The following is a 72,089-nucleotide window of genomic DNA, read 5'->3' on the forward strand; positions in this document are numbered from 1 at the left end:
CGCACTTTAAAAAAAGTAATAGCACAGAAAAACACCTTTAAACAAAATAAAAATTAATTATGCCAGTGCATGGAAGCACGTGGAAATAACACGCTCTTAACAGACTGAAAAGTTACAGAAGATACTACCCCTTTATCTCGCCTGCATGGTGTATATAAAACAAAATGCTTTGGGTTTATTCAAACATGAATTCAAATTTGTCCCTGATGATATTCTGTAACTAGAAACTGCAGTGTCAAGTAAATTGGTGAGCAAGTTTTTGCCTGAAACCACAATGTCAAAATTTCACTTCTTATACTGTATTTATTTAGGATGTTGTGGGGTAAACAACTTGTTATGCTGAATCGAAAGGAGGTGTTTTCTGAAAAATTATAAGAGCCCTTGTGGTGACAAGTCCTTAAAAGGGAAATAGGGAATAGAGTAAAGTAGACTGTTATTTCCAAGTTTTTGCCTATGAGGTTTCCTCTGCCCAGGACAACTTCTTTCTCCTTTTTAGCCTGACAACCTTGTATTCAACTTTTCAGGATTAACTCAGATGTCAAATTCCATAGGGAAGCTTCTTGGGTCTGCCCCTCATTGCCTTCACCCTCTTGATTTTGTCCAGTACTTTTTCCTCTATGCTCCTGGAGTCCCCGAGTTTCCAACTATCACAACACAGCTATCCACTTTCATCATTGTGGTCTGTTTTCCTCTATACATTTCGTGCAAGTGGTTACTGTGGATATATTCAGTGTCAATAGTCCTTGGCACAATGACTGGTACAGAGGAGGCATTTAGTAAATTTGAATCAGTTAATGTGTGTACAACATTGTTCAGGAAGGAATTAAGAAGTCCATTTTCAACTTGGTGGGAAGTGTGTTAGTGCTGTTAGTGCTGTAATAAATAATCCCCAAATCTCAGTGTTTTACAAGGTCCATTCCTCATTTTCTTTAATGTGGGTTATGGGTAGACTAAGAATCTGAGTCAAGCTGTGTGCAAATGAGGACTGGTGCCATGTGTCTCCTCATCTGGGACACTGTTCTTAAGGCAGAAGACAGAGTTATTCCTAGTTAAGCCAAAAGACATCACCGGATTGAAAGCTTTGGCTTAGACATGGATTGTGAAGTATACTCTGCTTACAGGGGGACATTGGACAAATCCCATTTAAATGAAAAGGAGAAATAGTCTCTCATAGAAGGGAGAGATGGTTAGTTGTAAATAACAATATAATAATGTTATATAACCATGGATAACAATATTATTATATTGTTAAATAACAATGTTATATACAGGAACTTTGTCTTTTGTTACCCACTTTTAAAAATACCAGCTTTGCGTAGGCATGATGGCTTATGCCTGTAATCCCAGCACTTTGGGAGGCTGAGGCGGGTGGATCACTTGAGGCCAGGAGTTTGAGACTAGCCTGGCCAACATGGTGAAACCTGGACTTTACTAAAATACAAAAATTAGCCAGAATTGGTGGTGCACACCTGTAATCTCAGCTACTTAGGAGGCTGAGGCAGAAGAATTGCTTGAACCCAGGAGGCAGAGGTTGCAGTGAGCCAAGATGGGGCCACTACACCCCAGCCTGAGTGACAGAGCAAGGCTCTGTCTCCAAAAATAAAATAAAATAAAATATCAGGTTTATTGAGGTATAATTAACACATAGTAAACTGTATGCATTTAAAATGTAGAATTTGATAAGTTTAGTACATTTTTCACCTGTGAAACTATCATTACAATTTAGATCAGTGGTAGAGAAACTATAGCTTGTAGGCCAAACATAGTCTACCGCATGTTTTTGCAAATAAAGCTGTATTAAAACACAGTTATGCCATTTGTTTATATATTGTTTATGACTGCTTTTGCTCTACAGTGGTAGAGTTGAGTAGCTGTGACAGAGCATATAGTCGCAAAGCCAAAACTGTTTACTATCTGGCCTTTAAAAGAAAAACATTTGACAACCTTGATCTAGATAATGAACATATGCATTACTCTTAAAATTTCTTTGTATTTCTTTTAATTCCCCCTTTCTATCTCTTTCCACAACCCTCCCACCCAGGTAACCACTGGTCTTCTTTCTGTCACTATTCATTTGTTTGCCTTTCTTTTGTATTTTCACCAGCAGTGATTAAGAGTTTCAGTTCCTTCACATCCTTATCAACATTTGGTGTGGTCCCTTTTTATAGTTTTAGCATTCTGATGAAGGTGTAGTCATATCTCATCATCATTTTAAATTGCATTTCTTAATGACTAATGATACTGTCTTTGTTTGCTTGGGCTGCCATGACAAGATATCATAGACTGGGTGGCTTAAACAACAGACATTCATTTTCTCACAGTTCTGGAGGTTGGAAGTTCATGATCAGGGTGCCAGCACAGTCAAGCTCTGGTGAGAGCTTTCTTCCTGGCTTGTAGATGGCTGCCTTCTCATTTGGTCCTCACATGGGCTTTCTACCATGTGTGCATATGGGTGACAGAAGGAGGGAGGAGAAGAGACAGGTGGAAGGGAAGAGGAAAAGAGAGCTCTCTTGCTTTAATTATTAAGGCACTAATCCAATCATGAAGGTTCCACTCTCATAATCTAATTACCTTGCAAAAGCTCAATCTCCATATACCAACATGTTGAGGATTAGGGCTTAAATATATGAATTTTAGGAGGATACAAACATTCCTCCATAACAGATATTAAGATTTTATGGGCTTATTTGCCATTTATATACCTTCTTTGGTGAACTGTGTGTTCAAATTGGAAATGTAATTTATTATTAATATTTTTTGCATGTGGATATCCAGTTGTTCCAGCACGATTTGATCTCAACTGCCTTTGTAATTTTGTTCTAATTGTCCCTATATGTATGAGTCTATTTCCAACCTCTCTTTTCTGTTCTGTCTATGCAGTTTTGATATGCATTACAACCCATTTTCTTGGTTACTGTCGCTTTGTAATAAGTCTGGAAATCAAATAGTGTTAGTAATCCAACATTTTTTTTAATTGAAGTTCTTTTGACAACTTTGATAAAAACTTTGTTGTTTTGGCAAAGTTGTTTTTGCATTTCAATAATAATTTTAGAATTGCATTGTCAATTTTTATAAAAAATCACCAGTAGACTTTTTGTTTTAAAAATTGGCAAGCTAATTTTAAATTTTATTCAGAAATGCAAGAGACATAGAAGAGCCCAAACAGCTTTGATAAGGAAGAAGAAAGTTAGAGGACTAACACTGCCAGATTTAAGGGCTTACTATAAAAGTGTAACAAACAAAACATTGTAGTGCTTGTATAAAGATAGACATAGCGCAATAGGACAGAATGGAGAGCTTATAAATAGACATACATATATTTGAATAATTAATTTTCAACAAAGATATCAAGTCAACAGAGAAAGTATAGTTTTAAACAAATGGGCCTATAAGAACTGCACAACCATAAGGAAAAAAGTTCAACCCCATATCATACCATTTACTGAAATAAACTTGAAATGAATCAGACCTAACTATAAAAGTTAAAACTTTAAAACTTCCAGAAGAAAATATGAGGCATAATCTTCACAATCTTTCAGGAAAATATGTACAATGAATATATATGTCAAACAACTTGTGTCTAGAGAATATAAAGAACTTTTAAAGCTCAATATGGAGACAACAAACAACTCAATAAAAATGGGCATACATTGCGGGTGGGAGTATGAAATAGTACAATCAGTTCAGAAAACAGATTTTCAGTTTCTTATAAAATTGAATATATATTTGCTATACAGTTCAACATTTCCATTTCTAGTATCTGCCCAACAGAAATAAAAACACGTGTCTATGCTAAGACTTATACAAGACTGTTGACTATTGCTTTGTCATAAGAGCCCCTAACTGGAAACACCCCAAATGTCCATCAACAAATTTAATGGATATACAAATTATGGTACATCCATACAATGGAATACTACTCTCCATTAAAAGGGAACAAACCCCTGATGCACACAGCAACATGGATAAAATGTTTTGTTGTGCAAAAGAAGCCAGCTATAAAAGAACCCATACTGCCTGATTCCATTCATGCAAGCGTCTAGAACAGAAAAAGAAGAGAAGAAAAGAAAGAAGTGACTGACTGGTTCTGGGGAAGGATTCACCAACAGACCTAGCGTATCTGGCCCATGTGAATCCAAAGTTAATAGTTATATGGAATGTGCCTTTTCATTGCCTTTTTATGTTGGAAAACAGGTGCTGCTATATTGGACCATGAAGATGAGGGGCTCATCCTGCTAGACATAGCAGGTAGTGAATTGAAAGGATCCCAGTCCCTAAGGGTTCCATGCAGCATAGCTGCCTGCTTTCCTCTGGATTTCTATGTGAGATAAAGTGAGAAATAACCTGCATTGTTAACGTTACTATTATTTAACCGCTTAACTTAAACTTACCTAATATAATAATCTAAAAATCTCCAAACAAAATCCAAACCATTATTTAACCTTGCATTCTTCTTTTGTTGAGCACCTTCTGTGTATTAGATGTTTTGTTTTAGTAAATGCTTTCTATTGATTAATGTTCAATCCAAAGAAGTATGTGGAATTCTCATGCCATTAATAAATGTCTCTGCGTCTCATTCCTACCTTGTGTTAAGGTCTGATACCAACTTGGCTGCAGTTACCAGCAAAAGCCTTTTAGAGATTAGATTGCCAAAGTAGGAAACCTCATTCTATCCTTGATTCAAAGAGAGCACCAAACCCAATGTGAGTGTGTTGTTCAGAATTTAGAAATCTATCTTTGTTGCTTTGAGTACTATGAAACATAAGAATAACTTGTAAAAACCATGTCAGAGAGGCTGTGTGTTGTATATTGAAAGTTCAACTGGGACTGAGAAAGCTCACAAAGCTTTTCAGGGTCATGACTGGTCTCTGCATTGGGTTGACTAGTGTCTACCAAAAATTCATGTCTCAGAATGTGATTTTCTTTGGAAAGAGGGTCCTTGCAGATGAGGTCATACTGGATTGGGTGGACCTTGAATCCAGTGATTGGTGTTCTTATACAGAGAGATGTAGAAATACAGAGACTCAGATATATTCAGGGAATAAGGCCATGTATTGAAGAAGGCAGAGATTGGAGCACTGCAGCTACAAGCCAAGGGACACTCAGGATTGCTGGCAGCCGGCGGAAGATGGAAGGAGCAATGGAGGATACTTCCCTAGGGCAGTGGTCCCCAACCATTTTGGCACCAGGGACCAGTTTCCTGGAAGACAGTTTTTCTACAGATGCTGTTGGGGGTAGTGGATGGCTTTGGGTGGATTTCCTGCAACTAGACAGTCCCATCTGGGGATGATGGGAGAGAGTGACACCAGAAGTGTGTTACTTATGTCCAGTCTACTTCATAATCTCATTTTAATTGCTGTCACTGTGGAAAACCCTGCTTCACAGAGATCGGATGTTAGAAATGGAAGCAGGCTTTTCAGTGCTTTGTGGCCATTTCAGGATATTCTGCCTTAACTTTAATCTGGAGCATATGGAGATTTGAAGTTGTCTCAAACATATTTTTAAGGTCACCAGATGCAGCTGTATAATTGAAGTACATCAATTCACTTGCCATTATAAAGCCTACCACCAGATGCAGCTTAATTGTCATTTGCCACTCACTGACAGAGTTTTGATAGAAGTCGGCATGCAATTTATTTATTATGGTCTCTGTGCAGTCAATCCCCTTTGCTAATGTTAATCTGCATTTGCAGCCTCTCCCCAGCACTAGCATCACCACCTCAGCTCCACCTCAGATCATCAGACATTAGATTCTCATAAGGAGTGCACAACCTAGATCCCTCACCAGCGTTCACAATAGGGTTTGCGCTCCTTTGAGAATTTAATGCCACCCCTGTTCTGACAGGAGGCAGAACTCCGGTGGTAATGCCAGCTACAGGAGCATCTAGAGATACATTTACAAATATGGATGAAACTTCGCTTGCTCACCTGTGCTCACCTCCTGCTGTGCGACCTGGTTCCTAACAGGCAGTGGACAGGCTCTAGGGACCCCTGTCCTAGAGCCTCCCGAGGGAGTATGGCTCTGCTGACACTTTGGTGTTAGATTTCTAGCCTCCAGAACTATTAAAAAACATTGCTGTTATTTTAAGCCACCTAGTTTGCGTTAATTTGTTATGGCAGCCCTGGGAAACTAATGCAGTCTCCAACATTTCAAATCACCTTTTCTTTGTTTTGGTGACATTCCTTACATGATTCTGTCTCACCTTGGATGTTTGTTTGTTCACACCCAATTCCTTGAATCAGGTATTATTCTAAATTTCATTTTTCTAAAATTTTCATTTCACTCTGATGCATAAAAATTACTGTGTAACTCTACCTTTTACTGAATGAATGTATAACCTGAATTTTCTTGCTTTAGCAAAGCAGGCCAAATCCGTACTTTCATCTGAGTAAGTGAAGAAGGTTTGTAGACCCTTTCTTGTCAGTGTGATGCAAGAGGAACAGTGTCTTGTGAAACTCATGTTTAAGATGACACCAGGGTCTTCCACAGCCCTGGCTGGTGTCTGGTTCTGTTGAAATGACACTTCCCAGTCCAGCCCATCTGTTATGCTTCATGCAACTTGAATTGACAACATTGCAACAGAGACTTGCAAGCACTTCTCTAAAACACTTCAAATTTCCTGTGATGTAAATCCCTTTAGCTTAATAAAGCTATAGCAGAAATAAAGACATCCAAAAGTCCTCAGAACTCCGTAAGACACTGTCAAGATGATTTGGAAGGCCACTGGTAGTCATTCAGGCAGACTGCCCTATTTGCAAATAAGTGGGGTAAGTCGAAAGCTTTTTTTTTTTTTTTTTTTTTTTTTGATATTCAACTAGAAACTCTTTATGCTGCTGACTCTGAACACAAAGGAAAACTATGGACCACTTTGCAATTGTACAGGGCAACCCAGTTGTGAATCAGGATATATCCCCACATGGGCTGTAGGAGAAAACTGCTGCAGTCTATGGAATGTTTCCAGATGTTAAAATAATTGATGATATTCTAAAAACAAACACCAGTGGTTACATTTGGTTTCAACATTTTTGTTTTATTTTCTGTAATGGTTGACTTTCCTCAATGAGTGATTTCCATTTCTCCAGGATGCGTAACACTTACCTCTGAAGGTGTGATCTCCCAACACTTCATTCCCTGGATAGGTTTCTTTTTAACAAGCTAAAACAGACATAACTAGGGCACTGTTTCAGGCTGAGATGACAAATGTGGAACTGAAGAATATTGAAAGTCCTTCAAAAATTGGTTTGGTAAAAGACAGTGCTATATAATGAAACCAAATGCACAGATCGGAATTTTAAAAGAAATCCTAGTGTGAAGATAAAAGGACATGAAAGATAATAAATGTTGAAATGATACACCACCTAATGGTATCCTGTCAAGGAAGAAAGATAATATGATAACTTACAGAGCATCCCTGAGTCTCTATAGGTACTTGACCTATAGTTTGCAGGGAAACAATCTTTTTGTTTCATCTGGCTCATATTAAAAATAGGAAAAACAAAACCAGCATTTTTTTCCCTCCACTCTCACACAGATGGTGAAAAAATCCATGCAATTTTTAACTGTCTGAAATTCTTTAAAGCAATATAAGACAGAAAGAATTATTAAATCACTTTTCCATTTCATATAATGAAAAACTGCACTACCACAGAGGGGCTGGGACCATCAATTCTGGAGCAAGTGGGAGCTCCAATTGGTCCTGCAGGCAATCAATCACCTGGCGGTCCTGGGACCCTGTCTGAGAAGCCATCTTGCTGTAGGAAAAAGAAATTTAGAAAATAATAAGACTAAAGTCAAACTGTTCATTAGCATTTATATAATTCAGTTTTGAGATTTTCTTAGTATATAATTTACATACATGACATACATGTGGATGTTTGGAGATATATCCACATACATTTACCCATTTATTCTTTTATTTATTAATTTGTTTATTTGCTCATTAAAAACAAATACTAAGTGATTAGGCATCAGGGGTCTAAAGACGTACAAGGCTTGGGCCCTCTCCTTAAACTCAAAATCCCCTGAGGCAAAGATGGGCAAATACATGACTATAATGTATCCTGATAAATGTGTAATCATTGTTATATATATTTGACCATTTCCAGGCACTCTGGGGCCAAATTCAGAGACTGTTAGTTGACCGGGATTTGTCTTACCTCTTCCGTTAACTTAGGGTTTGAGGGAGTGACAAGCTCTTTTATTTTTTATTTACTTCTGCATTTGGACTTGCCTCCAATACCAAGGATATTTGATGGCACTTATGGTACCAAATCTTCAATATTTGAGTGGATCTGGATAAGAGAAGCATTTTTCTTTTTGAGGGAGAACGTGGCTAGAAAGACTTGCCGAGAGCAATGGGTCATCACAGCCTGTAGATTCGTTGAGTCCCTTGCTACCAGTCTCTAGGTGCGGCAGGCACTCCCTGCTGACAAGGCTCCTCTTTCTAGGATTGATATCTGGTTGGGGAAACTGGATGGGTATCTATAACTACCTACCCACATATAAATCATCACTTTATAGTGTCTCAGTTTCCCCATAAATAAAATGGAGTTGATGCTAATGGGGAGTCAGTGGGAAACAAAGAACAGTGTCTGGCACGTAGTAAGTGAAAGTGTTAGCCATCACTATAGACATTGCTATCCAAACCTGACTTGTGGGAGCTGAACATGCTAATGAAGGCACAACCAGAAAAAGGAAATCAGATTTATGTTTCTTTTTACTTTTTAAAATTTTATTATTTTTTTATTTGAGGCGAAGTCCTGCTCTGTCGTCCAGGCTGGAGTACACTGGTGCAATCTCAACTCACTGCAACCTCTGCCTCCCAGGTTCAAGCAATTATTCTGCCTCAGCCTCCTGAGTAGCTGGGACTATAGGCTTGCACCACCATGCCCGGCTAATTTTTTTGTGCTTTTGTAGAGATGGGGTTTTGCCATGTTGCCCAGGCTGGTCTTGAACTCCTGAGCTCAGGCAATTTGCCCTCCTCGGCCTCCCAAAGTGCTGGGATGAGTAGGTGTGAGCCACCGCAGCCGGCCAGCAATGGAGATTTCTATCAGGCCTCCTTTCACATGCACAGGCCTTGATGCCCTCTGTGTCTTCTATTGGAATTCGTGTTTCCCAGGATGGGAGTGATTTTGCTCTTGTCTCTTACTGAGGTCCCTGAAGGTGGAGCCTGAACCAGAAGCCTAACTCTTCCTTTATCTTATAGTTAAGAAACAGTAACTAGAAGGAGGTTGCTGACTGGTTATCCTTCCTCTGGGAAGGATAGGGTTGGAGTTCAAACAAGAGGAAGTTTCTTTAGGAAAAGGGGATATGAGGAGGTTAAATCAAGGTAGGCTTAGGAGGAAAGTTCAGAATAGGGAAGAAGTCTGTGGCTTGGCATGGCATGGCAGCATGTGTTCAGGGGACAGGAGCATGGATTAGATGAATCCTCAGTGTCTCCTTTTCAAGCTTTCCTATGGAACTTTCCTCCCTATTGTGGCAGATGGTGCTATGAAATTTTTGCTAGAGGGAGGTTATGTATTTTTTCTCCCCCAGCTTCCTTGACACAGACCCACATGAAAGCTGTATCAACAAACAGAAAAGTAGCATTTGCTGCTTAAAGAATTTGGAGCCATTTCTGCACTCTAGGTTAGGGTGAGGTGGAGGAGTGTGCTGCAGAAGGGTGTTCTTGGCAAAGGGAAGACTTCTATATTGTTTGGGAAAATGACCATTGGGGGGATGCTAGGTGATAGCAGGGTTAGTCCCTGAGCTTTTTCTAGAATAGCAAGAGTTACAGTGATAAAGAAATGCATTATTCTGCATGCTAGTCATAGGGTAGCCTGCTCGAGCAGACTGTTTTCTGAATTTGCAGTGATTTTAGGGCTTCTCTTATAGATCAGGAGCCTAGATTTTGGGATTCTGGAACTGACAAGAGAAAAGGGGAGAAAAGACGTGCAATTGGGAACAGATTCCGCAACATGAAGGCATGGCATGAGAGGCTAAGAAGAGAGAGACAGGCTGCAGGATTCCTTGTGGAAATGCATGGGATGGGAAACTTTAGCGACAGAGCTGCCATGTCTCCTCTTAACACCCAAGCCTGCAGGAAAGTGGTGTTAAATGAGAGGGACTCTTAAGGTTGAAGATGTTGAAGAACCATGCTGTTAAGTGGAGACTTAGGTCCTTTATTTGGTTATTAAAGAGAAGGGTATTTCAGATGATTGCCAGCCTACTGGACACTTGGGTATATTGGGCTAGACCACTGCTAAAATGGTCTGAGCCATCCAGTTCTTTACGTAGAGAGGAAGGCAGGCACCCAGTAAGCTGTGCCAGAGCCTAGCTTGGTGGGAAGCAGTGTCCACCACATGATGGGGACCCATGCATCAGGGTTGTTAACTTGGTAGCCTGCTTTCCAGGGTAGTGGTGTTGCAGATATTTCTTAGAAACCACACTGTGTTCCAGAAGAGACCTCAAGGGCAGATATCTCACCAGACCCTCTTTTGGGGAAGTTAATCACCCTAAGGGGATCCTAGGAAGGCATAAATGATGCTCCTTCCTCTCAAATGAACACTTACATCTGAAATGCTAACCACTGGTTAATTCAAAAGTGTCTTATTCATCCTTTCAACACATATGTGATGAACACCTACTATGTGCCAGACATTGGGGGTGCAAGACACCATCATTCTCCTTGAGAAGCTCCTGTCTAGCTGGTAATGATATGGGAGAGGGTCTGATGCTGCCCCAGAAGGTCTGAACTGTAACTGGAAAAGGCTAGGAGAGATGGGGGCACAGTGGGAGGTGCAGGGGCTGGGGTCAGGGAAGGCTTATTGAATCTCCAAGGAGGGTAGGAGAGAGCCAGCTGGAGGAGTGTGTAGCCCTCATTGGATGCAAGAAAAAGGAAAGAATGTGGGGATGAGGAGGAACTCCTAGCCCAGCAAGCTCCCTGTGCAAAGGCAAGAAAGGAGGCAGGCTGGATAGGTCCCTACAAGGGCCAATTCTCATCCAGATTTTCTTGAGCTCCCCAGTCTCTTTCTCAGGAACTCCTCACCACCAGCCTGGCCTACTGTGAAATGCATGCGCCGTCTCTGGCTGCCTCTATCTGGCATGCGGAGCTCAGGGGGACAAATAATATCAAGAGCCAGGGCTGTGCTGGAGAGATCTGGAGAAGCCCTGCACATGGCCGGTGTTCAAACTCTACGGCAGGGCAGCTTTCTGTGCCTATTGTCCCGGGGTGCTGAGGAGTCACTAATCCGCAACAATTGTGTGGGTTTCACACCTGCCTACAGCTCTGCCACTGCTGCAGTGTAATTGTGTTCTCGGGGCCTCAGAGCGCCCAAGACACAGGTAGGAGCAGAATATTTCTGCCTTTGCTTGCAGAGAAAGATAATAACCCAAAGGAGGGGATTTCACAGCTCTTTGAATTGAGTTACATGTTTCCTCTGGTTATTTTTTCTTAGTTTCCTAATATAACGCATTTGCTATTGAGTAAATATCGATCCTGTTGCAGTCAGCATTAGTGGCAGAAGATGCCAAAAAATAATCAGCCAGCTAATCTGGTTTGCTTTCCAGGATGAAGGTGAATGTGGTATGGTCCTTGTTAGGATGGGGGTGATGTCCACACCACAGACAATTCAATCAACGCATCTGTAATGACTAAGTTCATTTCAACCCCTTTTTAAATAGATACATTCTCCCTGAATGATACTAGTTTTTGAGTGGTGCTAAATCAGTCTGTTGTTTAAATCTACATCCTGGTAGCAGAAAGTAGGAGCTTGTTCCCCTTCAGTTTTTTATTTTTATTATTTTTATTTTTTTAAGGTATGAGGGCTGGCTGCAAATGGAATTGCAATAAGATTATTTGGTGATGCAATAAAATCCTCACTAGTTAAAATACCACTAATGTTGAAGTACTGGTAATTTTGACCAAGGCTGAGCTCTATCTACACAAAGGAGAATTTACTAAATAAATTAATTATATAATCAAGTTGACAAGGGTTCTGAGCCTGTTACTTTCAAGTTCTTCAATCAGTGCAATGATGATTTATATGTCATTTTCCAGAATCATGGGACCTAAGGTCTTTAGGTATGACCAGTCCCCCTTAAGTCTCTACATTTCCTCCAAATGCCCACCCTGTCTTGGATACTCCAGGGAGGGAAGCACACTATCCTCAAGGCAGTCGACTATTTGGATAGCTCCAACAGGAAGTACTTCCCTCGCAGAGCCAAAATTGTTTCCTTACTTTTAGCGGTGGGTCATACAAAACAAGCCTAATTATTCTTCTAGATATTCGTAGGCATAAATATTTGAGTGCTTTTATCTGCACTAAGAATCCAGGATCTCAGAATCTCAAGGAAAAGATCGTAAAAGTCAATAATTACAACCCCTTCCTTCCCTTTCCCAACTCCAAGCTAATGCCTAAATTGCTGCTTTCACATCCCATCCAATATTCCTGTAGCCTGTGGTTTCAAGCAGTGTTGAAGAACTCACTACCAAATGGTGTTTCTTCAAAGGTTTCTCTGACTTAGACAAGCCTTTAGTGTAGATGGATCCTCCCCTGAATTTATTAGAATTAGAGAGGTAGAATATGACTGATTGGGAGGTGAAAGGATAAAAATCAGTTCTAGAATGTTCTATGGTGGTGTTTGCCATACAAGGCTGAACCTCCTTGAGGATTCCCTGGAGGAGAATGTGTCTGAATACATAAATAAATAAACCTGTAACAACTAGATGGAGCTATCTATCAGACCCTTGTTAATCCAGGAAGGCAGGGCTAACACCCTCACTACTGTTTGGGGCAATTGCTATGGGCTTTCCCTTCAGCCGCATCTCAGCCCAACCTCTTTCTCCCATCCACTTGGCAAACAAATTTCACCAGATCTCAATTTCTGCCATTCCAAGTTGCCAATTTTTGTCTCTGAAGTTGACTTTGCTTCTTGCCTTTGATGCTGTGCATCTCTTGGTCCTTGATCCCTGAATGTGGCCTACCCATTCCTCCCGCTCCAGCACCTCCTGTTATTTTAGCTGGGGTCTCCCTGCTCCAGCTGTACACCCCCAAACCAAGGAGGTAGTGTCCAGCTGGGGCGGAGCCTGGCTCCCTGTGAAAGGACGGATTTGAGCAGTCACACACGTGTTCCCATGGTCTGTTGCCCACATAGGAGTGCAGGAGGGCACTTAAGGCCTCAGTCTTAACACTGGCAGGGAGTAGGTGTGTGTGCCAGGTGACCCCCTGAGGGTCCCTGCTGCTCCACACTTTCTATGGAAACCACTTTGTCCATTGGTCACTCAGGAATGCACCTTAGCAAAAAAACGGGATGGGGCAAGGCCCAGTCCAGCAGATGTGATTCAGAATGAGACCCTTTAGGATGTCTGCCTAAACGAGTAGAGTTTGACATTTGTACCATAGGCTAGATTTTTACCAATATAACTTCATGTCCATCATCTTAAAAACAATCTCAAAAAGCATATTGTTGCTGAATTGTTATCCCCATTTTACAGAAGGGGAAATACAGGCTCCCAGAATTTAAAAAACCTGCGTGGGAGTATGCACGCATCATTAACGAAAAATGGGAAAAAGGAAGTTTCACGCATGTTTACTTCCATTAATACGTAGCATTATTTTCTAATTTACTCTTGATAAAATCACTGAGATTTATAGCCCAGTTTAGATGACTTGTGTCGTCTTTAAGCTTTTCTATAGTCTGTTTATACCCTACCTTGTTTCAAAAATGTTTTGAAATGGTATCAAAATATAAAACAGTGTCTTCAAATGTACAAATAGAATAAAAAGATGAACATACAACATAAGGATATAAAATGTAGGTCAGTAAATGATTGTGGAGGTGATGGTGGTGGCGGTGATGACAATGGCTATTAAACAGTAAGCGAGGCAACTATAGCAAAGGAAAAATGAGTCAGGAAAATGATAGAGATAAGGGAGGAGGGTGAAAAGGCAAAAACTAGCATTAGAATGAAAACCAGTAAGAAGAGTTTTTTCTTGGCCTTTCATCAGAATGGAGGTATGAAGTAGGCTGGGTTCTCAGCAGCCCTGGCCAATGGGAACAGCTGTAAGTGTAGTGATGTCAGCTCATATTTACTGAATGCTTGCTATATGCCACAGGATACTGTAAGCATCTTAAATGAAGATCTCATTCACCCCTTACAGCAACCCATGACCTAGGCTTCTGCTGCTATTCACACTTTACAGATGAAGAAATGGAGGCACAAAATAGTTTACATAACTTGCTCAGTATCCTATCAGTGGAAAGTAATGGAGCCAGGAGTCTGTCTCTAGCTGAGGCTCTTAACCATTGAGCTTTCAGGAACATGATGGAAAGTGAGTTGTCTACACAGGGATGACCAGCATGCAAGGCAGAGAGATTGTACTTGGTTTTTCTCTTGCATTATGAAGACTGCTATAAGGATATGATGTTAAGGGCACACAATAGTCTGTAGCCACAAGTTCAACCCATAAACTCTAATCTTTAAGTGCATAAGAAACAGTTTTTTATCTATGGACCATTTCTGGATGTCCATTCCTTGTCAGGGCAAAGCTGCTGGTACATGCAGAGCTGGGTTCTGGGTGTAGATAGCGGTAATAAGAATGTGGTCTGAGAAAAAGTTAGCTGCTTTCCGTTTTCACAAATTGACTGACTGATTGCCTTTTAAAAGAAGTTTTGATGTTGCTGCTGATGTTTGTGGTCTGAGCTGTCAGTCGCTTCCCACATTACCTGCCAGCCACTCTCAGTCCCATTTTGGGGGGTGTCTGTGTACTATTTCGTGGCTTTGCCTTTCTTCTCCTACAAATGCTTCCTCTACCCCATCAGAGCCAGCTCTGCGACGGACCTGACACACTGACTTTCACGCATGCCTTTACGATTATCTCCCCTTCCTCCCCTCCCCTGCCTGGCCGTGAGAACAGATGGACCCGATGTCTATTTTTGCTCCTCCTCTTTTGCTTTTTGTGACTTTTGGTCTGTTGTTTTCACCAATAGACTCTTTCATGTTTTCATTTGCTTTTTTCTTTTCTTTTAGAGGAAGGGCAGAAAAGGAGCTGTCTGCCTTGCTGTTCTCATCAGCATTTCCCTCCAGGTCTTCTGCCTGGGGAAACAGGAGTTTCTGAGTACAAAGGGAGCTGGGGGCCTGGGACAAACTGAAGCTGTGTTGAGAGGGGGTTGAGTGTCTGTGGCTGGAGTTCAAACAAATGTCATTAGCTTAATCCTCTACCTCACAGTCATCATTACAAAATCATTTTGCCTCACGCAAAATGAGTGCCTGGTAGAAAATGGAGTGAAAAATGTCACTCCAACACGTCACTTCTCACCGTGGGGAAAGCAGGTAGATGCATTAATAATCAACGATTTCGCAAAATGGATGTGTGCTGGCCTTTACACCAGAATCCAAGAAAAGAGGAAATGTTCTCCTTTTCAATTTTTTTTTTTTTCTATAATGGAAGTAAAGCCATTGCCTCTTATAGGAGTTAATGGGAATGGCAAGATGAAGAACACATGGAAAATATGTTTGCACTTAGCAGGCTACAGGAGTGACAAATTTTTTTTTCTTTACCATTGTTTACAGGAATGTCAATATTGAGGAATTTTTAGTATTATAAAAGGTTTAAGATTGTAAAATTGCTAATAAAGTTTTTATGTGGTAACAATGCCACTTGTAGAACTTGTATTGTAACCTCAAATCTAAGCTTTTCAGGGCAAATCGCTGCATTGGAGTGCCTAAAGAAGATTCCTAAAGCAAACATAGGCAGCTTCCGTCAGAACCGATTACAGACTATTACTGCTAGCTTGGGAGTTTGCAGATGGGGAGTGAGGGAACCCAGTACTCTGAACAAAGTCCAAGATAATGCTAATGTTAACAGTAACTAGTTAATCTTTACATCTGCTGAGGTTCTAGATGTCAATTAACAATTTCAACACCACTGAGTAAAATTACATGTCTTACAGCAATTACTATCACAATGAAGGTTAGAAGAATACCTGTCGAAATTTAATAATCACATAGCTTCTATTCTTACCAGGCTTTGCTATCAGCCACAACTTTCTGACTAATCACTGGTGATTGTGCCCATTGACTTGCACTCAGATTTTAATTATAGCAGATGGCAACGAGCATATGAGAAATCATATTTCTACAAACCTGTCCATTTGCAAAAGGTCTTGTTCAAGTTCAGAGAAATGCTTAATTCAGAATGTGCAAAGCAATAAAGCGAATTTTAAAATGACTTTTATTGAATTCAAAAATTGTGAGCTAAAAGCACTTGAGTCCATTTAAAAAGCAATTTTATTGAGTTAATGGTGAGTATAAAGAATTAAATCAATAAAGCCCCACTTGCCATTAAGTTCAAAAACAGTGAAAGCATTTTATTAACTGTGTTGTTTTAAATTCAAAAATATATGTTCCCCTCGGTTGTTTTGTTCTCTCTCTTACATTTCTCTCCAACCTTAGGCCAATTTGCCAAGACTTTTTTTTTTTTATCTGCCCCTGAATGTGGTCTTTAAAAGGGCAAGTATGTGTAAACAGATATGTATCTAATCTAAACCATGAGCAAAACTAACCTGGGGTAGGCCGTTTAACTACTCTGCTCAGTTTCATCATGTGTGAATCAGGGATAGCCATATATACTTTACATGTGACATCTCTGGAGATGGGGTATGGCGACCCAGTCAGTCGGGTGAACCTGTAACAGCTTCCTATGCATTTATACATCTATTATAGAGAAATGAAGGTAAATCCCCCAGATGGTAAATATTAGGTTAGAACATGAAATTGCTGTTTTTGGAGGTCAAAAATGGTTGAATAACAGCAATTTTATATGATGCAAGCTAATGCTAGTATAGCACTCTGGAATTCATTCATTTATTCTCTCAGTTATTTAACAAATGAAGTGACTGCTCTGCCAGATGCTGAGGGTGCAGTGATAAACCAAGAATATCTGGAGCTTAAGATCTAAGAGTAAAAGGCAGCAGACAAATGGACGTTCAAATAAGTAAATAATTCAAGTGTGAAAAACACTACCAGTGGAATTTTTGGGGGCAACGAAAGAATAATGGAGGAAACCAAGGCGGGATCCTCGCGATCAGTGCTGTGTGGACAGACACCTGCATTGGTGCAAGTCAAGGGAAGCATGTGGGGAGCACTGCAGCAGAGGCAAGAGCATGTGGGAAGGGCTGGGGGATGTCAGTGACTGTACATCTAACAGGTGGAGAAGGTCCTGGAGTTGGTGACGAATTCTTTCTTCCTGCTGCTGCAACTTTCCCCTGCAGTGGCTGTTTTAGTTTCTCAGCTTTGTACTTGGATGCCCTCTTTGCTCAGGTCCTGGGACTGAAACTCCAATGTGATGGCCTGGACAGCTTGGCTAGCCACCTCTGCCCCTGTGCTGCATGTAGCTCCCCGTGGTGCCTTGGGTCAGCGATCCCCCATTGCTCTGACAGCCTTTATTCAGAGTCTAGACTCAGAGTCCCAAGATTCAGCCTGAAAGCAAGAGGGTGCCGGATGGCTAAGGCAGCCTGATCTGTGGAAGCATTACACTCAACCAGAAACTTATCCCTAGGAGGGCACCGTAAGAACCTATCGAGAACAGCATGTTTTACAGGTTAATTACTTATGTGACAGGCACTAAGATATGTAATTTTTTGATAAATTTATTACTCAATTGCGGTCCGTGGAGATAGGCATTACTATTGCCTCATTTTACAGATGTGGAAACTAAGCCTCAAGGAAGTTGAGTGACTTGCCCATGGCCTCATAATGGAGAGGTGGTAGGACAGGCAGTCTGATCGCAGAGACCCTGTCCTTAACCTCTCTGCCATGCTGGCCTCCCAATCCCACTCATGTCATAACTGAGCATGTTGCACAATTGACAGGCTGGTTTTCTTCAAGGAATACTATAGTGAAGCCATGCCCCTGCCAGTCAGAGGTTGGGTTTCCCACAGCTAATGCAGCCTCACTTGTGGAACTCATTTAAGTAACAGGTGCATTTTGAGACCAGAACTTGAACCCTGAAGCCTGCAGGTCCTAGCAGGTTGAGGGAACAAGCTCAGCGTCTGACTCTTGATACAGACTCCAAGTATCAAGAGATGTCTATACATCGTCCTGGGTGCTGTGGCTAAGATGGCTTTTGGGAGAGCTAAGCAGGAAGTCGTCCATTGCAGAACACACCTTTCAGTTCCATGCTGCTCAGTGGGATCTTAGTGGGGGCAGGCATTAGGAATGTTGTTTGCTCAGCTGGGGCCAGACTGGCAGAGCAGGAGGTCATTGTAATGGTGGCAGCAGGGACAGGCAAGGAGGGAATCCAGATAATGGTGAATTTCCAACTGCAGCCTCATCTCCACTGGGAGATTCTCCTTTCTGGGGCCAACCCATGGAATGATGTTTGGGGGCTGATATATTTCCTTGTCCCATTACAAGTGACAGCACGTATTTTACAATCCCACTGGCAGAATTCACACGCTATGTTGTTTCCACTTCCTGGGGGCTTCCAAGCAGGAAAAGATGCCTGTAAAACTACTGGCACCAGGGGGGAAAAGAATGCCCTCCAAGTGCAATTGTCTCTCAAGTGTCCTGGTGGCTGGGAGGCCTGTTTCAGGCAGCAGGACTAAGGCACAGCCTGCAGAGGCAGTTTTGGATGTGGTCTCTCCTGGGATCCCCAGATCATGTATCGATTTCAGGGCCCTGTATGGAACAGCGGATGGAAAGGGGAGGCCTGACACGCTGTGAAATGCGATAAAACCGGTATGGTTTGGTTGAGGGCGCCCAGGCTTTGTGACACCCGCCTATCTGTTACACTGATGCTGTTACACAACTGTCTGGGAATTCATCTGTGTCCTCGTGTGTGCAATGATGCCAAACTACCCCAAAGTGGGTGGGCACAGGGAGGGAGGGATCAGACTGGTTCGTGTTCCCCTGCTTTGCTGTGTAGAACTCCCACACCCATCAAATGACATGCTGGCGGAAATCAGCAGCAGGAAGCTAGGCTGTCAATTTCAGTGACGCAGTTAGCCTGACCTTGGCAAAATCCAGGTCACTGGGGGTCTTCCTCTGCCTTTGTCACCCTCACAGAAAACTCAAGCAAATTTTAAAGCTCAGGAAAGGAAGTTCTCAAATTTCCCTGGAAACTTCTTTCAGTACTTAAAACTTATGAGCAAACAACCCAAATGTTCGTTAACAGGGAAATGGATAAAGACATTCTTGTCCAAAGGATGGATTATGATGCAGTAATAGGAAGTAAGGAGCCACTGATAGATGGAACAACATGGATGAACCTTAGCAGCATGGTGCTAAGTGAAAGAAGCCACACTCAAAAGGCTATGCACCGTACAGTTCCATTTACTTGGTATTCTGGAAAAGGTAAAGTGAGAAAAATCACTCCCACTACAAGTGGCTTTTAACCTCAGGAGTGTCTTGGGGGCCTCCGTGGGAGATGATGGTAAAGTAGCATTGGGTGGGATCTAAGCCTTTACTTCACTTGGAGCAGCTTCACTTTTATCTGTTTTATGAATGAAGGTTTGGTTCCTTTGAAAAACTTGTTCTATACTTGAAAAAAGTGTGAATATGTTAAATCAGATGAAACAATATTTGGAGTCACAGTGAGGCGATATTGTCTTCTTTGCTCCTTACAGGGGCCAACTAGCTTGGGAACTCATGAGGTGAGAGGATCTGATTAATTTTGTGATTTCATTCCCTAGAAAAATGAACATATGCACAGGAACTTACAATTCTGCATGCAGTTTCAGAGACAGCTGTGGACTCCCTGAAGTCTATCCTCGGAGTCCCCAAAAGCCCATGGATTTCCAGTTCAGTACCTTGGCCTTGGAGAGTAGGGACTGTATCCTTTCTTTCTTAAATACAGCCTCTTATCATTTAGTACAAGTGTATCAGTTATCTACAGTTGTCTACTACTGTGTAACAAGTCACCCAAACACTTCATGACTCAAAACAACAATACTTTATCATTCTTCACAATTCTGTGTGTAGATTGGACTCAGTTGAGTGATGTTTCTATTCCATGTGGTGTTGGCCAGGATTACTCATATAATTACATTCAATGGGGAGCTCGCCTAGGTGCTCTGCTGGGGCTGAAATATCTGAGATTATCTCATCCAAATGTCTGAACACCTGGTGTTGACTGTCACCTGAAGTAGCTTAGTTCTCCATGTAGAGAGGACTATCTCTCTCCGTGTGGGTTCTCATGAATCAATAGTTTAGCCCAAGTGGTTGACTTCTAAGTGATGAGCCAGAAGCTTCCAGGTCTCCTAAGGGCTAGACCCAGAACTGGCTGTATCACCTTCACCACGTTTTTCTGGTTAAACCAAGTTGCAGAGCCAGCACAGATTCAAAGAGAAAAGAGATAAACTCTGTGTCTGGATTGGAGGAGTGCTATGATGCATACTGGGATGGCAGGATTGCTGGTGGCCATCTTGGAAGACATTCTACCACCAGGCTCTTGTAAAATGCAAGATGACTCATCAGTATTAAGGGTAATCCTGTTGTACTATCCAGAGCAGTGAGCTCCTGGGACATCCCCTGTGCATTTACACCTTTCTTTTCAAGAATCTATTTTCTAACATATTTCTTCTTGTATGTTACCATGAAGACAATCAAGTGGTAGTTGTACCCCTGTTTCTCACAATTCATATTGTTCTGCCAATTTCCCAAGGACACATCCACATCACCTGCAAACTCTATCACATATGTGAGACGTTATTATACAGTTCATTCTGTGATTTTCTCTTGCCAGAAATATATGTCTGTTTTCTCTAGACAAACTGGAAGTTCTCCAAGAAAAGGAGCCACAGCTCCTATTTCAGGAAGCTGGTATGATTTTTAAATGGGAACAGCCATTTGTGTAACCTTGATACAAAGGCAGCACCAGACCTTCATGGGTGCCCCATTTCTCTCTCAGATGAGAAGGTGGGCAGGCTATGGCTTCCATGCACACCTGAGGTGGAAGGAGCTATCTCGCTGTTGGCCAAGCTGTTCCCTGTGACTTCGTAAGAAAGCATTTCCCATAGGCTGGGGTCGGGTTTAGTGGAAGTAGGGTCCCACTGCAAACATTCCTGGGAGGCACTGACCCCACACTCACTCTGCACTGTTGAGTCTATAGTAGCTGCCCAAATGCTCTACTCAAGCTGGAGAGCCACTTCTGCTGCTTCCTGATGTTTTTGCTGCTTGCCTAGGACACTTCCTCCTCTCTCATTTTGTTACCCCATCTTGGCTTATTCTTCAAAGTCCACCTCATGTAGCTCACAGTGGTCTTACTATCATCCAATATCCGCAGGTTCTCAGGGACATGGTGTCACAGAGCCAGACAGCTGGAAAACATTTCTGAGCTTCTAGTCCAGTAGCTTCAAACCCCCTAAGGACTGGGGTCTAAGGAGGGGCCTCAGGAGTGTGGTGATGATGGGTGGACCTCTGAGCCAAGCTCTATACTTTCCACTTCCATTTCCACTTGAAGGCTCTCGTGTGATCTGTTTAATCATGACCTTCCATGTAAAATGTTATGTAGTAATTATAAAAAAAGATTTCATGCTTAAATTTGAAAACTGTAGGTTTGACCCAACTCTTTTTTTTTTTTTTAAAAAAAATAAGAATAACTGGTCTAAAGACTTGGAATGAGTGCCTGGCATTTAGATGAGTAGCCAGTGGTAGACTCAGAACTCAGGTCTCCCTATCTTTACTGACTACTATTAATTATTCTGAGATCATTTGAATGAGGGTAGGACCCATCCAGATAAAAGAATGAAAGTAAATGTCTCCATACGGCTTTACTTTGTCTTAAGAAATATTTTATTTGACTGGGATCCTGCCCCTGCTTTGCTGGAATTGCCTGTGCTGCAGAACGATTATTGCAGGATTATTTTGTGCTGCAGTACTGTCTCTAGAGCCTGCTGGGAGCTTGTTTTGCTAGCTCAGCTGTTTCTCTGCTTGCCTTGCCTGGATGATGTCAGATGCGATGTTGTTTCCCTCAAGAGTCCCCCCTCCTGCCGCTCACTGCCTCCAAGTCTCTTTTGGTCCAGCTAGCGATGTCTTCATCTTCTCCCCTTTTCTCCTGTTCTCTCCACTTTTGATATCCTTGAGGTTGATAGTGTTTGTCAGGTCTGTCTTTAACTCTGGGGAAAGAGCTGGTGGAGCCATCTGTGGGTTTTGGAGAGCATCCCTGCTTGTAATTATTTTTCCTGGAGCCACCCTTGATGAGATGAAGGCCCATTGTTGCATTATTACCAGTTGTCACCTGGGCTTTCTCATCATAGAGTCTGTCTTGGTGGTGGGTGAGGAGGAGCAGCAGTAGCATGACGGGTCTCAGAAAAACAGTAGTTGTTGATTTCTTCACAGACAATTGGATGAAGAAGTTGGCTCCCAGGATGATGCTCAGTTTGGCCAGAGTTTCCCATGATGGGGGTAAGATTTTTGTAACTTCTCCCCATTCCAAATGTCAGGGAGCTATCAGAAACTGGGTGAAAATAGAGAATGGGCACTTTCTCCACATGGACAGGATGTCCTTGCCCCAGAATAATGAACAAAGATGAAATCATCATAATCCCTCTAAAGCTGTAGTAATTTGGGTTAATTACCTTTACAGACAATGAAAACTACCAAAAGGGTTAAATTAAATTAAATCCAATTCAACGACTGAAAGAGAGTTTGATGTTACAAGAGCACTAGACAAGGAGCTGAAAACTCAGATTTTAGATCAAATTTTGTCATTCATTTATTGGATAATATTAGGTGGGATTCTTCCTCTCTCTATGTCTACATTTCTTGACTTACAAAATGTGACATTCTGAATAAATTCCATAAAGAGCGCTTTCCTTCCCAAAGTCTATCATTTGCATATTTGTCAAGCACCAGCCCTGAGCAGGGCAGTGTTTTGGGTCCTGCAAAGGCATATACTGTCTCATACTATAGTGCACACTGTCAGTGTTTTTGTGAAGACCTGCTGTCGCATTCAGTTCAAACATAAATGATTATGTATTAGGCTAACAAATCATTGCCAAAAGGAATTGGCTTTATGTGAATAGAATGTTAGTAATTAGAACATTAATTGTTTAAAATGTAAATGCTTGCTTATAAAGTGCTTAAAAGGACTACTCCTGCTAAATAGGTTGAGCAATCCTCTTGCAATTGCCTTTATCCTTTCCAGTTGTTTAGCTAGTGCTTTTTCATAGAATGTTCCTGTAACTATTTATGATTTATGCTCTGTCTCCTCCAAAAAAGGATTTGAGGCAGCTTAACGCAGAAAACACATACAAACCATGGCAATTAAAATTTAAAAAAGGAAAAATAAAAGGCAATAGAAAGTGATTATAAAAGAGGAGATGGGCTTTCTAAATACCTGGGATGAGTTAGTTTCTGTACTTGATCCCCAGGTTGACTGCACTTCCTTTGCTCTCAAAACACAAAGGTAGCCAGGAGGATACAGAGTACAGGCTTTCTATAAATACAACCAAATACTTACTATGTGCGTCATCCTATGAAAAACCGGGATTCCTTCCCTTAAGGAAAAGTGGAAAGATAGCAGACAAATTTTTGGGATGCTATGCAATTAATAACATTTTCAGTGGTCTCCTGATTATTTTAATTAAGTACTTCTACCAGAAAGTTTGGGAGTGTATCCTTCTAATGTGTGTATTTATTTGTATATAAATGATATATTTGAACTATTATACTAAGATGTTACGTACATCATGAAACACACACAAAAGAAATGAATATGTTTGGGAAAAAAATTAACACAGATAGTTCTAATATTTTCTTCCCACCTTCCAGTGGTGTGATCTATTTACATGGAATGTTTATAAGCAGAACATTAGTTGTTTAAGTGTTAAATAATTGAATGAATAAGTGCTAATAAAGTATTTAAAGAGGATGTCTTCTAAGTGGGCAAGGCAATTCATCTGCAGTTGCATTTTTCCATGTACGATTTTTAGCAAATGTCTTAAAAAATAAACAATTTTAGATTTATAGCAAAGTTGCAAACATAGTACAAAGAGTTCTATATATAACCTTTCCAGCTTCCCCTAATGCCAACCTCTAGCAAATGTCTTTTTAAATAGACTGCTGTCACCTTGAGCACACCCTGGGATATCTGCACCCCAGCCCTTTTTGGGGACAATTAAGGAACATTAACTTTTTTCCCTTATAATCTATTTTTTATATAAACATTTAACTAAAGTGTAATATGCATAGATCCAAACGCAAAAATCTTGAGTCCCTGAAGGCCAAGGGTAGATCCTTGGGACGCATGCTCACAGAAGTACCCACTAAAGCCTTCAGTGGACTCTTTGCTCCTTGTGAACCACTGGTGGTGAGAACATAGCCCGGAAGGTGAAGCTCTAGCTCTCTTGTTCAAGGTGTAATTCCAGGATCTAGAAAAATGTCCTGGAGTGTAGAAAAGACACTTAGTAAATACTTATTAACAGACTGAATGAGAAAAAAAAGTTTTTCTAAGCATCATAGAAAGTGGAGGAAGACTGTAAATAATTATTTTCCTGTTACATATTCAAATGAAAAAACAGAGCTTTTTTAGCCACCGAAAAGGAGTGGAAGCCAATGGAAATTTTGCCATGTTTAAAGAATTAAAATTAACGGCACCATACTTCCAACTTATTCCAGTGATTGTTTAGAGTTCTTTATAAATGGGTGCTCTGAGCAGGTGCCGACTGGCCCATACCTTACCCTGGGTTAGGTACCTATGTGACTAGTTCGTTATTTTTTTCTTTCAGTGCTTAGCTCACATGGAAAGGACTCTTCTTGTCCACATGTCACTGGTGCCTGGAGTTCTGGCAGTCTCCCAGGAGAGAAATCAAGAGATATCACCAAACATAGCAGCAAAGGTCAGTTTAAGTTTATCCCAGCTTGTGCACAAGGGAGCTAGCATTGAGAGAGGAAAAATGAGTGGGTTGCTCCCCAAGGGTAGTGTGTGTATGGATTAGTTTTATAGGGTCTCTTCATAGGAAAAAAATGCATCAGGGCATATGTAGAAGAAAGTTTTCTAATGCTTGCACGGTGGCTCAACATGCTGCTTCATACATTGCGTGTAGCATTAGCACTGTAAATCTCCAGCCCTGGGTGTGAATTTTAGCATTAAAATGAGGAAGAGGTAACTTTAGGTTAGAGTTGAAGTCTAACTGGTATGTGGTGTTCCAGAAAAGTCTCTAGCTGCCTGAAATAGGAGCTTACAGTTAACAGCTTCTTGGGTCTCTCGTTACTGATTGGCTGAGAGTTAGATAAAAGCTAGAGCTTGAGTGAAGGACTTTGATCCTTTTCCTGCAGATTATTTTAAAACAGGGAATCAACCAGCCTGCCTGTCTCACACATTGTTCTCTCTCTCTGAACTTACAGAATTTCCCATCTGTACCAACTATCCCATAATTGCATTGTCTTCTATCACCCCTACAGAATCTTGCTTGTGTAGTGGGTAAGGCTGTGTTAACTCGGTTTCCTGTCTGCAATGCTTGTATCACTAGATGTATAGACCTTGAATATAGGCCAGTGTCTTCCCATCTTGATGTCTTGCAGATATTATCACATGGTGATGTCAAGTTAAGATGCTAGAGTTTCCAACTCTCATGTATCCTGGAAAGGTGCCTCAGTGAGTCATCATTAGCTGGTCAATCACTTTCAGCAGACATGAATTGAGTGCCTACTGCCTGCAAGACACTGCTCACTGCCCTTGTCTGTGTTAGAAGGGGTAGTCAGGGAGGGCCTTTCTGATAAGTGGACCTGTGAGCCGAGACCTGAATGAAATAAGAGAATGGGGTATGAGAATAGCTGCAGAAGAGTAGTCAACGTAGCAAGAACAGCCAGTGCAAATGCCCTGGGGTGAGAAAGCCAGTGCTGGGCTAGTAACACATTCACTTGACAACCTAAGAGAGCCCTTCTTCTCTTTGCACTTAGGAGTCCTCACCAACCCATAAAGTGAGTCCATTGGACAAGATTTCCAAGCTAACATTTTTGTGACTTTATGGAAACACTATTTTTTAATGGAGAAAACACATTTTTACTCCTGCGGCTGAGACACGCACTCCCCTCTCACATATTTCACGTCATTTTTTCCCCACTCCCTTCACTCACACATACTTCACTTGTCTTTGTTTTAGAACCATTCTAAGTGACATTTTGTGAATGTGTTTAACACAACCATGGATTCAGGGTCATGCATTAACAACTGTCCAAGTAGCCTAGGTTGAATAATGCCAGTGGCACTTGCCACTCTCCCCTCTCCCCTCAACACATGCACTCCTGGGGGTCCTGAGATTGCTACATTAGAAGATTCTAATGTGGTCACTTCCCTGGGTGACCTATCTTCATCTTTTTCAAGATTGCCTGGGTATGTGCTAGACAGAGACACCCAGTGAAGTGACCTTTCCACTGAATCCTGGGATCCACTAGGTATCACTAGAAGTTTTTCACACTGGATTTTAGATCTCTCTATCTTCAGGCATGATTTTCTCTAATCTGGAATACTCTATTCGTTTGAATTACAAAGGGACATGTGGTTTTGGTTTGTTTACTCTTAGGTCATGAAATGATAATTTAGCAGTTAATGAGCAAAGAAAAAGACCTTCTTTTCATGGCCAGGAACTTTTTGGGAGCCTCCGTTTTTAACAGCAGTAACTTGCTCTACACTGACTCTGACCTGGCCCCCATCCCTGAAGGTGTGGTCCTAATGGGATTAGGGAAACCATGGCTGGCAGGGCTTCCTTGGGATGACTTCTCAGCACAAATGTCCTGCCTCCCTGGATCCAGCCCAGAGACCTGCCTTGGGATAGGACAAGAGTGAAAGACGAACCAAAGACCATAAGCCACTTCTCTATGTTTCCTGCAAATGCTGGGGTGTCTATTATTCTGCATAGTGGGGTGCATTAGGCAAATTCTCCTTTTTCAGGGTGGCTGACGCTGAATTTCTGTTTATTTTTGTTTATGAATCTCTGTTAAACCAGGATCATATCCTCAACACCCAAAGAGGAGCAGGCCACCTTTGCCATGACTCTCAGCCTCGTCACCAACCTGAGGCTTACCCGGTCATCCGGATCTTTCCTTCACCTTGCTCCTGGAGTGTAGAGATTCTATATTCTCTTTCATCTGACTCCCGACATCACTTCTCCATATTGACTGGGGGGCTGTTTTTCGGCTTGGATTTTTCTTTCTTAAGGTGAGTAGTTCTTAACCTTTCAGGACTCATGGATTCCTGGACCATCTCTCACCAAAACTGGTCATGTAAAATTTTACAATTTCATGGGGTATGAGGATTCCTCAAATCTTTTCTATGGGATATGGATTCCAGGTTAAGCAGTCCTAAAATTGGTCTTGTTTTCTTTATTTACAGACCCCGTGGGACCAGAGAAAGAAGAAAATAGTCATGTAGGGGAGCTTGCTTCCTGACTTCCCGAGCTGATGTTGTTGGTATGAGTTTCTTGTTCCTACTGTAGTACATTACTGACAAACGTGGTGGTTTCAAATAATACAAGTTTACTGTCTTGTAGTTTGGGGGCTAGAGGTCCTAAAATCAAGGGGTCAGCAGGGCTGCGTTCCTTCTGGAGGCTCTAAGGGAGAACACTTTCCCTGCCTTTTCTGGCTACTGGAAGCTGCCAGCACTCCTTGGCTTGTAGCCCCTTCCTCCACCCTCACAGACAGCAGTGCAACATCTTCAAACCTTTGTCCCTGAGCTCTGCTTCCTTTGTTACATCTCCTACTCAGACTCTGACTTTCCTGCCTCCTTCTTTCCCTTCAAAGGGCTCTTTTGATTAAATGGATTTGTCAGGATGATTTCCCATCTCAAGAGCCTTAACTGAATCACATCTTCAAAGTTCCTTTTGCCATAAAAGGTCACAGAGTCACAGGTTTCAGGGTTTAGAACATGGACTTCTTTGGGAGGCTGCTATTCTGTCTGCTGCACTATCCTTAAGCTTCACCTCCTAGGAACTCTCTATTTAGACCACTCAAAATCCACATCAAAAGAGGCTGAATCTCTTCCCCACTCAGGCCCCATTTTCTCCCTAAGGAATTCTTCTTGCCCTGGTGAATGACAGCCCCCCACTTCCTGCCCTCGGACATTCTCCTTCCCATGGGGGTGAAGGCCTTTGCCTGCCTTATGAGATAACTGTAGAAAGACAAATGGTGAGGCCAACATCTGGTCAGCACAAACACACTCCTGGCAAATGCTGCATCTTTCCTATCATCAGCTAAGACCTCAGCAACAGGGGAACAAGAAAGGATTGGTTATTCTGTATTTACTTGTGTCAGCTCTCTCATTGGCAGAGACCATTTCTGGGGTTCCATCCAGGAAGAGGGGTTGGAGGACAATGCTAATATGACCATACAATTCTTCTTCACATCACTGCAACTTTGTTTTCCCTGCACAACTTTAACTCTTCTTTCTACCTAATTCAGTGATCACAGAACCAGAGCTGCAACTGGATGCAAGGGCAGGGATAATCCCTAAGCAGGAAACTGTAACTATACTTTTGAACTTTTATGTCAGAATTCCCAAACACCTGATGGGGTAGACTGTGCCTTCAGCCCATCTGGCAAAATTGGTCTTGATGATGAATGCAGATATATTATTGTCTAGTGGTCAAGACAGCCCACTAGTTCTGTATGTGTGTAAACTCACCCTATTAAACGGAAGTGAATTGAGAGAGAAGCACCTGCTAGACCAGTATTGCTATCAGCAGTGTGTATCTGAACAGTGCCAAAACTAACAGCCCTTCTAAAGGTAGAAAAGTTTGGAAAAAAAAACAATGGTAGGCTGGGTGCAGTGGCTCATGCCTGTAATTCCGGCACTTTGAGAGGCTGAAGTGGCAGGATCCCTTGAATCCAGGAGTTTGAGACTAGCCTGGGCAAGTCTCAGAGAGACCCCATCCTATTTTAAAAACAAAACAAAACAAAACAAAACAAAATGAAAAACAATGATAAATGGTTAGAAGGAAGAATAGTAGCTAAGGGTAAATGAATGAACAGATGGGTTATGAAACAAGGGAATTCCAATGTTACAATGGTGCCTTTATAAAAATGATATTGTCTTTTAGCTTCATGCAAATGCCTGAAAGGATGAAGCCATGTATTGCAAAGACCACTCCTGTTTTTGGGAACCTGACAATGTTGAATGGAAACCTGCAAACCTGAGTGGGTGGCATTGCTCTGGGAGACATTTTGGTCATATAATGTGATCATGACCTGGACCAAATTGATAATGACTGAGTGAGATTTTAGTAATATGCCTGTATCTTTTGGCTTACTTTTCAGGTTACATCTGCAACCATACTTCAGTATGGTGTAGCACTGGCATCATGGATAAGATTCAGTCCCCTTATGTGAATAAGTCTAATGATGGTACTGCTGTTGATGACCAAATATATCAGGAAATGAAGTGAAAGCCTCCTCAGGATATAATGCTGATGGAAAATGACTGGCCTTAGGAAACACTAGATTTTGTTAATTATCATCTAATTGCTATACTAAATAGTTCTGGCCAGGTACGGTGGCTCACACCTGTAATCTCAGCATTTTGGGAGGCTGATATGGGAGGACTGCTTGAATCCAGGAGTTTGAGAGACCAGTCTGGGCAATATAGTGAGATCCTGTCCCTACAAAAACTGAAAAACTGAAAAATAAAATTAGCCAAGTGTGGTGGTGTGCACCTGTAGTCCCAGCTACGTAGGAGGCTGAGGGGAGAGGATCACTTGAGCTTGAGCTCAGGAGATCAAGGCTACAGTGAGCTGTGATCACACCACTGCACTCCAGCCTGGGCAACAGAGATCCTGTCTCTAAAACCAAAACAAAACAATAGTTCTGCACAAGTGTATTATGAGATATAGATGGTAGTAGAACAAGTCATCATATCAGGACAAAAATACGAAAATGTATGCAATGACTTCCTAGACAGATAAGTTGTTTCTTTTTTTAAATTTAATTTTAATTGAAAATAAAAATTTTATATATTTGTTTTGAACAACAGGATGTTTTGAAATATGTATACATTGTGGAATGGCTCAATTGCATTAATTAACATATGTGTTATCTCACATAGTGTGACGTTTTTGTAGTAAGAACACTTAAAATCTACTCTTGGCCAGGTGAGGTGGGTCATGCCTATAATCCCACCAATTTGGGAGGCTGAGGTGGGTGGATCACCAGAGGTCAGGAGTTCAAGACCAGCCTGACCAACATGGTAAAACCCCATCTCTACTAAATACAAAAAATTAGCCGGGCGTGATGGTGCATGCCTGTAATCCCAGCTACTTGGGAGGCTGAGGCAGGACAATTGTTTGAATCTGAGAGGCGGAGTTGCAATGAACTGAAATTGTACCACTGCACTCCAACCTTGACAACAAGAGTGAAAACTCCACTTCAAAAAAAAAAAAATGCATGCTCAGTGATTTTCAAAATACAATGTATTGTCATTAATGATAGTCACAATATTGTATAATAGACCTTTTGAAGTCCTTCCTCTTACCTAGTTAAAGTCATTTCTTTAAATCTATCCCTGCTTCACACTGGGGCCTCCAAATGTTAGGCATGTTCATACTGACATGACTCCTGTATCTGTGATATAAATGCTATAACAAACGCAGACAGTAAAACAGATATGATTATTTTTCCACAAGAGAGTCTTGGCCAAAGTGGGGACTTTGGGCTATGTAGTATCAATTTGATGTCCAGAAAGGCTGGAGACTGAAGGTCAGTACCTGATAGTCACATAATCAACCATATCTTCATGACCAAATCCAAATAAAAACTCTGAACACTAAGACACAGGTGCACTTCCCCAGTTGGTAGCTCTTGGTGTGTATTGTTACACAGTTCTCAGGAGTAGCCTAGCTATTCATGGCTCCACTGGGAGAGAACAACTCTGCATGTGGAACTCTCCTGGACTCTGCCCCATGTGTTCATCCCTTGGTTGACTTTAATTTGCATTCTTTCACCATATCAACTATAACTTTAAGTGTATAGTTTTCAGTGAATTCTGTGAGTCCTTCTAATGAATGATCAAAGTCTTGGGAACCTCAGAACTTGAAGTTGGTGTCAAAGGTGAGGGTGGGTTTGGGGACTCCCTAACTTATAGGTGCAATCCAATTTTCCCCTCTCTGAAATTTACCCATCCTGAATGCCACTGCTCTGGTCCTGCTCTCAGCTAGAGCTAAGTTAATAGCTGACAGACTCCCCTTTGTTCCAGGCCAGTTACTGAAACTTCACAAAGGCCTTAGTGACTTCAATCCAAGGGAGAGACTGAGGGTAGGGCTATTGGTCTATGCTTGGCCATGAGAGAAGCAGCACAGAAGAGGCTTTATATGATGATGGGTAGATAGTTGTCAATTTCACCCAAGGTAGGCTGGCCTTCAGCACCCTGACTGTAAGGCAAAAGCATTATCTACGTCCCTTGTTTGGTTGGATTACCCCAAAAAACACTTTTGCTTATTAAATAAAACAAATTGACCCATTTAATGATAAAATGGACTGTTGAATGGTGCTACTACATCAGTAGTATCAGTATGAACATGCCTAACATTTGCAGGTCCCAGTGTGAAGTAGGGATAGATTTAAAGAAACAACTTCAGCTGGATGTGAGGAATGACTTCAAGAAGTCTGTTATACAACATGGTGACTAACATGAATGACAATGTGTTGTATTTTGAAAATCATTGAGAGTAGATTTAAATGTTCTTACTAGAAAAAAAGTCATAAATATTTGAGATAATACATTTGTCCCATCTTTGTGGACAATGCTGAACACATCCAGACAGTAACAATAGTAACAGCCGTATTCATGGACGGACTCTGTGCCGGCCACAGGACGGTTTTCTCATGTAATCCATGCAGCAATTCTGCTGCTGTGCATTACTCTTAACTTTCTTCCATGGAGGAGAAATGGAGGCAGAGGGAGCTTTAGCGACTTGCCTGAAGGCTGACTCCATCCAGCATTGGCTCCCGTAGTAACTCTGCTCCCTGCCTTCCTTGCACTGTGTTACCTCATTTTTATGTTTCACTGGGAGCAGAGGGAGGTGCCCAGATATCAATAGGCTACTCAATTTGTCTGCATTGAAATCAGGGAACAAATGTCTATTAGTTGGTTGACATGAGGAGGCACAGCCACTGCTGTGGGGTGGGGGAGTCAAGGTGGAATGAGGACAGTCGGAAACAAACTAGGCTTCTAGAATTTTATTCAGTGTGAGAGTCTTGACCTACAGGATTTTGTTTAGTACTTATAATCCTAGGAATGATTTTCAACTTTATTTCATAGATGACGTAAAGTTAACCTCAGGTTGTAAACCCCTGCTCTAACCAAAGGTATATCATGGGCTGAATTTGTCCCCCCACCAAATTCACATGTTGAAGTCCAAATCCCCAGTACCTTAGAATGTACAGGGCCTTTATAGAGATGGTTACGTTAAAATGAGGTTGTAAGGTAGGTCCTAATCTAGTATGACTCGTGTCTTTACAAGAAGAGGAGTTTGGACCCAGACACATATAGAGGGATGACCGTATGAAGGCATATGGAGAAGGGGGACAGCTACAAGGCAAGGAGAGAGAGGCCAGGATGAAGCCACCCCTGCCAACACCTTGATCTCGGACATCCAGCCTCCAGAACTGTGAGAAAATAAATATCTCTTGTTTATGCCTCCCAGTTTGTGGCACTTTTTTATGGCAGTCCTATTAATACAAGGTACAGTGGGGCTTTGGACCCAGGTGTGACTAACTCCAAGGCCCTGGCTGGTCCTTTCTGTGTACCATGGAAAAGATTAGCCAGAGATGTGGGAGGCAGTTAGGCAGGAGCCAGATGAGTGATGTGCATGGTGATTAGATTTGATGCAGGAAATTGTGAGGGCTAGCATGGCCTCCTGGATGAGTTGAGTATTGGGCTGGGTAGGAACATTTGGATGTCTTAGACACAGATGGGTGGCGGGGAAGCAGAAGGGCATTCCAGGCCACTGAGTGGCTGGTTATGCTGCATCCCAGAGCCACCACCCCTGCTGTCTGGATGGACATCTGGCCAGTCAAGCACACATGTGGCCACGGTGCTGAGGAATGTTGGCCCTGATTGCACATAGGGAGATGGTCTGTAAATCAGAAGTTTCTTTTATGGACAACTTCTTCCACTCAAGCCCAGAAGAGGACCAAGAACAAAGAAGCTGGCAGCTTCTCATATTTTTTAAGAGGCAGAGAGTGTGAGACCAGGAGGCTCTGGCAGAAAAAGGACAGTTAGTCCTAGAATTGGGCCCTGGAAAAAGAAAGCTGACAACAAACCAACAAACCAACAGGGTTGCACAGAGTATAGGAACAAGGGAGGGGAGGGGTCCCCAGTCTGACACGCAATGTATCAAATATAATAAGTCCTGGGAGACCAATCAAATCCCCTGTCACCCCAACCCTACACTATGCCAAATAGTAAAAGCAGATGTTTTGCAAACTGGTAACAACTCCGAAGCCTTTTCTGGTGATGGGTAAGAGAGGCAGAGACTGCTGGAGAGTTAGGAGGAGTGGAGAGAAAGCTTTTGGGAGTGGTCCAAATATTAGTGCACCTGAAACCTTATTCCAAGCTTCTCTAACAATACAAAAAGAGGGATTCAACTGAGTTTGGGCATGGAGAGAAGATCTATTGTAACATGGAAGAAATTCAAACACAATAGGAGAACAAAGTGACATTTCAAATTGCTGTGATTGATTCAGCCCCATTGCCTGACCCATTCTTTTCAAATACCAAGCTGACAGGGCCAGTTGCAATACTTCATAGTGGTGGGGAGGGGGTATGGAGGAGAAGACACTCATTATGCCTTTGGAAATTTAGTCTCTCCAGGCTTCATCCTGAGCCTTTGGCTTTCCTCTCTGTGGCAGGAGAAACCACCCCTAGCTTCCAGCACATTCTTGGTAAAGGTGATCACTAGGGGTGGCACAAGCTTCCAAAGAAGCCCTAATGTGCTCTCCAGCCTAAAGGCAGCACCCGCAGAGCAGGCTATGTTTCTTCCAGCTGGTGGCCTTGCATGGAGGTGCTGACGCATTGTGCCCTGCCCAATACCTTCTTCAGGTAGAAGAGAGTCTAAAGCTTTGAAAAGCACTAGAATAGGAGCCAGGTGGCTCAAGTCTAGGCTTTAGGCAATTTATGAATCCTCTCTGCTTTGTATTCCTGATTTCCCAAATGGGGAAGACATTACAAGAGTTCTGTGTTCTTTACAGAGTTTCTCATTTCATTTTTGATTCCGTCCACATACCTTGTGGTACAGCAGAGAACACTGCAAAGTCCCTACTTGCACGAGCATATCTTTGATGGAGTGGATGCGGGGGAGATGATAAGTGAGCAAATGTGTCATGCAGTTATGGTGAGGACAGAGTAAGTTTGCAACTCTGGAGCACCTCTGAACAGATTAGGGGCATGACTGTGCCCATGTACAGTGCTGCCATGATGTCATTGGAGAGCAGCTGGATGAGGAAATTCTTCGAATCCTGGTGTGCAGAAGTGAACTTGATGGAATACTCTCTAAAGGTGAGGAAGAACAAACAAAAATAAGATGTCTGTACCAGTTTTGTTGTGGAATCTATTGTGATTGTATTTTATGGAAACAATCTGGGCATGTGCAACATGTTTCAACTTTAATGGCATTAAAACCATTGATCTTCCAGTCATATTCCCATGTAGATCTGTCATTCTAATGCATGCATTGAGAGCTGGGCTCAAATATCTATTTTGTTATTTTTATCAATGGGAAGGGAAGGGACATTTTTTGCTTAACTTTCAAGATAATGCAATACAATAATCAAGACTTTTTCTTATGTAATGTCACCTAATTCTCATCTGAACTCTACAAGGTAGATACTAGTATACAACTTTATGGATGAGGGATATTCAATAATTTATCTAGAATTTTGCAGTTACTAAGTGGTAGAATTGATATGTAAATTTTAAAGACTTTGAGTAATCCTTTTAAACTCATCACTCATTTGAAGTGATGAGAACGGGAATTGAACAGTGGTCCAGGGTAAATAAATATTTCATCTCATATTATTTCTGGTTTGATGGTGTCTCTTTTGTCATCATTGAGACCTTTGCCTTCGTTTTAATTGATTTCTGGTATTCCACTAGAAAAGTGCCTTAACGACTCACCTAGAATTATCTCAAAACAGGCAGAATGCTATTGTTATGTTCAAGCATCAAGTTAATTAAAACAATGACCCCCTTCTTGGTCAATGCTGACCTTACTGTTGGCAAAATAAGACCTAAGAGTTCTGAGGAAGGGGATCCATGGTGAGGGTGAGAAAAAATGCCAGGCCGGGTCTCATTTCTTTCTGTTGATTAAAATTACTAAACTCATAGGGATTTATATAAATGGGAACTATTATAGATGAGCTATATCTGAATTTCAGGAAGTTGTTGACTAAATCTCTTAGAATCATACCTGAACATTTAGAAAATAAAAGTTCTTAACCTCCAAAGTTAAATGTCTTCCTTTAATCCTGATATCTTAACTCCCTCCCTTATTTATTGAAAATTTTATTTAAAACAGTTGATTATTTTTATTATAAAATATTATTAAATTTCTCAGTGACTTTCTATTTAACCTACTTCAATTAGATTGTTGCCTCATAACTTGACCACCAAGATTATCTATATGACCAATGACCAATGGCCAAAACAAAAAAATATTTCCAGACTCATTCCCTTGACCTCCTTGGTCAGTAGTTGATGCTGATGATGAATTCATACTTCTTAAAACTTTTACGTTGCTCCCAAAGGCCTAACCACTCCTGTGTCACCTGGGTGACTCTTGGCAATTCTCTTTGCATGGCTCCAACATACACAGGTTTTGGTTACCACAATTTAGCTAAATAAAACCAATCCCTATAACATGATAACATGATTCAAAAACATAATTTAAATTTTAGTTCCTATGACATATTGGCTCTGACTGATCGCATACAATACAAACATCATTGTTACTTCAACATTCCACAAATTATTACATAAAAAGCAGACATGACCATGATTAGAAACGCATACCATTTCTTTTGAAATCTAAGGGGATTCGTCACTGCACAGACAGCAAAACATATAGTTGTGTTGCCTGCTTGTTTTCCAATGATAAACTTACATGATATTTGATAAAAATAGATAATCAAAAGAGGAAATTGGCCAACAAAGATGAAAGTGCAGTGAAAAACCAAAATGTGATCATGCTGGAAATGAAATTTTAGTTAAATGTAAATGGGATTCAAGAAAAACAAGTTAACCATTGGGATGTGGACACTGAGGCTTTGCAAGAGACTCTAAAAGTGCAGCCAGAGGAACTTAGTGAAGACTTACATCATACATGAGGAAAGTGGCTGTTACAAAAAGGATAAAGATGTCCCAGAGGAAGTGACATAAGCAAAGAGCTTCACATTTAAGGAATGCTCTGAGATATTTCACAACATGGAAGGCATAAAGGATAAAGTGTTGGACACCGATTCAAATGAAAATTCACCAAGGCTCAGAAAAGATGATCCCCTGTACCAAGCTATTTCACTAGAATAAGGTAAGCACTCTCAGTAGGATTTTATTTTTACAATGAAATGAAAGCACTTTAATTAATGCTTCAAATGTGCAAATTACAGTGTATTAAGTATTAGTTATATAACTTCTTTTCATTTTTCTATACAGTTATACAGTTATAGCTGACAGTAAAGAGTTTTTAATGTTTTAAATGTTTTGATAAAAATGTTTAAAGATCATTAAACAAATGTAATTTTTCCCCATTGATTACTTAGATTGTTTTGCATGATTTCAACTTTGCAGTCATCTGTATAGCCCTGTGCTACCATACAAAGAAGGACTGCCTGTATTAGCCATTTCCAAGTTAGCATAACTAATTTTACACATTACATAAACCCCAAGCTGTCTCTTTCTCCTGAATTCTTGAGTCCAGTTATAGTGACTGGGACAGAGTGAGTGGCCAATGAATGTGCTTCTCTTGTTCGCTCTACTAATTATTTAAGCCATCATAGGCCCCTTTCCCCCTTTCCTCTGCTTCTAATTAGCCCCAAGTCCTGCCTAGTCTGTCTCCTAAACTTGGCTTGAATCCAGCCCTCTTCTTGACTCCCACTGTTTGGTCTTAGTTAAGGTCCTTATTTTCACTATCCTGCAACCACTTCCTAAATGTTCTTTCCACCAGTCTCCATGTTAACTACAGTGCAACCTTCACACAAATGCCAGAGCTATTGACCTAGAAAAGGAATCTGGTTCCATCTTTCTATTTTGCAAAAACTGCTATTGACTGTCTGTTGTCCTTAATGAGTGGAATGTCTCAACATTTCTCAAAAAGTATTCTGCCCCTTGACTCCTTCATGCATTTCCTTGTGATGATTCCTCCTTCTGGGGCTGCCTTCTCCCTCTCCTTATTTGGGCTAACTCCACTTACACTTTAAGATTCGTTACAAGTATTTTCTATACAGGTGGAAGTCTTGCTGGTATTTTAGTCACTGTTTGGAACTTTAGTTACTGCTTTTTCTGTGGTTCCATAATGCTTTAGAATTCTATGGCATGTTTGTCATGGAATGTTATAACGTATTTATTTATATAGCCGTATTTCCTAGTAGACTATAACTCCTCAAGGTGAAGACCATGTCTTATTCCAAGCTTTCGTACAGTGAAACAATAGCAGCAAGAACATCAACATCAATAATACTCCTTATAATTAAGAAGAAGGAGTTTTCTGTGGAACAGCAATAACAAAATAGTAACCATATACAACCTTGGTAGGTTCAATAATTTTATAAGGACGTGCTAGAAAACTTTCAACATACATGTATTTCTCCTAAACTACTAAGCAATGATGACCATTCTCCATGTGATAAATCTAGCTCGAGGGTGTTTGATATCTAAAAGTTGAAATAGCTTCTTTTAGATATCAGTGACTCCAATAGATGTATTTAACTAATAGATGTTTAAGCAAGACAATGAAATATCTTGGTAATCAAAGGCACATTGAAGTTTAAACACACCTCTCTAGAATGAGGTCCTGAGTGGGCATTTACATTTCCATGGAAGACTCACTGAGGTAAGTGGCCTCACCCTCCTCTTTCAGAAGATTCCTCTACAAGAGTCCCTCTGTGATCAAGGTCTGATCCATGGCTCCTGCCCAGGAGTGTCCCTGGACATGTTTATGTGGTAGAGGCAAAGGAAAAGCAGAGAAACACATTCCTGTCTGTTGCTCAGAATATAAATCTGTCATGGGAGCCCTCCTAAGACAGTTTTGCCAAGGAGTAATGAAGTGAGGGAATCTGTAGGTGACCAGGGATGACACAGTAAACTCCAAATAATTCAATATGATTAGGGAATTAGCAAGGACTGAAGTGAGCTGGTGAGAAGAGATGCATAAATTTCCCCTGGCGTAAATGAGCCATGGATCAGCCTATCCAGGGAAGAGAGGCTGCTGTCTAAAGTGGGCTCAGGTTTTTAAAGTGATGCATCTTTGAGCAAATCCAAGGGATTGGCCTTTGAAGATGAAGTCAGCTTGACAGAAGAGCGGCGTCTACAGAATCAGAAAAAGTTCTATCTGCAGATTGGCTGGGAGCATGTGTGTGGCTGCTGCCCAAGCCACTGGTACAAGATGGCAGGCTCAGGGAGCAGAAGCTGGCAATTATTCGGTGGCTACATTTTTCTTCTTATCTCTGCATTAGGAATCCAACAAACTTTTGCCGCACATTCACCTTTATATTACAGGATTTGTTTTCTCTGAGACCAAATCACCAAAAATATTATTTGTCATATTCATAATGTTAATAAAATGTTTCAAAAAACATTTTAAAAATTTGTTTGCAAAGTGCTTCATGCACATATATCTTATTTGAGTCTCGCACTAACCCAGTAGACAGGAAATACAGTAGGCACTGACCCTGAAACTTTTTAAAGTTGTAATTCTTTCTTTCTGCAAAAATCTTGTGTCTACTGAACAAATTCAGAAAATACAGATGTTAAGGAAAAGAATTCAATCACCTATAATCCTATCATAAAGCTATGTATCATTCCCTTTTAATATACGACTTTATATTTTACTTATGTGTACTATTTTACAAATTTCAATGTATTGCTTTTTATTCTTTATTATTCATTCTGAAAATATTCAGACATCAATAAATAGACACTTATATAATCATTTTTAAAGACTGCATGCACATACTATTCTACTGTATTAACACAGTTTGATTTAACCTATCCCCTAGTGTTAGATGTTTAAATCATGTTAATTAATGAAAATATTTAAAATATTTTATGTATTAATCAATCAAGTCAGTTATCATTATATTGTATATCAGCACACAATGATTATGCAATTAGTAAAATAGTATTACATTAAGTAAATACTTACATTCAAAATCATAATGAGATTAGCATCTTTGTGACTAACTCATCAGGCACATCCACGATCATTTCCTAGACCTTTTAAATCAGGTAGATCCTGCAATGATGCAGACTTAACCATAACCCGCAGTTGATGAAAATGAACCTCAGATATTTCTGTTCTCTTCCTGGAATTGCAAACTATCTCTCTTTGCACTCATCATTGTTTCTCCTCCTTACTGAATTTCAGCAGCCATCCAGCTTTTAACATCTTCAGCATTAAGTCGAAAACAAGTTTCCTAATTGTTACACACACCAGGCATTATATTATACACTAGTGCATAAGATACAATGCATGGGAGCTGGTCCCTGCCTTCAAATTGCACGCAATTCATCTGAGAATACAAACGAGAGGAGGATGATCACAATACCATCTTTAAGTGCTGTGTGATTCCAGAGAGCAGGTTGTGAACCAGATTGAGTAGATAAAGAAGCTGCTCAGAGAGCTGATGGGCCACGTATGCTGCACCTGGAGCAATGACTATCATCAGCTGGAACCTGCAGGGGGGTGGGGTAGGGAGAGGGTGTCACTTCCGGCATATGAAAAGCAGTTTTCACAATATTCCAAAGGAGATGTGAGGATGACCCACTTATTGGTGCTACCTCATTTGTTGCAGCAGCTCAGAAAACCTAGGTCAAGCATGGAAGGCGTCTTCCTTCACAGAGATGTGGCGTGAGCACAAGATCTGTGATAAGTTAGTAGGAGAGCTTCTAGCCCTTGTAGGTGATTTTGAGTGTCAGGGCTACATGAATTATATCCCAGCATGTGATTTTTCTCATTGTCGGTCCTGCTTGAAAAGTTTCAAGAGTATATGAGATGTGCAAATTACATACTTATTTTTATTAAATGAGGTAAGAATGGTGTCGAGAAACTTCATACTAGTAGAATTGTGTTGAGCCTTGGTTAATGCCAAATCAATGTTGTTAAATAGGTGGTTAGTTGGCATTTTGAAAATAATATGGTGCCCTCTAGTCCTCAGCACATGTTCACTAGGAACACAGCACACCAAACTAATGCATTTCCTTTCTATTCAAAAAATAATGGTACACAAATGGTACATCTTGAGCACAGTAGGAGGACTCTGATTTCAGCAAAGCATTGGCTAGAATATTTTGCATTGTCTGTGGAGGTAGGAGACAACTTGTTAAATGGTAGGTAATGTGAGGATAAAAGGTAGTGTGGAAACAAAAGATGGGGCTTTGAAAACAAAATAGTTGCAACATTATACTGTCTTAACAGAAGTTTACAATTGCTGTTGGGGTGAGTTAGCCATCTTGTGCTTTATGATGGTCAAATTGCACCCGATGAAGTAAATTTTACCATAGATACCACATTAGAGGAGGAATACAGATGTACTAATTTTCAGAGATGAAGAATCAGGGCACAGTGCCATATAGAGAAGATACTAGAACTATTGTGCATGGAGAAGAGACATTTACAGGAAGTAAAGTGTCAGTCTTTCAGTTACAATTTAATTTCAATTCAATTACAATTCAATTTATGAAATGACGTCATTTTCATCAATTGTGAAGAATTCTTAGCTATTTGTGTCTTTGAATGTTGCTTCTATCTCTTTCGTTTATCTCTCCTTCTAGGATTTCAATTAACTATCATGCTATTAAAGCTGTTCATTTGTGGTTCTATTACATGGTTTTGCAGTTATAGAACTTCTACTAGATTTGATGTTTTTAAAAATATTTTTATTTCTCTAATAAAATTCTCAATTATGCCTTTTATATTTTTGAACATAAAAAGCATAATTATTTAAAAGTCTTTACCTGATAACTCCAATATCTGGACACTCTATGGATCTGATTCTATCATTTGTTGTTTCTACTGGTTATTAATCATTTTGCCTTATATCTTTGTATACCTGGTTTTCTTTTTATTGTGTACTCTACATTGTACTAAAAATTGTTTGTGAAAAGATGTTGAGACCAAAGATGACGTTCTCTTCCTCCAGAAAGGGTTTTGTTAGTTCTGCCAGACTCCAAGGGCACTAACAATTAGGACCACTTTAATTCAGTCTTATAGTTTGAGATTATAAGGGCTAGTTAGATCAGGGGCCCCCAACCCTGGGGCGTAGACCAGTACTGCTCCACGGCCTATTAGAAACCAGGCCACTGGGCACGGTGGCTCACGCCTGTAATCCAAACACTTTGGGAGGCTGGGGCGGGCAGTTCACAAGGTCAGGAGTTTGAGACCAGCCTGGCCAACATAGTGAAATGCCGTCTCTACTAAAAAATATGAAAAAGTTAGCCAGGCATGGTGGTGAGATTACGCCTGTAATCCCAGCTACTCAGGAAGCAGAGGAAGGAGAATAGCTTAAACCCAGGAAGGCAGAGGTTGCAGTTAGTCAAGATCACACCACTGCACTCCAGCCTGGGCAACAAGAGCGAGACTCTGTCTCATAAAAAAAGAAACCAGGCCCACAGCAGGAGGTGAGTGGCGGGCAAGCGAGCGAAGCTTCGTTTGTATTTATAGCCCTTCCCATTGCCCACATTACCACCTGTTCTCCATCTCCTGTCAGATCAGCAGTGACATTAGATTCTCATAGGAGTGGGAATCCTTTTGTGAACTGCACATGCAAGGGATCTAGGCTGCCTCCTCCTTATGAGAATCTAATGCCTGATATCTGTCACTGTCTTCCATCACCCCCAAATGAGACCATCTAGTTGCAGGAAAATAAGCTCAGGGCTCCCACTGATTCTACATTATGATGAGTTGTATAATTATTTCATTATATATGGCAATGTAATAATAATAGAAATAAAGTGCACAATAAATGCAATGTGCTTGAATTATCCCAAAACCATTTTCCTGCCCTGGTCTGTGGAAAAATTGACTTCCATGAAACTGGTCCATGGTGCAAAGAAAGCTGGGGACTGATGATTTAGATGACTTGAAGCTGTGCATGTTATGGCTGGTTTATTTCCAAAACATCTTCATTTCTAGGGCAGAGTCCTTTAAGGTGCCAGCATAAAATGTGGGGAGTTTACTAGCTCCTTGTCACTACTCATTGGCTGACTCTGGAATTTCACCCTCGTCTCCTCAGTCCCATGAGGCTGAAGTACTGATCAGCCTCCCTACTTCTCACCCACAATCAACATCTGCTCCTAGGGAAAAGCAACCCCTATCAAAATCGCCTCTCCAGATTTTGATTTTCTCCTGGATCTTCAGCTGGAACTTCTTTCTTTTTTTTAAACTCAGTACCTTTTAAAAAACATTTTGCTCAGTTTTACTATCTATCTTCAGTAGGAGAGTTGGTCCTAATTTTGAATTCTGTCACTGCTAAAAGTCATTAAGTGATAGAGCAGATTTGCTCTGTTTTGTCCAGTGGTCAGATAAAGTCTAATGAATAGAATTTACAAACAAGCTAATTTCTACTAAACCAAACGAATAACTTGCTAACAATCATCCTAACAGTAACAAATGAATGGTGCCTAAAACTGACAGCTTCTGTTTTTGATGCTTCTTCAACATTTCAGCTGGAGAGTGAATACTTCATGATAGAGGAGAGGAAACTTGTAACCCTTGAAAGTGTATAGGTGTGGTGCACATGAGACTTCTTTGGGATCTCCAAAAACTAAGAAGTATGTCAGCCTAACCTGGCCAAAACAGAACTTGAAATTTCTCTGCCATCACTGTAATGGCAATGCCACCCACCAAATACTTGGGACTTGAACCTAGGAGTAGCCTTCCTTACACTCTTTCTCTCACATCTCACATCTGATCCATTTGAAAGAACTGCCGACTCTCCTCCAAAACATATCCTGGATTTGACTACGTCACGTCTCACTGGCTTTAGGACACAGGCCCTAGCCTACAGCACTGTATTAGTCTGCTCAGGCTGCCATAACAAAGCACCACAGATTGGGTGGGTTAAATAACAGAAGTTTGTTTCCTCACAGCTCTGGAGGAACTGGAACTCCAAGATCAAAGTGTTGTCAGGGTTGGTTTCTCCTGAGGTCCCTCTCCTTGGCTCATAAATGGCCGCCTTCTCCCTGTGTCGTCACATGGTCTTCTCCTTGTGCCTATCTGTGTCCAGATTTCCTCTTCTTATGAGGACACCAGTCATATTAGATTAGGGCATGCCCCAGGAACCTCATTTTGACATAATTATCTCTTTAAAGACCCTATTTCTAAATACAGTCACATCCTGAGGTACTAGGTGTAAAGACCTCAACATAGGAAATTTAAGGGGACACAATTTAGCCCATAAGAGCCACCATCTTTTCCTGCTCTGCCTACAGCCACAGCTTCTTTCTCTTTCTTCAGTCTGATCCCTGCACAGTCCCTGAGGCTATCTTCCACGCAGCAACCAGAGTGATTTTTCTGAAGTGCAAATTATGGCGCATCACTCTTTCACTGTGAACACTACCACAACCCCCAGAACTAGATGCCCATGTGGGTCTATGGGCCCTGTTTGAGCTCCTCCTTCGCCGTCTCTCTGACGTTATCTCCCACGTAACAGTGGCTCCACATCAGCTGCCTCAGCCTTTTGTTGTCTCTTCAGATATTCCTGGTTTGTTCCCAGGATTTTGGCTACACTCTTCTGTGTATTGTCGTCTCTTCTGGCCTTGCATGGCTGACTCCGCTGTTTCCACTCCTCCCCACTTCTCCCCCACCATTCAGATTTCAATTCATTTGTCACCTCCTCCTCAGTAAGCCTTCTTCACACTCTAGCTAAGACAATATTCTATTTCTGTTCCCACCTTCTATCATCTAACCCACGTTTATTGTATTCGTGTTACTTCTAAGAAGCTGAAATTATAACACGTACTTACTTGTTTATAGGCTTATTGTCTGTCTCACACTACAGAACAGAAGCAGCTTGAGGCCAGGCCTCTGCTTGTCAGGACCCTGCTGCCCCATGCCTTGTGCAGTGCCTGCTGTAGTAGATACCCAAGACAAACTTGTTCACTCACTGATTCCCAAAGCATAGAGACTCAAAAATCTCTCTCCATCCCTTCAATGTTTTAGTAAAGTTAATTACTATGAGCTCTTTCCTCCTCCTATAAATTCACCTACTCCCTTGCACAATTTCCAATCCCTGGGGCTAAACAAATCCTTCTCCCAAAAGCATAGAGAATTAGGTTAGATGTAAAGTATTGAAAGTAATGACAAAAAACTGCAATTACTTTGCACCAACCTAGTAGCTAATAGGTTTCTTCCTATGTTGCAACATTATTTGGAAGTGCTCAAGAAGGGTTTTGAGGCTCCACCTGGGCTCATTGGGAGTGTTGTGATGGACCAGCCACACCTGCCATTGGCCCTGTGTGGGAGAGTGTAGGCTCAGATGCTGAACGCCTGTTGCCTGTCAGTGAGTGTCCAGAGTCCCCACTGATGGACTGACAGCCTGTCCTATATTCAGTCTTTAATGGAGCTGCAGGCAAAAATTTCACAGGTATAGATTCATCCAGCCATGGAGTTTATTTAGAGTTATACTAATTGGAGGCTAAAGCTTTGAGAGAACTTGACATACCCAGCCTCCTATCTAGATGAAAGTAAATAAACTTAGTCATTCAGCATGAGTAAGAATTCTAAAATATTTTCAAGAATAGAGTTTTTTCAACTTTTCCAGTAATCTCACTTACATTTTCTATCTCCACTTGGTCATCATTTCACCAAGTGAAGATAGAAAATGTAGAGCAGAAGTCACTTTGTGCTTAAGTGATGTACACCAGAAACCACTTTTTGGCTTAAGCATGTGCCCTCTTGTTTAGTTTCTAATGAAAAGAGAGTATCGTTTTTTCTCTCCATTCACAAATTCTGAAGTTGGCACACAACCTTTAAGCAGCCACTCGCAGGCCTGTTAAGGGTGTGGAGGTGAGAGAATGTTGTACTTTGCACAAGCCCCCCGTGCAGTGGCAAAAAGACAATTACAGAATCTTGTGGTAAGTTCCGTGCTGTGCTAAACGTTACAGATGCTGTTGAACTTGGAGACAGGAATCTAGTTGCTCTTCAGTTTTGTGTTCTACAGGCTAAATAGCACCATTTCCTTTAACCTTTCTTCAAAATCACATCAGCGTAATTACCTCCAACAGACCCCGTGGCAGACTTCAGCGCTGATGATATTTAACCACACCGCTGGGCATACCCAGCCTCAGAGACACGGAGCCAACCGCAGCCCCATGAGTTCTGACCAAGCCTAAGTATTTTTGCCAAAAGAAATTCCTAAGACTGATTGAATGCTCAAATCTCAAGGCAGCCCTTCAAGGTTTTTGCCACTGAAGATTACATTTGCAGACCAATCAGCAAAATGCAGAAGATTATCCTGTTGGTGGTTTGGATAAGGAAAAGCACATTCTTTACCATGTAGATGAAAGTTGAGAAAACAGTGGAGTGGGGTGTTCCCATCTGGAATTCTCTGGATCCTATAATTAAGGGTACCTGGGAGTTTTGGAATGCTAGACACTAGCTAACAGATGCAAACGTTTTATGAAGTGGTTGGGGGAACATTGCACATTTTTCCAATTATTTAGCAAAGCATGTCCCTTAGCCTCTTTACGAGCAAGATAATCAAAAGACAGGAGAAGCAGCCACTCTCTGCCCTTTTATGTCATTAGAGCAGTCATTGATGGGGACATGCTATCTAGTGACAAGACAGCAGCTGGCTTTCAGCTCCCAGGGATCAGGATGGAAGCAATGTAATCTGAGCCTCCTAATCAAAATAACCAGGACTCTTGTTTCCAAAAGCCAGGAGGGCATTCCCCAAAGCTAAAGCCTATTGGTACTCCTCTGTGTGAATTTGTCTTAAAGATGCTTGTAAAACAAAAGTCTCCACTCTTGAGGTTATTATTGAATGGGTCTTCCAAAAAAAAAAAAAAAACTCAAAGTGTAAAGCAAACTCTTTGGATGTTGAAATCCGTGTTATGTTTGATCCAATATGCCCCATTTCCCCTGAGTATGCATATGTGGATTATGTGCATGTGTATTTGTGTTTGCACATACATTCATCTACCTATCAGATAGAAAATGCATTTGCATGTGGAATAGGGGATACAAAAGGCAGCTTTAGTAAATCAGTGAAGTTGCTGGGATGGATCCTTGGCATGGACAGTGGCTCACTCCCTGAGCACTGCCTCCACTCTCTACCCACAAACCTCAACCAAAAGCCTGCTCCGGGCCTAGATTTCAGTTCCTGTTATAGATGGAATATATTTGTCCCCTCTCCCCCAGATTCTTATGTCAGAGCCTAATCCCCAGTGTAAGAGTATTAGGAGGCAGAACCTTTGGAAGGTGATTAGATTGTGCAGACAGAGTCCTCATGAATGGTACCTTTAAAAAAGAGACCCCCTGCTGGGTGCAGCGGCTCACACCTGTAATCCCAGAACTTTGGGTGGCCAAGGTGGGTGGATTGCTTGGGCTCAGGAGTTGGAGGCCAGCCTGGCCAACATAGTGAAACCCTGTCTGTACTCTAAATACAAAAAATTAGCTGGGCATGCTGGCACATGCCTGTAATCCCAGCTACTCGGGAGGCTGAGGGAGAAAAATTGCTTGAACCTGGAAGATGGAGTTTGCAGTGAGCCAAGATTGTGCCATTGCACTCCAGCCTGGGTGACAATGTAAGACTCTATGTAAAAAATAATAATCATCATCATAATAAATTTAAAAAGTAAAAATAAAAGAAATCTCAGAGAAATCCCTCACCCCTTCTTCCACGTGAGGATGCAGTGAGAAGACAGTTCTATGTGAACCAGAAAGTGGGCCCTCACCAGACATCCAGTCTGTCAGTACCTTGACCTTGGACTTCCCAGTTTCCAATACTGTGAGAAATAAATTTCTGTTGTTTAGAAGCCACCCATTCTACGGTGGTTTGTTACAGCAGCTTGAATGGACAAGACGGTTCCCAGGGGAAGATTATTTTATCTAGGTTTAATGTGTGCCATCCATAGTTAAGAAAACTGAGATGAGAAGTCCAGAGACCATATTTGAACTCAAGTGCGTGTGTGGGTGTGTGTGTGTCTGATACGATCACACTAGATCCGAACAACACTGGCATATTTACTTTATGGATCCTCGCACAAGTCAGCAGCAGGACCTTTGCACATGCTGTGTCTGCTGCCTGCGTTGCTCCTCCTCCAGCTTTTCACATGTGGCTCCTTCTCATCTTTTCTTCTTAAATAACACTATTCAGATGGGTTTTTTGTGCCCATACTATTCAAATTCCCTGGTTTGTTTCCTTCAAAACTCTTACAGTAATCTGTAATTATTTTACATTGATCTGTTTTGCTCATTTGTCCATCACCTGTGTCTGTCTCTCCCAGGAGAAGGTAAGTTTCAGACTTACCAAAGGTCCTGCTCTCATCTCCCAGCACAGACTGTTAAACACCCAGTGCCCCACCTCACTGCATCCCTCAGGCCTGGGTGCTCTGTATTTGCAGTCCTAGAGGGCCTCTTTCTGTGCTCTCTGCCATGCTGATTTGCAGTCTGTTCTGAAGTGCTACTCTGTATGAGATGCTCCCGTACAGAGCAAATTCCTGTCTACAGTGTTAGTGGGGAGTTGTGGTTTCATTCACTCACTCCCTCAATCACGACTAAAAAAGTACTAACTTCCTCTTCTGAGGCAAGCCCCGTGGAAGACATTAAAGATCCTCTTCTGAGGCAAGCCCCGTGGAAGACATTATATATGGTCCCTGTCCTCAATAAGTTCATGTGCTAATGGAGGATGTGGGCAGGCAGACAAAGTGCTCTGCTAGGGCAACCAAGAGGTCCTGTGTGGGCTCAGAGAATGCTCCCTAAACCCGCCTGTGTGGGCAGGGAAGGCTCCCTGCAGTAGGGACCTTGGAGAGAATCTTAAAGGACCATTAGGAGTTGGTCAGGTGAAGTATGACTGGCGTAGAAGGGGGAATGCAGAGACCCAGGTGCAGGAGCTCCAAGTGCAAAGGCAGCAGGGTGGTTTGGGGGTGGTTTCAGTGGCTTGGTGTAACAAGCACACTGTAGAAGCTCAGCAGAGAGGCTAAAACAAGCAAGTCCTCAGCAGGCAGTGCTTGGTGAGATTGACTAAGCAAGTTTGAATTCATCCTAATCACATGGGAATTCACGGAAGGATGTTAACAGGAGAGTGACACAATCAGATTTGTTTTTTAAAAGATCACTCTGGTTACAGGGTGGATAGGCATTGAGGTCTAAGTCCAGTGCTCATTCATTCATTCAGTCATCCATTCATACATCTGTCTATTCACCCAAGAATCCTTATGTAGTACCTACCATATAACAGGCACTGTGCTAGGCACCGGGGATGAATAATGGTGAGCAAAACAGAGTCCCTGACTCTGAAAACATCTGGTCTACTAGTGGGGAAGAAACATACAGTGCCAGAAATAAATAGAAAACCACAAATTGTGAAAACAACTGTGAACAAGAGGTACAAGGAGCTTGCAGGGCACATGATAAGGTCCAAAGACTATGAGGGAGAGCAAGGCTAGACAGTGGGGAGGCAAAGTCAACAGGACTTGAAGTGGTTTGGGGTGGGAGATAGGAAAGATAGGGCAAAGTGAGAGAGAAACAAATCGGGAATGGTCCAGGAATCTGGCTTGGGCACTCTGAGGATTATGGCATCACTGGGACCCCAAACACAGACAGAGGCAATGAATAAACTTGTCATAACTTCCAAGCACTGTTTCATATAGATCTTAACTCATTTTACTCTCACAACAGCCTTGTTTGGTATCCCCCACCTGCGAAGTGCCTACTGTCTGGCAGGTGCAGTACTAAGTGCTTTGCATGCATTGCTCCTTATAATAATCAGATGAGGCAGGGGCTCCTGGCGTATCATGGCTCAGAGACACTAAATAGCTCGACTGGGGCCACACAGCTTATCACTTCTGAGTCCTGGACTTAAGCCCAGGTCTGCTGCTCTCCAGACTGAATGGTAGGAACCACTATGTTCTGGTGAGCTTGGGATACGTATAAGGTACATGTTACTCTCTTGTATTTACGTTTCATTAAAACTGTCAGTACCTTAACTCAAAAAGGATCCTCTAGTGTTAATATTAAATGGCAGTTGAGCACTGGTGAGCTTTATCTGTCAGCCCTTTAGGGACATCATTAGATCGGAAGCCCAAGTTCTCTGAGCTAGAAGGAATTGCTAACAATGAAATGCAACCGTTAAAGGGAGATGAAAGCACAGCTGTTTTGCCAATTCCCAGTCCAATTGGGAGTGTTGGGCTCCTTTGGAAGGACGTTGGCCAACCAGAAATCCCCCAGGTGTGAGCAGAACAGGGGGCAGGATGGTGGCTGCCATGTGCTGAGTGCTTTACATCTGTTAATCTCCATCCATCTCCTAGGCATTCCTATGCCACCTTATCCTCATTTCACAGCTAAGGAAACTCCAACACAGACCAGCTAAGATCTTGTTAAAGCTAAATGGCTAATGAGTCACTAGGAAGTAAAGATTCAAATTCAGGCATGTCTGCATCCCCTCCCCTAGTGGAAATGATGTGGCAGAAGAGCTGGAAGGAACTAGGAGAGTTTAGCTTGGAAAGGGAGATGATGAGGTTTTTGGGGTGAAACAAAAAAAAAAGACGACTGCTTCCTAAGGTTCTAAATTCCAAGAGTGGAATTTCATTTCAGTCTGCAAACACTAACATTGCACATTGTGCCAGGCCCTATGCTAGGAACAAAATCACTTCCTTAGTCTCTTGTAGCTCACAGTTGCGGGGGACAGATGTGTCCAAATGCTTCTCTTACAAGCCCCACATGCTCAGTGCAATCGGACAAAGGAGAGAAGAAAGAGGGCTGGTGACTTGAGACTGGTTAGCGGAGAAAACTTGGGATACATTATCTCCTTTACCTGGGATGGCTATGAATGAGTACAGTCCTGACAAATAGAGACAGGGGTTAGGATGTTCTAGGGAACAGAGAGAGCAGGAGCAAGGAGACTGAAGATGATATTGAACAGCATGTCTGGGAAGAGTGAATGACCACACATTATTAGCAGGTGGGTTCTATTTAAAGAAATGCAGTCATGAGACTGAAATTCTAGTCTGAAGTTGGACTGTCGGGGAGGCTTTGAAGAGGAGTCTTGCTTTAGGCAAACTTGACAAAGAAACATTGAGATTTACACAAAGATACACACTGTAAACTGCAGCTCTTCACCTTCACTGATAAGGTGATTGTTGCTGTTGTAGTTCAAGATTTGCTACTAGACACGGTACAAAAATATTTCAACCCCCATCCATCACAAAGAACTCATGTTACTCTCTGGATATGCACAACCCCAATTCCTATGGCTTTAAACCCAAGCTTGAGATGACAACTGTCCCAAAGCGATTTGACATGAAGGACTGTGAGCTAAGTGAGGTGACAACTGGGTCAGGATGGGAAGGGAAACTTGGGGAATCAGATGCCACAGGAATGCCCTGGGAATCCCAGCCCATGTAGGCATTAACTAGATGTGAGAGGAGTCAAGTGACTGATGCACTAACATTTCCTTTTTGATGACTATCTTGCCCTGCATATTTATGGAGAAACACGAGCTAACATGTTTGGGCATTTTTTTCAAATACATGCCTCTTCATTGCAAAAAATTCTAACAAGTCTCTTAACTGCTTAGTTAACTTCCTTAGTTGGGAATAATGGAGGTGCTTAGAATTATTACAATTTTTTTTTTTTTTTTTTTTTTTTTTTTTTTTTTTTTACCATTTCCCTCCAACCAAACTCTCCAGTGTTTTTCAAATAGTTGAAGAGAAACAATTGCTGGTCATTAAGTTGAAGAGCATGGAAGGATGTCTTGGGAGAAACAGCATTTAAGAGGTGAACGATCACTATATATTTAAGTGTTCGAGCCCATCCATCTTTTAGGACAGAAGTCTTTAATCAGGACCAATGATTACAGGGATAATGGCAAGATAAAAATCATATGTGTTCTAGCATTTTAAAAAATTATCTGCTCTAAGTCACTAATGGTAGCTTAGATTATTAGCACAGAGACCATTCTCAGGGTTTAATGGTCTCTTCCATGTTTCTCTCTCTGGCAGGCCTTGGGCACTGGGCTCATCTTTGTAATTTCTCCTTTGGTTTGGAGTCTTTCTGCGTCTCCGCATGCACATTGATTTGGAAGCTATCGGCCAAATTCATCCTTAGAAGTGACTGTTATTAAGAGATCACATACTGGTTGTTTTCAGGATAACCTGTTGGTTGAATAAAGTAAGAAGCTGCAACAAAATGTGCCGAGTGTCTAACTACTATCTCCATTTCCCTTTGGAGACTGCTATTTGATGGGATCGTTACTCTTATATTTGTGTATCTTATGTATTAATGTCTGTGTTCCTTCCTATTTACAAAAGCATTTTTACACATTCTTGTATTAATTTGTTCAGTGAAGATTTGTTGAGTGTTTACTATGTATGGGCTCTGTGCTAGGTGATACATAAGGGAACAAAAGATCCTTTTTCATGAGGCTTACAGGACAAGCTGTTCATTCATTTGTCATTGGTTCCTATATTCCACAAATTGCTTACAGAGTATCTATCATATAATGCCATTGATCCAGGTGCTGGGGCTGCAGGAGAGCAAAGTGGCTACTTTCAGGCTGCTTATGTTTTAGGAACAGAAGTTGAAAACTATGTGCTATGTCAGGTGGTGAGGAGAGCTATGAAAAAAATAAAGCTTGGGACAGAGATATTTTTAATCAAGTTATCACATTTCTTATCTGCTTTTGGGAATATTAGTAAATGCATTTTAAGGATGTGGATAACAAGGTGTAGGATGCACATAAAGTGCCCAGCGTCCTCTAGTGAGCTGCCCACTGATGCCAAACACACCCCAGTTCTCTGGTTTTCTGGGCTTAAGCTCTCTGCATTGGGATGACACTTTTCACTACACCCTGATCCTTTCTATTTGAGGCTCTACCAAAATGGGGAAATGTTTTCGTTAAGCAATTTCCAGTTTAAAAGTTGTCTTCCCCCTTCAAGCTGGGTGCAGTGGCTCCCACCTGTAATCCCAGCACTTTGGGAGACTGAGGCGGGAGGATCACTTGAGTTCAGGAGTTTCAAACCAGTCTGAACAACATAGTGGGACCCTGTGTCTACAAAAATATATATGATAAAATAATTTAAAAAATAAAAGCTATCTTCCTTCCACCTTCGGTAATTTCCCCCACACCTTGAATTTATTTCAAAAGGTTTTTTTTTTTATTTTTCCAGAGAGGAAAACTTAAAAGCATCACTTCTGCTCTTAATTTTAATACCCTCCTCTTTCTTCCAAGAAGGGAAACCAGCAACATGAATAAAACTCCAAAAAAGCAAAACTGATTAATTTGGTCTGACCTTAGAGTCGTGCAATCTGCCTCAGAGGTCTAGGTTTGCCACTTATTACCCATGTGGCTTGTGGTAAGTTGTCTACGTCCTCAGGAACTCCCTTTTTCATCTGAAGAAGGGGATAATAATTCCAGTCCCATGGGTAGACAGGATGAAATGAGGTAGTCAATGTGGAAGTGCCTGACACACCGAAAACTTCAAAGGTTTTTTCTCCTTCCCTTCTTTCTCCATCCTCTTTTCTTTCCTTTTCCAGAATCTCCCTTTCCGTTTGTACTTGTAAGTCATTATAATAACACCGCTCCCCCAACCCCCAGCTCCCAGGGTTATGGTGAAGACCCTGTAAGATAAAGCCTACAAGAGTCATTTAATCATAAGCCCCTGTGGTACACGCACACAAGCAAGAAAATCACCATTAGGGGTAGTAGGAAGAGCACAGAGCCTGAGGGGGAACCCCTTTGGCCTAGGGGGAACCCAGCTCAGTGGCTGGTGAACTCTCGTAGGCTGTGTGCTTCTCAAAGCCTGCTTGTTCAGTCATCGTGGAGCAGGCAGAGGCTGACAGCCTGGCTCTGGGGAATGGGCCAGCAATGCCTACATCCTAACACTGAGATTTAATGAAATGCTGATGTTGAAAGGCCTGGTTCTGTGCCCAGCCCAGGTTTCCTGAACTTCAGGCACTGATGAGCAACTTTGTAATACTGACCACACCAGCACTTGAGATGCTTGTATTTACATTTTCGCTTTAACCAGATCTAAACAAGAAGGGCCACAAAAATCGCAAGTCTTATTTCATGTGTATCTTAATATATATTAGGACAGAGAGGTCATAATTCCCCAAGTCTTCCTAAGCGCTCTGCAACGTTATGCTGGCAATGTCAGCTGACAGGGAACACATCCCTGTAATTTAATGATCTTTACAATATTTTCATGAATCTTTAAAGTTCTTGCATAGTGTTTTTACAGATATCATCTCATTTAATCCTCATGACCTGCGTGGCTGAGACCAAGGTCCAAATTGTTGTCCTTATTTTGTGGTATAAAGTGCTCAGAGAGAGGAAATAGTTTTCCCAGTGGCATGCAGATTGTTCAGGTTGAGGGGGCCAGGAAGAGAACCCAGGCCTCTGGGACTCCAAGCCTGAAGTCCTTTCTACCCTTTGCCTGAGATGTCCTCACTCATTCCAAGACCCTGGGCCACCCACCCACTGCTGGCTCCCTCCCTCCCAGATCTGGCTGAGGCCTCAGAAAACTGTCTGGACTCTCAGAGCCCTGCTGTAAATATCAGGAGGGGTTCTCTTATCTCAGAGTCACTTCTCACTCGCCCAGCTGCCAGCAGCCTCAGCATCCATCAACTTGCAGGTTGCAAATCAGTGCCAAACTCAACAGCAAATCCACAAGCCTGAGCTGGAGCGCAAACAGGCATCAACTCCTTGCCTGGGGAATTGCAGAGTGAACTTTGGGGCTGAGCCTAGCCTAGAGTCCTCTGTTTAAAGAGGTGTTCTGGGCCCAGGCACACTGTCCTGTCTCCTATGAAGAAAGATCACAAGGAGGAAGCCAGGACCTGTGAACCCAGGCCACTGAGCCACAGTCTCAGTCACAGTGGTGGAGAGAGGGAAGCCCAGTCCCACGCTTGATACTTTGCCCACCTGACACAGCAGCTCGAATCCAGAGACTCATGCAAAGGCAATGCAGACATCAATACCAAAACCTCGGGCTGCTTGACTCATGCCCAGAGAGGGAGCCTCTATCTGGCCTCTGTTGCCTCAAACCACTCTCAACCACTAAATCTAACATGCCAATCCTGCCTCCTTGCTAGGAAAAGTCAGCTTAGAAACTAAAGAAAAAAAAAAGGAAATATTTCTATATTTCCTGATATTGGCTAAAATATATTTCAAGACCTATAAGACCCTCCAGGATGAGGTCCCTGCCCCGTGCCCCAGACCTGACCATCCGGGCTCCCACTTGTCCCTTTCCACACCCACTGACCTTGCAGCCCCCTATGCAAGCCCAATGTGCTTGGCCTCTGGGCTTCTGCACCCCATGTTCTTTCTGCCAGGGGCATCATCTCTCCTATTTCCACCTACTTTCGACTCACTCTTCAAGACTCTGCTTCTTTACAAATTCATTGATTAATTTAACCAGCATATATCAAGAAATAAATTAGATAAAGCTTAGGTGGCGGGGCCTAGGGGTAAGCCTAGCAATAGAATAATGGTGCCTGTGGCAAACACCTCAATAGGGCCAACTCAGAAGGGCAGGGTCCCCCAAGTGCCCTCTCTCTTTCTCTAGCTGCCCTCTCTTCTGTCGCTTGACTCCATGGCTGGGGCAGTGGCCTCCTTGTCCTCCCTACCCAGAGGATCCTGCTGTGCCTTCATGACCTACCTCTTCCAGGAGCCCCCCGCCTTACCAGGCCTGTTGGGGGAGGTGACAGTTGAGCCTCAGATGCTTGTTGAAGCTTACAGTAGTTGAGTTTTTCATGCATTCCAGGTTTTCTCCCCAAGCAGACTCTAAGTTTCTCAAATGGGCCGTTGTCTTCTATGACCTTTTGTCCATCCCTGCCCCTTATCCCATGTCCTCCACCCAGCACCCAGCCCTGAGTGGCCCAAGGGGCAGGGTCAACAATGTCTGCCAGGTGGCTCACTTTTCTCTAGTAGGGACCACAGTACTTGTTAAATATGCAGGCCCTCAGTGCCCACGCATTGTCAAAAAATAGGTGCCTTATTGTTTAACAATAGTCTTTTAAAAGAAGCCATTTAAAATAACTCCAGCAAATCCTATAGCACTGAGGAATGCTTCCTCCAGGAGCTCAAAAGCAACACAATAGTCAAGATAAACAGCCCTTCTCTTCCTTTTGTTTCTTTTACCCACTTCTGCCCTTTAAAGGCTCCACCTTGCAGGTTGGCCAAGATATAAAGGGGTTAATTTTAACTAGGCTGAGCAAGGAACAGCCCAGGCAGAGCACAGTATGGGTAACAGTTAGCAAAAATCCAGATCTTCGGGAAGTGTGTGTGTATGGTGTGGGCAGTAGGTGAATTTCAGAGGGGCAGGACTCCTTCCTTACCTCTGACTCCTGATAGCCATCACTACAGACAATTTTGGATGGCTGAACAATTTAAAATCTTTTTGATCACGGTTCTTCTCTTCTTGCTGGCAATTATTGTTGATGGCATGGCATGCTGGTGTCTTGGCAGAATGGAGCCTTCCTGCTGGGGAGAAGGGTTTTGAGTTTTATGTCCCAATATGACTTTGATAGATTCCGACAAATTTCTCAGGCTCAGTGGACCTTCGCCCAGGCTGGAAATCTTTCCTGGACAGCAGGAAACATCTGAGACTCAGATCCCAAATGGGGTGTTTTGCTTTGCTAATCCCCAGATCTTGGTGGACTGCAGCCAAGGCTAGATTTTTGGGGAAGCCAGAGCTGGGTGTCAGTCCCCAAGGTCATAAATAGTAGCAGTGGAATCCCCCATTTAGAGTTAGGACATGATATCTAAATCCTTTGCTAGGTTGGTCCATGACCAGTAGGAGCTTCCCTGGGCTGAGGAAACACAGAGAGTGAGCTAGCCTGTGCTGTGTAACTGGGAAAGGTCTATCCTGGGACTGGGCCTTTATAGAAGGTCATCACTGTCTACAATTAGGTCATGGAAATCATAGATAGAAGCTAGGAGTCGGGGGCAGAACTAAAAAACTAGAAAATGGACAATGATTTCAGAGTGAGGGTGAAGTCAGATATCTGGATGTCAGTGCTGTGAAAGCTGGTCCTCCACTATCACGCCATACTTTTCCAATGCCTGGAGCAATGTTCAGTGGCGAGTGTGGACTCAGACAGGCCTGGCGGGGACATGGGATCTGGCATCTGGCTGTGCAACAGAAACTCAGGCTGCATCTCACTTACAGGGCCACACAAGCTGACATTTGTCATCTTAGAGCTCAGGAATGAGTATCTCCGAGAAGCACACCAAGCTGCAGAAGCAGCCTCTGTCCTAGCCTGCCACACTCCTACAGGAATGCTATGTTAAGCCTTGCAAGCCCCAAGTAGAGATGTGTGTTCCTGGGCAGCCAACCCCGTCAGAAGACCCATGCCAATGGACTGCTCTGTAGGCCAACGCCAGTTATTATTCGGTATGTGTTGTGTGTCAGGTACTGTGCCATGCTTCGGGTTCCAAATACTACCAAAAGATTAGTTCTGCAGCCTAATGACTAGGAGAGAGACCTATCTATGTTTGTGAGCTTTATATTCATGTATAACTAAGTTCTAAAGTTATTTGGAGAAAGCATGATTCAGGGATGTGCAGAGGGGAGCTAATGCCTGTGCAGGGCTTTGAAAGATGAATAGTTCTTCAGGTAGATGGGGGAAGGAAATGTACCACCAAAGAAAGCAACAGTTTATGAAAAATACAGAGGCATGAAGCTCCCTAGGGTGTTGAAAGAATTATAGGGGAGGGTGAGTTACAAAACCCTTGTTTGCCTTGATAAGGATTTTGGACTCAATCCTGCAGGTGATGGCAGCCACTGAAGGGTTGTGGTCAGGGTGTTCACACAGTGATGCAGATAATCAGGCTGGTTTGAAACGAGGATCCTTTCTTTCTTTCTCTCTTTCTTTCTCTCTCTCTCTTTCTTTCTTTCTTTCTTTCTTTCTTTCTTTCTTTCTTTCTTTCTTTCTTTCTTTCTTTCTTTCTTTCTTTCTTTCTCTTTCTTTCTTTCCTTCTTTCTTTCTTTTTTTTTTTTTTCTGAGATGAAGTCTTGCTCTGTCGCCCAGGCTGGTGTGCAGTGGCGCAACCTCAGTTCACTGCAACCTCCATTCCCTGGGTTTAAGCAATTCTCCTGCCTCAGCCTCCAGAGTAGCTGGGATTACAGGCACGTGCCACCATGCCAGGTTAATTTCTGTAGTTTTAGTAGAGATGGGGTTTCACCATTTGGCCAGGCTGGTCTCAAACTCCTGACCTTGTGATCCACCTGCCCCGACCTCCCAAAGTACTGGGATTAAAGGTGTAAGCCACTGGACCTGGCCAAGGGCGCTTTCTTAAGAAGAATGCTACCAGCCTGGCTAACATGGTGAAACCCAGTCTCTACTAAAAATACCAAAATTAGCCAGTCGTGGTGGTGGGTTCCTGTAATCTTAGCTACCCAGGAGGCTGAGGCAGGAGAATTGCTGGAACACGGGAGGTGGAGGTTGCAGTGAGCCGAGATTGCGCCATTGCACTTCAGCCTGGGCAACAACAGCGAGACTCTGTTCAAAAAAAGAAGAGGAAGAGGAAGAGGAAGAGGAAGAAGAAGAAGCAGAAGAAGAAGAAGAAGAAGAAGAAGAAGAAGAAGAAGAAGAAGAAGAAGAAGAAGAAGAAGAAGAAGAAGAAGAATAAGGAGAAGAAGAAGAAGAAGAAAAGGAAGAAGAAGAACAATGCTGTTAGAGCAGGAAAAGGCCAGGAGCCACAGCCTGGAAAGGCCGACCCAGGGCCCACTGGGCCAATTAGGGTATGACTCACAGGTACTCGTTTCTCTTCTGGGTCTTTCCTGTCACACCGGCCAAATCCCTCCTCAAATAGGCTTGCAGTGCTTGTGTAAGTAGAGCATCAAAGGGAGATAATGGATGTGAACGCACTTTGGGAAAAAACAGAATATAGATGCAGCCATCCTATTATTTTCTTCCTGAATGATTCAAAAGGATAGCAAATCTACCAGTTTCAAGTGCTCATCCTGCCACCCAGGGAGGCTGAGGCCCACAGCTTCTCAAGATGCACCGTGGAAAATGGGGAGCAACGTCAGCTGCTGGTGTGTGTGCCAAATCGGTTCAGCTAGGGTGTCGGACAGTCTGGTGCCCTCCCCAGCTGGGGGAAGCATTTGCTGGGGCTTTCGGATAGTAGCTTTCCCCCTCCCAGGACCCACCCTCCACCGAGGCCTGAGGAGTCACTGCAGATCATAGCTTGGAAACCAGATCCACCTGTCCCAGGCTGAATAATCTCAGGGAGGCTCTGGTGACGGGCAAATTGATCACTGACTGACAGGTCTCCAGGCCAGCTTGGAATGCCTGCTTGGGGTGAATTGGCAGCTTTCCGCTTTCCCAAATTCATGGGAACGTGTTGTTCTTGTACAAACTGCCTGGCATGCATGCAGGCTGGGGAGAGAAGGGGCTCACGAGCGCTCAGAACACTGTGTAAAATGCTCAGAGCGCCTGGAAGAACCAAAGGCAGCTCCCTGGTGGCACTTTGCTCCTTGGTAATCTCAGACTCATACTCCCTGGAAACTGTGTTCTATTTTCCGTTGCTACCAATGGCCACCTTTGGACAGAGTTTGGGGACTTGATTCTTTTACCAACAAGTTGAGTAGCCATGGGGCATTCACTTTCCTTCTCAAGATCTCAGTTTCCTCATTCCTGAAACAAGAATAGATAATTCCAGGGATTTCTGGAATCAATAGAACGGTGAAAAGGGAAGAGAGTTTAATGTCAGCCGATGGGGATTTAAACTCAGCTCTGTGGCTCCTGGGGAAGCTGGTTTCCATCTTTGAACTTCCACTGCCTCATGTAGCATGGTGCCTGGTATTGTAGAGCTTCACCATCATCATAAGAAGTATTAATATCTTTTACTTAGGCATAACCATGTTTCTGAACATCCATAATGTTAATCGGCACAAGCACATTTATTAGGACAATTTCAGGGGAATAAGCTACAGGTAATGAACATCATATAACCGTGCTAGACAGCTGTAGCTTGCAGGTCAGTTTTGCCTTCAGAAAGAGCCGGGGCCTCCCAGGCACTCGCCCAGGCCAGGCCCCATCACAGGTCACTGAGACCTGCCCCAGGTTTCTCTCACAATGTAGGAGTAGAAAGCTTTTTCTACCTCCGTTTCTGGGACACTGGTGCAGGAGCCAGTGGGCTGGGATCAATCTACAAGGAGCCAGGAGCAAATCACTGAGATCCTGTCTTGAGACAGGACTGAGCAGGAGACAGCACGTGGTTGACATGATCGGCTAAGCTGGGTCACCTGGGGGGGGGGACTCAGGAGAAGCCCTAAGGGGACATCCTCTGACCCAGCAGTGAAGATGCCTGGTAGATTCTAAATCAAGGGTCTCAGAGCAGCGGCTATCAGAATAAACCGGTCCTATATATAGGCCCAGACCTCAAGTAAGCAAAGCACTGGCCATCCTCTTGTACGCAGACACTGAACACTTCTTCCTGTATTCTCTGGGTTGCTTCTGGATTTGGAGTCCTGAAGAAGAAATAGTAGAAAATCAGAGTGACAACAATATCAATAATTGGCAACAATAAGCAAATGCAGGCCTGCATCCACTTAATGGGACACAATGCAGCTATTCACAGCAGTGTTCATAAAGAATTATCCAGAATATCTGAAGGTACATGTCTTACAATGTCAAATGAAAATGGGTATATTTATTTGATTGCAAGTAAGTAAACTCTAAGCTTAGGAAAAAATCATGCTAGAAGGAAATCAATCCTTTGACTCTAGGTGATCCTCAATAGCTTTCTACTTTGATATATTTTCAAGTGTTCTACAGGGTGCATGTGTTATTTTAAAATAGAAAACATTTATTTTTTTAAAAGCATAATTTTTTTGGCCATTGTATTGAGACAGACAAGCTGGCATGCTTTATCTGCAAGTTTAAACTCCACAGCAGCTTGATCATTTCAACATGATGGCAAGAAGATTCTGAACCATGCAAATGCCAGGAGGAGAGCCAAGAGCGAAAAATCTCCAACCACCACTGGGCCCTGAGTGTCACACAAATGCCTTTCATTCTCAGAGCCTCCCGTGAGAACACAAATAACAACAACCAAAACAAAAAGACACAAGTTAAGAATATAAATTCATGTGCCCTATTTTTTTTAAAAAAAAACACCCAGGAATTTGTAAGTTCCTTCAAATAGATGGTAGTCCTGCCAAAAAACAAAGTCATTTAGACAGACAATACTTTTATTCCCACATTGTTGTTATGGCTCAGAAAAGTCCTAGTCTCCACTTTGGAATTGTCCCATGGATCCATAGCACAGGCTTGTGGATTTGGGGAGTGTAGCCAAATCTTTGCCTTTTCAAGATGGATTATGATTTTCCAAAACAGTTTGAAAACCCTGTCTGCCCTTAAACTGGGCAATTACTTGGGGAAATATTTTCGGATGTAAGTGGAATGTGGCTGGAAAGATCAGAGACTAATGGTCTCTCAGTGCTGGTAAACAACTCCCAGCGATGCTGCAAATGAGGCTCGGCTTAAGATCTGCAGGGCTGCATCTTTGGAATAACTGCACAGTCTCTGCAGGAGACTATTAGGGGGGCCAGCACTCATTGCTATGTATTAACTTGCATACGTTTGCAGAAAAAATTTAAATCTTTAAACACTGATGGAGCATTTACCCCATGGAAGTCACTCAGCTAGAAAACGGAGAAAATGCAGCACTGTCCCTGCCTGCCTTCAAGGAGCTCACGAAATTAATCTCTTCACCATTGTATCTTGCATATATTTATTTTTGGGTTCACGTATTTCAATACTGGCATCCAGAAGATGCACAGGAAACAACTCTGTTCCAATGCATCAGCATTTTCATAATGAGTGGGGAGAGGCCCCGAGGGTAAGAGGTCGACTTTTGGACAAGAGGAAGATGAATATGTTCTCCCTGTCCCTCTGCTGCCTGAATCACCTGAAGCAGACAGACCTGGACTTTGTTACAGGTAAATAATTACAGTTGTATCTGCCATAAATATCTTGCTGAAGGGGCCATTGCAAAAATTGAGATTGTATCTCCAAGCAACTGTCAAATGGCTAGAATAAATTCAGAGGACTTGAAATACTGATGTACATTTTCTATCATAGATATCTCTTGGTCTAGACTTTCAGGCTGCATCTTGACAGAACACCTAGGATGGCTGAGAAATTAAGGAGTCAGGAACAAAAAAATTACATAGTGTTGGTGTTCTGTGGTTTGTGTCTTCTTTATCTGTGGTCCTGGCAAACAGGAAGTCCTTGTGAATTGGGGGGCTCGAGCAGAAATGTTAAAGACACAGATCCCTGGGAATTTAAAAAGCCAAGGAGGTAATAAATCTTGGGCCAAAATGGAAAGCCTGAAGAGGTCAGTGAGCTACAGCCAACCTAATATCTGTACTTCTCAGGGCCGCCATAAATCTGACACTGCTTCTTCTGGGCTCAGCTGGCTTCTGTGCAGCCGGCAGATCAAAAGCCTCTCCCGGTACCCTCTGCAATTGCCTGTTTCTCATTGGGCCTGTTGGGTGAGGCAGGCAGGATGGGGAGGGAAGGATGATGCTGTCCTCTTCTTCTCTGCACCATCTGGGGGCAATATTTAAATATCTGCACTCTGAGGTTTAGAGAGAGAACTGGGGGAACTAGATGTACCACCCCAAAGCTTGAAGAAGTGAAGGGTCAGCTTCGGGAAGGAGCAGCAGCCAAGCAAACCAAGATTTCCTATCTGGGGATGTTGTTTTGTTTTAGTCAGAAGGGAGAAAGACTATTGTTCAGGCTTTCTGAATTTCAGCAGAGGAGGACTCCCACATGTCACTTCCAATGTAGCTGGATCTTTGTCTCACACATTCTCTCTGAATTATTTACTTTTTCCCCCAAAATATCTACTAACCTGCCCATTTATTTATCTATTTATTTATGCAAAGAACTATGCCAGGCATCTTACCTATGTTCTCACCGAGTTTCCTGAAAGGGAGATATTATTATTCCCTCTCTTCAGATGAGGAAACTGAGGCTCAGGATGGTTAAACAGCTTGGTAAAGGTTATGCAACTAGTAGGTAGCTGAGTCAGAATTTGAACCCAAGCCTCTGAGATTAAAAGTTCCATGCAATTCCTACTCTGCCACAATAAATGTACTGGGACTAGGGCACTACTAAATCCTGCAAAGGATGTAAAAATAAACCAAAGGAGAATCCTAGTTTTTAAAAAAATGGTCTGAAAGTTGAGATTTGACATATCTATAAATAATAGTGATACAAAATAGAGTGTGACAAATGCCTAGAGAGAGGTACAAATAAAATATGAAAGGATTTAGAGAACCCAGCGATTGCTTCTCTTCTTGGTAGCATGGGCATTTGCAATGGGACTCAGAGTATCAGTAGGATTTGGGTCTTTGGCTCCAGACGGAAAGGACTCCTCTGTAGATAAATGGAGTGTTCAAAAGTCCCAGCCAACACAACATGAGGTATGTTTGTAGCTGAATTTGGAATCAGCTACCCAAACAGGGGTATTGAGAAATGAATTTGCACAGGTTCAGAGTTTAAGCTATGTGTATCTTCTAACATCTGATGAAGAGTAGAGCCGCTTATTTCCCTATAAGCAACAGAGAGTTAGTGGAGGTTTGTGAGTATATAATTGAGAAAACTTACTTTTGTTTTTGTTTGTTTGTTTGTTTGTTTTTGTTTTTCTGAGACAGAGTCTCTCTGTCACCCAGGCTGGAGTACAGTAGTACAATCTTAGCTCACTGCAACCTCTGCCTCCTGGGTTCAAGCGATTCTCCTGCCTCAACCTCCTGAGTAGTTGTGACTACAGTCATGTGCCACCAGAAAGCTTACTTTTGTGACAGTGTAGAGGCTATTTGGGAAAGACAGGGAGAAGAGGCAGAGGACAAGCTAGGGGGCTATTGTGGTAATCTAGTTTTTGAGGATCTTGACCTTGTAGATTGTTTGACTTCTGTTACATTTTTTGGCTTTGCCGTTTGCGGTGAATGACTTTCTTAATGTCCATTAACAGAAACGCCTGAAGTTTTAGGCACTCTACGTCAGTTAGTTTAAATCATTCTTTAGAATCCAGCAGGTCTCCACGGTCTGAATAATACCAAGCATCTGGGTACCAACTAGGATGTGAACAAAGCAAGAGGTACCGCGTGCTTTTCTCCAGTGGCTCATCCAGAAGCCTCATCATTTCCAGACTAGCACCTCCACTTCAAAGGCTTGCTCCTCTTAGGGATATAGGATCCCTCTCTGCTGTGGAGAGAGGAATGGAGAATATATGAAAAGCATAGAGGACTGAGAGGCAGGGCCAGATTCCAGGCTCTGTGCCATCTCTTCTCTTTGACTTTGGACACACAACCTGACCTCTTTGGTCAGTTTTACCATTTCCCAAACATAGATAATATAATTTTTGCTCATCTAAATCTGGGCAGGATTACATAGTGCATATAATCAAGGGTATCCGTTTTCAGACCGGGTCCGAAAAGCTCCAGAGTTTCTTTGGAGATGCTTCAGGGACTCCCCATGGGTAAGAAGTGTCTGAGCAGATCCCTTTTAATCCATTGTATTGATACATATTGGGCTTCTGCTGCAAATACACAATGAGTGAATGAATGCCTGAAGATTTAAACCACTGGTGATGTGTAAAGAGATTGAACCGAGAGCCAGAACATAAAAGAGAGTCCTAGATCTGTCCTAGCAAGCTGTGAGATTTCTAGCAAGCCATTTATCCTCACCTTGAGCCCCTGCTTCTTCATCTGTCACACGCTTGGCTTTGAATAGATGATCTGTGTCCCTTCTAGTGATGAGATGATATTTCTTCATTACATGAGAATTATAGGAATACAGATAAAATGTATTGTGAATGATTTAACTAATACTTAAAAAGCAAGGCTCAGTATCACATCAGCTATGCAGACTGCGACCAGGTACAGGGAATCAGGCCTCCAAGCCATCTCCACAGGCATGAACCCAAGTTCTTGCTCAGACCTTACTAATTCTTTTTTTTTTTAACGGTTTTTTCTTTCTTTTTTTTTTTTATTATACTTTAAGTTCTAGGGTACATGTGGATAACGTGCAGGTTTGTTACATATGTATACTTGTGCCATGTTGGCGTGCTGCACCCATCAACTCATCAGCACCCATCAACTCGTCATTTACATCAGGTATAACTCCCAGTGCAATCCCTCCCTCCTCCCCCCTCCCCATGATAGGCCCCGGTGTATGATGTTCCCCTTCCCGAGTCCAAGTGATCTCATTGTTTAGTTCCCACCTATGAGTGAGAACATGCATGTTGAATTGTACACAAACTAAGAATTAGTAAGGTCTTCTATCGCAAGAACAGAAGACCTTACTAATTCTTAGTTTGTGTACAATTCCAACATGCTCAGCTAATTGATGTTATAGCCTGCAGCAGAAAACCCTGTAGCAGGAAAGAAACAGGTAGGGCAGGTACTTACACAGCTGCACAAGTGATAGTCTGACACCAAGCTAGTAGAAATGCAAAAGGTGAAAAGTATTAAGAAGCTGGCATAAGAATTTAAAAGCACTTGAAGAAAGGGATCATTGACTATAGGAGCAAATATTTTTATACAATCTAGTTATATCCATCTTCCTCTCTGGCAGGAGTTCAGCTAATGTGAAATCCAGAGGAATCCAAGACAGTTAAAAAATTGGCTCCCAAGTTAGAATAGATGACTTAGCCAAGAAACAAAGCAGGGATACACCAAATATTTGTTTCAAAAAGCCAAGCTGTCAAATCTGAGGTCCAAGAGAAAAATGGACTTAAGAAAAGCACAAAGTAAAAAGCACACGTGGAGCCCAGGGACCCAGTGTCGAGAAGATTGTTTAAGTGGTTCAATGAGATGCATTCATTCATGTTCCGGTGACGAGCCTGGGCCATTATGATAAAAATAGATGATGCTGTGTAGCATCTACTGAAGGAAGGAAGCCGGGAGTGCCTATTCTTTCTATCTGGGAAGGTTTCTAACAAAAAGAGTGAATCTGCGGAGGGGAGAGGGTGTCAGCCTTTGGTTCTTAAAGGGTTAACACTTAGTTATCTGGAAAGTCTTCTTGAAATGCCCCCAAATGTGCGGGCTTCCCCTGGGCACTCTCCTCCCACTAGCGGTATACCAGATTCTGGCTCCAGGGGTCTCTGGCGTGTGTTCCATGCCTGGAATGGCCAGGCATCTGAGCGAGGCTGCAATGTTGTCAGGGGTTCTGTCTGTCTCTATTTGGTGCTGTCTTGGGAAGATACACAAAGAAGGCAGTACTGAAACCCCAGCCGCCTCACGCCAGACAGTGCCTGTCCTTGCTTTTCTTCCCCATCATTCTGCTGCAGAGGCCAAAAGTTGGCAGCAAAGCTTATGGATTTGATTATGAGCGGGGTTGCAGGATGGTGAGAGTGGGCAGGAGCCTGGGCCTGAAATCTTTTGCGAAAATCCAAGAAAACATAGGTTTGGATTCCTGTTACCTGTGGTAATGCTTTCCTTCAACAAGTGCTTGTAAAAGCGGAGAGGCATCCTCAGCATGCGTCCAGGAGAAAGTCTGGACACCACTTCACAGACACAGCGCTGGGAGGAAGCAATGGGAAGACTCTTCAGGGAAAAAAAACATCAGCTGATGTTGCCACGTTAGCACTCAAGGAACCGGTAAATATCAAAAGGTGAGAAACTCTCAGTCCGAGGTCTGCTTGGAGGTGTGGCCTCATGGTGAGGATTCACCCGATGTCCTTCCAGACTCTTGGGAACTGCAGAATGGCTGCCCAGGGTCGGGGAGGGAACCAAGGACTGTGCTAAGCCCTTCAGCTGCATTTGTTCCCTAAGTCCTGACAATAGCTTGTGAACCAGAAGTATCTGAGACAGGTCTCAATCACTTTAGAAAGTTTATTTTGCCAAGGTTAAGAAGGCACCTGTGACACAGCCTCAGGAAGTCCTGACAACAGGTGCCAAAGGTGATTGGGGTACAGCTTGATTGTATACATTTTAGAGATACATGAGACATCAATCAATACGTGTAAGATGCACATTGGTTTGGTCTGGAAAGGCAAGACAACTTGAAGTGGAGGGTTTCCAGGTCATAGGTAGATAAGAGGCAAATGGTTGCATTCTTTCAAATCTTTGGTCAGTCTTTCACTGAACACCTAATTTATATGGGAGAAGGGATTAGAGGAATAGTTACTTATTCCTTAGTCTGGCTCAGTGAATTTGCATTTTTACATAAACAATAGGGCATAGGAAACAATCACATATGCATTTGTCTCAGGTGAGCAGAGAGATGACTTTGAGTTCTGTCCTTTGTCCTGCACCTGTGAAGATAAGCCAGCAATTGACACTGCCAGGGTGAAATCTAACAGAACTGTTTTAGGGTAAAGCTCTTGAGCCCCACAAAGAATTTCCTTCTGGACAATTTGTGAGACAGGTATGCAGCTTTTTTTTTTTAATCTTCGTAGCTATCTTATTTGGGAATAAAATGGGAGGCAGGTTTGCCTGATGCAGTTCTCAGCTTGACCTTTCCCTTTGGCTTAGTGATTTTAGAATCCCAAGATTTATTTTCCCTTCACAAACTCTATGACAAAAGATTTGACTAGGCCCATTTCATTGACAATCACACTAAGGTTCAGGATAGTTAGGTGGCTTTCCTGAGGTGACTGTCCTAGTGTGACAAATGAGGGTTTCAGATCAGGTGTGCCCAGCATCACCAAATCCCCTGCTTTCTTTTTTCTTTTTTTCTTTCTGTTTTTTTTTTTTTTTTTTTTGGTCTACAGGCTTCTTGAGAGGACATAGGGTAGGCATTGCTGGAGGATCTCTCCTGGGCCCCACCCCAGACCTACTGAATCAGAAACTCTAGGGATGGGTCCAGCAAATTGTGTCTTAACACCCCTTCCAGGTGACTCTGACTGCAGCCAAGCTTTCAGAACAGAACCACTGCTCTAAGGCCTTGCTATTCAAAGTGCAGGCACAGGACCAGCAGCAAGCCATCTCCAGGGAGCTTGTGAGAAACGCAACATCCCAGGTCCTATCCTGGCCCCCAACTCTGAATCTTCATGTTCATAGGATTCCCAGAAATTCAAGGGACTATGAAAGTTAGAGAAGTACACAGCTCTGTTGGTTGAAGGTATTGCTGAATCCATATTGTTGTCTGTGAGCCAAGCTATAAGCAGGTTCTTCCCAAGTTCAAGGAATGGACTCATATCATCCAGATGAAGCGTAGAGGTGAGAGTGAGTGAGCAGGACTGGGCTAGACTGTGAATGTCTAGGTCAGGTCCTGGACTTTGCTGCTTTCCCTTGCCACTGTGCTAGAACCCATGCTAGACCTGTTTGAATACACAGCATCCTCTGAAGACTCACCTTCTGTGAAATGCTTCCTTCAGGTCAGGGATGTAAAAGCTTCTTCCTTACCAAACTCTGATGAACACATAGGAGCTGCTGGGTGGTCTGCACTGGAAAGGATTCTTGGTCTGTGCCTGGGCTCAGTGGGATGAGTGCCAGGATCATCTAGCAATGTCTGCCACAGGCATGGGATGGGACAGTGGTGGCCTGAGTGATGAACTGATGTACAAGGGACAAGGGGGTAGGGGACACAGAGGTTGAGCAGATCCGGATACCTGAGAAGTTTGGCAAACACTTATTACAAACATACTTTTCTCTTTGCAGGGATTATAGGCAAATTTTCCTGTTACCTTTGTCAAATGTTAATTACTGTTTTTACAAAAGATAAAAATGATTATGATTTTTTAAAAATGCAAACAATACAAAAGGTATATAACCCTTTCCATCCCAATAGAAAACCACTCTTAACCATTTCTGGAATATTCTCCCAGATATATTTTTAGGTATACCTTCCCCCTCTACACAGATATACTTAGGTGATCTGCCTGCCTCAGTCTCCCGAAGTGTTGGGATTACAGGTGTGAGTCACCGTGCCCGGCCACCGACAATGTTCTTTATAGCAATAAAACAAAAAAACAAACAAAAAAATTTAGTTTGAAATCAACCGCTGCATTAGTTTTCATGGTTCTTTAGCTTCCTCCTTTTCAGAAGAGTCCTTTAGTTTTTCCTCAACTGAGGGTTAAAGGCCAGTTATTTCTTGGAATGTCCCTCAATTTGAGATTCTCTGTTTCCTTCTGATTAGATTCAGGTGATGCATCTTCAGCAGGAATATCACAGAAGTGACACTGGGATCTCAGTGCATCCCAGTACATGGTTTTTACTTGTTCTGTCACTGCTGATGTTCACTTTGATCACTTGATGCAGGTGGTGGCTGTTCAGCTTCTTCACTGTGAAGTTACTCCTTTTCTCCTTAGGCCTAATTAGTATTTTGTCAGGAGGAATTTTGAAAATATACCCCATTTCTCATCAGACTTTCAATGTATTTATTTATTGATTTTTTAATATGTTTATCTTATTCAATTGGTCATATTCCATTACAATCATTATTTATTTGCTATTCAAATTGGGCAAAGGGAGCCCTTACAAGCTGGTGTCTGTGTCCTTTCCATCAGGTTGCCTCAGTCTTTGAGCACTTTGCTTTCTGCCATGGTGAGATGTTCCTGAATCATCTTGCATATTCCTTCTCTCAGTCTTGGATCCAACTGCTTCTCCAACAGGCCCTGCTTACTTTTAATGGAGAACGATACACACACACACACACACACACACACACACAGACACACTGGCATTGATGTTCATCACTATATCTATCTACACATATTGAAAATAACCCATTGACAATGGGACTGAAGTGGCTACATTGTCTAGGGTAAATACCTGGGGTTTGTTGTTTCTTGCCAGGAGCATTTAGGACACAGACACACACAAGTTTAGGAGCAGAGGTTTAATAGGTAAGAGAAAGAGAAAGAGAGAGAAAGGAAAACAGCTCTCTCTTCAGTGAGAGAGAGGGTACTTCCAAGAGGAAAAGACCTGTGACTGGCAGCAGATGCCCCAGATTTTATAGTCCAGCTCGAGGAGGTGATTTCTGATTTACATAGGGATCACAGATTGGTTCTATTAGGTGTGACATTTACATAGCCTGGGGAAGGCTGGTCAGCCTGCCCTTATCTTATTATGCAAATGAACCTTCCCCTTGGTCAGCACCATCTTGTCTGCTCCTTACTGTACATGTGGCTGACAAAGAGGAGGGAAGATGGAGCCACCATCTTGAACATGATGGGCACAACTGCCAGCATCTGTGTCTGCAGTTCAATTTTACAGGCTGCTCTTTGTTAGAAAGGAAAATAATTTGGGGCTGCTTTTTGTTAAAAGGGAAACCTTGCCAAAGACTTCCATACCCTCACTATCTGCCTAAGTAATTTCTTAACTCCTGTATCAGAATCTTCCCTTTCCAACCCACCATCACAAGGGTCAAGTTGATTTTCTTCCTTTTCTTATGTTTCACTCTGTTTTCTGACAACAAGAAGCTAGAATCCTATTGCTCTAACTCTATTTACCTATTTATAATAAGTCAATATGTAATATTTACTCCTCCTGTGTACAACTGATCTCCTACCTTGATGGCCACCCCTTCCACCAAAGATTCCCACCAAATCCATTCAGTCTCTGGAGCCCTGGGGTGGCCAACAACATGGGCTGCCCCCTTCCTTCCCCTCTCTCTCCTTATAAAATCCCAGGTGGTGCCCTCCTCACCCCTCTTGGCTTCAATTCCCTATGCAGGGCCACGTTTCCCAACCTGGATGCCCTTCCTTCCTGCTAGGCTCTGACCCGAGCTCCCCTGCCCCTGCACCCCGCAACATGAACACCTACCTCCTTCTGCCCAACCAAAAGGCTTGAGCATTGAAATGCTCAGGAAGGGAAGGAACAGAAGAGGAAGAAAAGACTAGCTTGCATTTGAATATTCTAATAAGCCCCTTTGAATGAAATGATCTTCATTGTTTCCACTGTGGAACTTGATAACCCACTGTCATGGAGAGCATTCTGATTCAAAGGACCCTGGAACATTTGCTTGAAAAAGAAGAGTGGAGTGTTAAGGGGTTCTAGACTTGGGAAAGAGCATAGGTGAGGGGGATTTCTGAGACTGAGTGGGGACCACTCTTGGAACTCTTATTTTGTGTACATTTGGAGCCTCTGATAATCAGACATCAAGATAGGATAGACAGGCAAGAAATATATTAGGGGAAATGGCCATGTAAGGAAATGGGGAGGCAGAAGCTAGAAGAGCCCTCAGACTGTGATGCAGATCTAACCCAGAGGGAAGGAGAGAGGAGCAGAAGGCAGGGCAATGGGAGCATTTCATACTGCAGAGCGGTTCTAAGGAAAGTTTGGCAAGGACTTCAGTGAGTCCGAAGCCACAGTCGCTCATTCCCTGTCTTCCAGGAATGGACCTTCCGCAGTACTCCCACCCTGCCCAGCCATTGGCTGGGGGAAGCTGTAGGAAGACAGGACTCAAAACGATGGTGGATTTCAGGGCACAGCAGCTGGGCCATGGGTTAATTATGTTTCCTAAAGTCAAGGATCTGAGAGGAGCCTTCTCCTGGATGCCCCATGAGCAGAAGGGTAAGAATAGTTACCTATCCTTCTGGAAGGTAGGACTGAATTATAACCTGTTCCTAAACAGAAAATCAATGAGCAGAAAGCTATAACCTGCCTCTTGAGCAGAGACGCAGAGAGAAAAGGGAGAAAAGATGAGCAAAGAAGAAAGGTAAACTCTTGTGCCAGGTATCTGATGAAACTGGGTTTATGATTTTGAACTAAGTGGAGATGCCCCACCCATGTATCCCTTTTACTGTGAATGAAACCACCTCTGCAAAATTATGACAGTAAGAGAAATCTGACATGGCTGACTCCATCTTGCTTCTAGCCTCACAGGTTGGCTGTCTTTGCTTATTCCTGGGTGTGGGCCAAGTTAACTTTGGAAGAAATTTAGTTTATAGTTTAAATGGTAATAGCCCTTCTCAAAAACTAAACTGTTCTTGTAAAACTAACAAAAGGCCACCAAGTTAGGAGGGTGAGAGGGGCTTGAATTCTGAATAATTACCAGTCATTATTCTGGAGGTCTTAAGATTTGCAACATCCCCAATTTCTATCCCAGATAACATCACTATTGTAGAACCTAAGAGTGGCCTTTTGAGATGTCTTTTCACTTTTTCACATTTCTGACAACCGGATGGCCCCACATGGACCTATCAACCAGTCTTGTGGCCTCCACTCAGGAATTGACTCAGCAGAAGAGGACAGCTTCGATTCCCTATGATTTCATCTCTGACTCAACCAATCAGCATGCCCCCATGCTAGTCCACCAAACTATCTTTGAAAAACCCCAAACCTCTGAGCCTTTGAAAAGCAGCCACTTGCAAAGCTGGGCTAACTTCCTAAAGGCCCACTGCACCCATCACTGCCACTCCTGATCCTTGGATCTTTGATCCCTTGATTTCATTCACACTTTACATTTTCATAATTGCCTTGGACTGTGATTCTTGGATGATGACATATTCTCATTTCTTTCTTTGGTTTAGTGACTTTGGTACCTCCACACTGGTGGGTTTTCAACTTGGCATGTTCTCTTGGGTTCAGTGGCACCCACAGCTAGAATTGGAGATCATTTTCTCTTCTGCCTTTACCCAGCAGAGCCTATCCAGGCCATTGACCTCCAGTCCCCAGTGTTATTGGCAAGTCAGAGACAGTGGGAACAGCGTGCTGACCAGAGCGCTTGAGTCCCAGAGAACCCTGGAAGAGAGTAGAGGAATCCACAGTCCTGTACCTCTGGGGTTAAATTGGACTATACTCTTCATCTTTGAATGTTGTTCATGACCTTCCAACTT

At 42.4% G+C, this 72,089-nt stretch overlaps 1 long non-coding RNA gene across 1 annotated transcript; it reads left to right on the forward strand.

Moving 5' to 3' along the window:
* The first annotated feature begins 26,760 nt into the window (after positions 1-26,760).
* On the forward strand, positions 26,761-29,943 carry LOC106992557 (uncharacterized). Its single transcript, XR_001438534.3, has 3 exons — positions 26,761-27,144; positions 27,319-27,395; positions 29,238-29,943. It is a non-coding gene; the product is annotated as an uncharacterized LOC106992557 (long non-coding RNA).
* Positions 29,944-72,089: the final 42,146 nt, after the last annotated feature.

Source organism: Macaca mulatta, chromosome 12, assembly GCF_049350105.2.
Source record: "Macaca mulatta isolate MMU2019108-1 chromosome 12, T2T-MMU8v2.0, whole genome shotgun sequence".
In the NCBI taxonomy this organism is placed as follows: Eukaryota; Metazoa; Chordata; class Mammalia; order Primates; family Cercopithecidae; genus Macaca; species Macaca mulatta.